General features: G+C 35.3%; 1 protein-coding gene across 1 annotated transcript; it reads right to left on the bottom strand.

The window, feature by feature from the left end:
• Positions 1–27,535: 27,535 nt before the first annotated feature.
• On the bottom strand, positions 27,536–40,882 carry LOC149563519 (protein DETOXIFICATION 33-like). Its single transcript, XM_089826744.1, has 8 exons — positions 40,296–40,882; positions 39,478–40,019; positions 39,302–39,388; positions 31,734–31,790; positions 31,409–31,647; positions 28,490–28,608; positions 28,147–28,233; positions 27,536–28,006 (listed from the first exon to the last, which is right to left on the bottom strand). Exons 1-8 carry the CDS (start codon positions 40,623–40,625, stop codon positions 27,938–27,940), a joined length of 1,530 nt encoding a protein of 509 aa, XP_089682870.1. The 5' UTR covers positions 40,626–40,882; the 3' UTR covers positions 27,536–27,937.
• Positions 40,883–72,089: the final 31,207 nt, after the last annotated feature.

The raw sequence follows: 72,089 nt of genomic DNA, 5'->3' as shown, positions 1-72,089 counted from the left end.
CATGGGTAATATTAGATCTAGGGCTTGCTCCCATAAATCTTTGTTGTAGCCTCCTGCCTCAAGACCTTTAAAATATGATAATGCATTGCCCTGACTTGCTTCATACAAATTTGGAACAATTTCCAATGGTGGAGTTTCAAGTTAAGGCCATTTCTTTGGCCAAACCCTTGTTTTGAGGGTTTCATAGGGCAGTGACTAAGAAAAACCAATAACTTGATTATCCTAACTGATGAACACTTAAAATCAAAAGAAAAACTTCATAAATAACTAGGGCTATCAAATTAGTACAAAAATTTTGACTTCCCAATCATTGCAGGTCATACTGTACGAAAAAACTAGTCAAAATAGTCCAGAAATATAAGATTTTATTGATTCTAAAGAGCAAGTACATATATTTGTTCATGTTATCTCTCCCCTTAAGTGTCTAGAGCCTTTATAGGCCATTACAAATGGGTAGAACCACCCCATGGCAGTTTTGGCCATTTGGAGTGGTTTTTTGAAAAAGTTGTCAAATTATTGCAAAAGTTGCTAAATTTTTTTGTAGTTTTTTCCATTTTGACAAACCTTATTCCTAATTCAATTCTAACCATTCCTAAATGTTATTCTAAGACTCAAAACACCTAAACTATCCTAACAAACATAAAATAAACCAAAACTCCACCTTTTGGACCAAATGATGCCCAAGTTCATATTAGCACCTTGGGGTCTTGTAGCCATTACATGGGTGGATGGCCTTGACGAAATTTTCTTAATCAATCCTAAGGCCTTATTACATTGAACAAAAAAAATAAATTTATTAGGTGGTCTAACCACTATTTGGAGGTTGAAAGTAAGTTAAGGTGTTGATTGGAGTTTGGAAGGCCCGCATGACAGTTTAGTTTTGGAGGACTTATATTTGGTTGCAGCACTTGTCCATTTGAAGGTTTAACAAACTCCATAAAGGGTATCTAGAATGCCAACTAGTTGGGGAGGTCCTTTGGAATTTTTTATAATTATTGCACATTTTGTCTTAGACAGGCTAGTAGCCTTAATTGTTGCATTCTCAAACAGTGCCATGAAACCCATGTTGAACATGTTGTTTGGTCTTGATTCTTGGGTCTTGTTGACATATTTAATCCCTTATTATTTTTTTCAACTTTGTTTCCAAGGATCCACCATTTTTGGAGCATTGAGTCAAGTTTGAAGTTGCATGGATTATTGCTAAGTGCTGCATTATTTGGACAGAACTATGGAACCCGTGTTCAAGTTGTTGTATGGCCTTGTTTTTTTGGTTTTGCTGATATATGGAACCCCCTTTACATGTTGAGAGTCTTAATTTGTGAAGATCCACCATTTCTTGGGTGTTGAATCAAGTTGCTAGGTGTCAAGTTTATGAATTAATGCTGATCCATTTGTGTTGCTGTTGTGTCAAGGTGTAGAGGTTTAGGTTTAAGACCTATCCTATTGGGTTGATATCAACATTGTGCTTAGGATTAGTTAACCTCTGCATCATTCTTAAGGATTCAAGGTTTATAGAAACACCAATGAGTCTCAAGCCTTTACAACTGGGCTGATATCAACTTGAAACTAGTCCTAACATTCTAAAACATTATAACCTCCATCATGAGCCACTTAGGAAGGTAGTGCTATGAAGGATCATTGCAATGTCTTGTGAAATGCCTTGTATTGTCTTTGTAGAAACTATTTTTAAAGGTGACGGGTATGTTAAGCAATCTAAGAAGTTTACTATACCTATGCATGTTCTTCATATATTTTTGAAGTGAAGCCTGACTCCCAAAGTCTACTAATCAATGTGTGCACGTGATCTCCATGCATTCTGCATTTTTAGGATAAATAAGTCAAATGCATAGTCAAGTTTAGTTTAAAACCAAAAATAGTATTTTGGAGTTTACATACCAAAGGTTCATCATTTGAACTCCTTGCACATGTATCTGATGATATCCAAATTTGGTCTTGATCTGTTATAGTTTTTACTTCCTTAGCTCCCTTAGATTTTATTCATAATTTTCTTCATAGATATTGAAGGGTAGAGTTATGAGGCAAGTTAAATATAGTAATTTTCATAATTATCTTTGCATGGGCTAAACCATTCATGGAAGGAATTATAATAAAAGCACATTGGCCACCCATTGACTTTTGGCAACCCTTCTTAATGTACCCCACCCAACTCCCCCCCACACCCAAAAAAAGAAAATGAAGAAACCTCAATTTGAGTGCCTTATTGGGAAAATGTAAAAAGTGAATAAAAATTCACTTGGCCGATCTCATTAATGTGGCATGATTGTTAAGTGAAAGGGTACCAATGACTACAATATTTTATATGCATCATTATTATAAGTGGTTGTGTCATCAATAAGAAAGAACCGGTTGACATTATTGCAAACAACATCCAAAAAATATCAAAATATCAAAAGTCTTTTGGTTCTCTCAACTTATACATTGGCTGATCAACATTATCCTTAGAGAGAACTATATCTATAACTGCCCCATTATCATTAGATCGAGACCTATTTTCCTTCTTACTTTTTGATGATTATGATCCTCTGCAATCCCAGGTATAAGATGATTAACACACAATGGTACTTGAACAAAAAGCACTAATAAACATTGAGGATGTGAATTGATAATACCATTTGGTAGATGATTTTGGCATCTCACCCTTTATCACTGGTGCTTCGACTTTATTAGCCCTCTTCTTTGGTGACTTGCAAATCAAGAAATAACATAGTAAAAAATCTAAGATAAGATTAATCCACTAAAATTTGAGAATGACAAAAATTGAATCTGCCTTGTCATTAAGAATTATCCATTTGTACAAATCCTTACTTTTTGAGTTTTATGATAACCCTTGCTTGATGAGTATTGAAAACTTCTCCCATTGTATCCTTGCTTTCACCAATTTGAAGTTTCTGGTTACATGCACACAATCATGAATTTACATCACAAAGAATTCACATTCTAACAATTTTCATGTTCTTTTATTACATTTTGATCTAAACAAAAAATTCTAAACTTTCACTTATTCAAATGACTAATCTAAAAATGGGTCCTATTAAAGAATCTAATATAAATTCAAATAATGCATCTAGATCCTAAAAAAATCAAAACATAAAATTTGTGATTTAAACTTATCTTATCACTTACACATAATAACAATACCCACCTTGTCATGTGGATAGTCTTGGGGGAGAGGTTGGAACATTGTATTTGGCTCCTGGAATTGATCACTCTTTCTCTCTCTTCCTCTCTCCCTATTCAATCTAATGAGCCAACTGGATCTGCTCTACATTTTAATGTCTCAAGTATTGCCTCATGGTTTCACTTGCAAATTTTCCAAAGAATCTTATTATGTGGTTTTCCACCATATTTTATCAACTGGACATTTGATGCGACAACAAGGTTTGAATAATGAAGAATCTTCCTCTCTGTTTACCAATCCTCGAATAACCACAAGTTAAGGTTCTTCATAGAATATTGTCTAAGCCATGTGTTGGTTACAACCACCACACCGACATGGTACTCTAAACCTTCACCATCTATAATCGAGTGATCCAATTTTTGTTTGGCTTGGACATAATGACACAAATAATAATATGTCCCTTCTTCATTTTGTTCAGGTGCAATAACAAGAGAAACATGGCCTGTAGTGACAAATGTACAAAATGCGGTCATTAATTCAAAAAATACTTAGGAAAAAGTTATAAAGTTACATATTAAAATTACAAAGATATATAAATATATATATTACCAAGTTGCACTAGATCTGACAAGAAGTCAAAGTCAATAGATGAATCCATCTCTACCATTTCTAGTGCTTGTGGGGGATGATAGGTGTCAATTGGGTCCAAAACCTGTATATCCCATTTGTTCACCCATTTAGTCGACTCACAATCATCCCAATTTTTTCTCTGCACATGATAGACAATAGCATGCTATTTTCCGTGTGTGGATACTCCATGAACTTGCATTAGAGCTTCTAAAAGAGTGTAACTCACTAGATCATGTTAGTGTGCAACAATCATGATATGGTGCAATGTTAGTATTATCTATCAACCAAAAAAATCTATGAACCATAGACTCACCTTCCTTACCTAGACCCATTGTAGCGTTACACCATTGGATGATGGATTTTGCATTTATCAATATTGCTCTATCTTTGTACTTTAGTTCTTCACGAGCCAGGGCTCTTTTGATGCATGTGCCTACACCATCATGCTCTCTCTTTCCATGACTAGCCTCTATAAAACTTCACATATATTGAATTCTACACAACCTGTGCATCCTGCTCAACCAATAGAACATTCATGCATTCTTGAATTGAGATGTGTAATTGTCTGACCAAATAATGTGTTGATGATATGTTATTCCCTTGTTAGCCAAATCTCCATAAAATAGTTGAAAATAACCATGTACGAACTCCGTACAATGTGATTGATCATCGCTAATGTAAAAATGGTACTCCCTCAAAATCTTCCTATCATCCTTTGTACTTGTAAGTGAATGCATGAATGTTATGTGAACAAATATGGAAACTTGTTGAGAAGTATAATACTTTTCTTGCACCTCATTTTGTGGTTGTAGTGTGTAGTTCTCTGCGAAATCTACAACCAAAACAATGGTATCCAGTGGAAATGTATCCTTGCACAACTTGAATTGCAAATCCAACTATCGAGCTCTATGGGTATGCCTTGCATACTTGTAAATAATATTTTTCTAGAAAATCTTCATGAACTCATACACTAGAATCTTTTCAATGACTAAATCACACCTTTTACCATGTTTCCCATCTTTTAGAGCATATGTCACTATCTTAAATTTTTTGTAATATACTATTTCATTTCCAATTGCATGTGTACTGTCCATATGTTGAGAAGTTGATAAAAGTTGCAAAGAACCACAAAACAAGCACGTACCATCCAAGCATGATGTCTTGTAAAATTTTTGGCCCTCCCCTATTTCACATAAAATGATGGATATGAATTCCCTTGAAGATCTTGGTGGCTCATTCATGTCACAACCCTGCAAAACAAACTGAGAATGCAAAAACACACATATATGCCTAAAAACATCAAAATGGTTAGAAAATTCAATATGTATCCTACAACAACAAGTTGTGCATGTGATTTATCTTCACATAAAAAGGTTTACCCATGTCAAAAAATCTTTGACTTATTCAAATTTGAGGATACATACCAATAAATTTTGCAAAAAATTGCGTCTGAGTTGAGTCCAAAAAATGTTTCGCATGTGGGTTGTGATTTTGGCTACCAATCCTCCTTCTTACAACATCTCTTTAATTAGGGGAAATACGTGTGTTATTTTTCCAAAAATCTTTGATCAATGATTTCAAAGCTTCACTAATTTCTTTATCCTTTCACGGTATTCTATCGCTAAATATCCATAACTCATTTTTTGTTGGATCTTCCAATCTCTCACGCCTTAGCATGACTCTCCTTAGAGTACCTCTACCAAATTTTAATGTTGTGCTTTTCTTTATCATGAGTCGAGCTTTCTTCATTTGGCTACTTACTATTGTTGATGTAAGTACTCGTCTTGTGATATTATTATCTTTGGTGTGTGATTTAGAACCCACTTTGTCATAAGCACTCATTAGATTCTTTACAATGCTTTTTTCATTTGAATCGTCCATCATTCTTAGCCCAAGAATCTTCATAATAGGCCTAAATTTAAAATTCCTCATCATTTCAACAAATAATTGGCATTACCTATAATATTTAATTCTTCAAAAAATAATCTCCATGTACGATTAACTTTTCTTTGACAAGTATGCTTGCTAATCTTGTCAAGAATTGATTTCAAAATATTAGTATCAATAACAATCAAATATTTTGGTCTTCTAAAATGAATTCTAGAAGGTGTTATAATCTCTTCAATTCCCTCAACATTTTGAACATTAATATAAGGTTGACTGTATTGCGTACCTTGAATCGAAGATGATGTGCCTTGGTAATAAGATGCAAAAGATGGAATATCACCTACTTGATGTGTTGATGTTGTGCCTTCAACATGACATTATGGAGTGTGTACATCATTGGATCTACAAATCAGTGTCTCTTCAACATGAGAGGATGATATGACTCCAACATTGGAAGATAGTGTAGAGGACAATAGGACTCCAACATTGGAAGATGGTGTAGCTTCACAATTCAATTGTCTTCTTGAGCATAACAATCTCATTCATTCTCTTTGTCTTTCTAGTTCTTCATCTTTCTTTCTTTGTACCAGTGGTTCTTGATCCTCTTTGAAAGTCAATTCTTCATTATTGCTTTGCAATTTTCTTTGTTCACATAGTAATTTCATTTTATCTCTTTTAATTTCCAAATCTCTCTCCCTCTCTTCATTTGTTTGAGTTTTTGGTCTCTTCCTTGGCATGATGATGATTTCTACATGTCAAATTATTTAAACATCTGAATTACTTACAACATGCGTAAATTACAAATTATTCAAATACATATTAAAATTATAATTATTTGAATGAATACACAATATATATCAAACAACTTGTTAAATTTTTAACCATTTCGAAATAACATTTCATTCAAACATACAATTTTCAATGAATTCACTATATATTAAACAACATGTCAAATTATAATCAAATTTGTATCTATATACCAACAAAAAATATTTAAAATGGATTGCACTAACCTTTTCTATACAAGGAATGTTCAAAAAGTCTTCAAATTGCATATCTAATGATTAAATTTGGTGTTAGCTAGCTTCAAAAAATGTTGAAATAGTGTTTACTATGTTGAAACCTGTGATTTCTATCGAAATAATAGAGTGCACAACAAACCAAAAGCAGTGAATGGATGAAATGGGTCCCAAAGTTTTTTTTTGACCATTTTTAGGTGATTTCACATAGCGTGTATGCACTATAAAGTGGTACGCCCTATAAAGCACATACACACTATAATGCGTATGCACTATGTCAAAAAACATCACTCTCCATCCTCCCTACTCTCTATCCTCCCTACTCTCTCTCCCCTCTCCCATCCCCTACTCTCTCTCTCTCCCCTCTCCCATCCCCTACTCTCTCTCTCTCTCTCTCACTCTCCCTCTCCCACCACCTACTCTCTCTCACCCTCTCTCCTCTCCCATCCCCTACTCTTTAGATCTCTCACACACACTCTCATCCTCTGTAATGGGCACCCAGGAATGCCCAAAAGATGAATCAACTGCTGAAATTATATTAATTCTAAAAATGTTGCAATCAAGTACAAAGAGATGTATTCCAAAGGCCAAACCCTAAGGGAATGACGTCTAGAATGTTACAACAGAGAATGAACGTCCTCTATTTCCAAAAAAGAGTGTGATTCACACATCCAAGCTCTTATCAAATGCAAGTCATAATCATCCGATACAATAATCTCATGCTCAACAATGAGACTTTCAACCCTATTTATCCTTTTTTTCATCCTTCTAGAAGGAACTAAAACATTAATTAATTGCAAGAGCGAGAAGCTTCCTCCTTCCAATAATTAATGCATTCTCTTGAAATCCCTCCCTAGCAATAATTAATTAAATGACAAGAGGCTTTCGTCCTTCCAATAATTAATACATACCCTAGAAGCTACTCCCTTGTAATTAATAATTAAATTAATTAAATACAAAGTCACCTTTAAATTGAATGACTTTATAAGAAATTAATTTAATTTCTTCTTATCCTCCACTTAGACTTTGGAGAACGTGAGAGCTAAAAGATGGGATCATTACAAATCCACCCTCCTTGAAATTGCTTGTCCTCAAGCAATTAAGTAACATAATGGACTCCAACCTCCACCTGGATCCCAATATGTGATATCCATATGGAAGTTATACCAACTGCAAACACGCATCATCAGGACCAACCCTTGTAGCCTAGCATTCAAAACTTGTGCTGATGAAGTCAGAATGTCACCATAAGGCAACTCCGTAGAAGATACATGAAATGTCTTCTTCCCTGTATCCATCCACATAGTATATATTGGATTGGAAGGCATATTATTACTATCATGCATTGAAAAAGATGTAGCTGCAGGTGAACCATATGTACTTATTCTAACTGTATCAACAATAGGTGTTGCCGTATCAAAATATATGGACATAGGAACAACATTAACTGCTGCAACAGAAAGCTGAATCGAATTTGTAGTTGATGAAAACTCATAATCAACAACTTGTGTGGCTTCATTAGAAAATACATCAACCACTGCATTTAAATCATTAATCTCCTCATTGGATGGTTCAACTCACATAGAAGTGGCTACTGATATGATAGTATCCTCGCATTCTCCTAATTCCACTATTGCTACGTCATCATCCCCTGACAAGGCTTCATATGTGGTCTCCTGACTTTGCACGCATGTCTCTACTGACTCTGCCGAAATGCCCACATCACCAACATCATAGCTGGCTGGCTCTATACGTGTCTCGATCCCACTACCTACTATCTCTCTCTCCCCCATCCCCCTACTCTCTCTCTCAGTCTCTCCCATCCCCTACTCTCACTCTCTCTCCCATCTTGTTCTCTCTCTTTTCCACCTCCTACTCTCTCTCTCTCACTCTCTCCCATCCCTTGCTATCTCTTACACACACTCCCATCCCCCCTCTCTCTTTCCCTCTCCCACCACCTAGTCTCTCTCTCCCATCTACTACACACACACACACTCTCTCTCCCCTCTCCCATCCCCCAAACTCTCTCTTTTACAGATACACACTCCCATCCCCCTCTCTCTCCCCTCTCCCATACCTTACTCTCTAGATCTCTCACACACACTCCCATCCCTCTCTCTCCTCCTCTCCCCTTCCCTGTCCCACCACCTACTATCTCTCTCTCTCAAGTTCTCTCTCTCCCTCTCTAGTCTCTCTCTCTCTCCCATCCCCTACTCTTACTCTCTCCCTCTCCCATCCCCAACTCTCTCCCACACTCTCTCCCATCCCCTACTCTCTCTCACACTCTCTCCTATCCTTTCACTCTGTCTCTCCCATCCCATACTCTCTCTCTACCACCCCCTAATCTCTCTCTCACTCTCTCCCATCTTTTCACTCTGTCTCTCCCATCCTGTACTCTCTCTCTGCCACCCCCTACTCTCTCTATCACTCTCTCTCATCCTTTCACTCTGTCTCTCCCATCATGTACTCTCTCTCTCTACCACCCCCTACTCTCTCTCACACTCTCTCCCATCCCCTACTCTCTCTCTTTCATAGACACACACACACACACACACTCCCATCCCCCCCTCTCTCTTCTCTCCCATCACCTACTCTCTAGATATGTCACACACACTCCCATCCCCCTATCTCTATCTCCCTCTCCCTACTCTCTCTCACACTCTCTCCCATCCCCCACTCTCTCTCACACACTCTCCCATCCTTTACTCTTGCTCTCACTCTCTCCCACTGCCTACTCTCTATCCTCCATCCCCTACTCTCTCTCTCCCCTCTCCCATCCCCTACTCTCTCTCTCCCCTCTCCCATCCCCTACTCTCTCTCTTTCACAAACACACACACTCTTATCCCCCCACTCTCTTCTCTCCCATCCCCTACTCTCTAGATATGTCACACAGACTCCCATCCCCCATATCTCTCTCCCTCTCCCTCTCCCACTCCCTCTCCTATTGCCTACTATCTCTCTCTCTCTCAAGTTCTTTCTCTCCCCCTCTACTCTCTCCCTCTCCCATCCCTTACTCTCACTCTCTCTCTCCCATCCCCTACTCTCTCACACTCTCCCATCCCCTAATCTTACTCTCTCTCTCCCATCCTGTATGAGCTCTCTCTACCACCACCTACTCTCTCTCACACTATCACACTCTCTCCCATCCCCTACTCTATCTCTCTTACATGCATTCTCATTCCCCCTTTCTCTGTCCCTCTCACTCTCTCTCCCCCATCCCCCACTCTCTCTCTCCCCTCTCCCATCCCCTACTCTCTAGATTTGTCACACACACTCCCATCCCCCCTCTCTCTCCCTCTCCCACTCCCTCTTGCACTGACTACTATCTCTCTCTCAAGTACTCTCTCTCCCTCTCTAATTTCTCTATCTCATCCCCTACTCTCACTCTCTCTCTTCCATCCCCTACTGTCTCACACACTCTCTCCCATCCCCTACTCTCTCTCTCTCTCCCCCATCTTGTACGAGCTCTCTCTACCTCCCCCTACTCTCTCAAACTCACACAATCTCTCCCATGCCCTACTCTATCTCTCTTATACACATTCCCATTCCCCCCCTCTCTCTCTCTCTTACACTCCCTCTCCCACTGCCTACTCTCTCCCATCCCCTACTTTATCTCTCTTACACAATTCCATTCCCCCTCTCTCTCCCTCCCACTCCCTCTCCCACCGCCTACTATCTCTCTCTCTCACTCTCTCCCTCTCTCTCCCATCCCCAATTACCACTCTCTCTCTACCACCCCTACTCTCTCTCACACTCTCACACTCTCTCCCATCCCCTACTTTCTCTCTTACACACACTCCCATCCCCCCTCTCTCTCCTTCTCCCACTCCCTCTATTGTTACCTACTCTCTTTCTCTCCCATCCCCTACTCTCTCTCTCTATCTCTCTCTCCCCTCTCTCATTCCTACTCTCTCTCTTTCACACACACACCCATCCCCCCTCTCTCCTCCCCCATCCCCTACTTTGGCTCTCACTCACTCTCCCTCTGCAACTCCCTCTCCCACCACCTACTGTCACTGTCACTGTCACTCTTACTCTCACTCTCACTCTCTCTCACTCTCTCTCTCTCTCTCTCTCTCTCTCTCTCTCTCTCACTCTCTCCCTCTCTACTCTCTCTCTCTCTCTGCTACCCCCTACTCTCTCTCACATTTTCACACTCTCCCTTATCCCCTACTCTCTCTCTCTTTCTCTCTTACACACATTTCCATCCCCCCTCTCTCTACCTCTCCCACTCCCTCTCCTATTTCCTACTCTCTCTCCCATCCCCTACTCTCTCTCGAGCTACTCTATCTCCCCCCTCTCCCATTCCCTACTCTCTCTCTTTCACACACATGCACTCCCATCCTCCTCTCTCTTGCTCTACCTCTCCCACTCTGTCTCCCACCACCTACTCTCTCTCTCTACCCCATCCCCTACTCTCAATCTCTATCTCCCACCTTGTACTCTCTCTCACAATTCCTCTCTCTCCCATCCCCTACTTTCAATCTCTCTCCCCCATCTTGTACTCTCTCTTTGCCACCCCTATTCTCTCTCACACTTCCTCTCTCTCCCATCCCATACTCTCTCTGCCACCCTTACTCTCTCACACTTCCTCTCTCTGCCATCCCATACTCTCTCTGCCACCCCTACTCTTTCTCACTTCCTCTCTCACATCCTGTACTCTCTTTACCACCCCTACTCTTTCTCACTTCCTCTCTCTCCTATCCCCTACTCTCTCCCCTCTCCCATCCCCTACTTTCTCTCTAGATCTCTTTCTCTCTCACACACACACACAACCATTCCCCCCCCCCCCCCCCTTCCTTAGTCTCTCTTGCTCTTGCTTTGCAACTCTACACTATTTAGGTCTCAATAGTGTGTGCACACTATAGCACACACACGCTATTGAGAATTCAAATGCTTTCAATAGCACATACACGTTATAGGGTGTATGCGCTATTGAAAGCTTTGTATTAAAATCAAGCCTAAGGCTTGGTTTTGCCTTGGAGATCCAACCCAAAGGTTTGGAGTTTATAAAAAAGTTTGAGACATGTTTCTAGCAAACATACAAAAAATGATTGATTTTTCTTGTGTGCTCTCCTTCAAGATTTCTCGTGGTTGGGTATCGATAAGATCAAGTTACATGACATTGTAGGTCTCTGTGTTACCTATCTAACCATATAATCTATTTTTAGTTTGAACTATTTCAAGTCTTTCATCAATAATTTCTTTTGAATGTATGTTCACTTTTTATCAAAAACCACCATGTACTAATTGAGCTATAGATTTTAGCTCTTTTATCGAATTTTGCAACAACTTAGTTTTTTAGAAACTAGACTCCATTCTACACACTTTGAAAAAAAAAAGTTTTGATTTTAGATTAGTTTTCAATTATTTATAGAGGGAGCACACAGATATTTCACGTTTTTGGGATGTGTCTAGTTTAAAAAATCATTAAAAAAAATACACATTATAAAATTACCTGAAAAATCTAGGATAAACTACATAGTGTTAAGTAACTTTTGACTAGAGGGATTAAAGAATTTCAAAAAAAAGGTTAAAATTTTAAGGGGGCCACACTTTGTATTGTGTTATATTTTTTTGGAATAAATAGTACCACTTTTTGTGCCCCCCTTTTTTGAGAACCTAAAACTAAGCCATTTTGAAAAAAAATTAGTAGTTTAGAAACTAGATTCAAAGGACTACGACTTTTTTTTGTGTCATATCTTAAAATTTTGAGCGTAACTATCTTCAAATTCTTGTTGAAGTTTAGAAATTACAGATTTCAGAAAAAAGATGTCCACTTATACCCCCCTTTTGGCACCACAACTTGGTGCACTTACCCACCATGCCTAGGAAAACAGAGCCTAGGACAAGGTAATAAAGACTAAAGAGAATTTGAAGAGAAATCAAAGACAAATTGGAGCTCTATATTGATTTGGTGTTAGACAGAAGAAGATGAGAGAAACTAAAATGACTAGACTCTAGAACTGGGAAATACCAAAATATATAATACTTTGCAAACCTAAATTAATAATAGGAACACATCTAGATGCAAGGTAATTCTATTAGAAAGTAAAAGCAAGAAAATAAAACAAGGAATGCAATAAAATTATGATAGGATTAGTATAGTCAAAGAGATAAGAATGAATGCTAACCATTTTATAGCCTAAAAGAGGAATTAAATCCATTATAATTCTTGATGATATATCATAATTCAACTACTACAAACTAATATATGATTTAAAATTAATCTATACACTAGATTAACTGGATGAAGACAAAACATGTCTACACAATGATAAATCTGAAAATATTCACAAAGCATAACCCTCCATGGTCATTGTCAATTAATGCTAACAAAACTACTAACATTCATACATGTTTCACCAAAATGAAACTTCTTGTTAGTGAAATAGGATTTGTAACTTGCAATAGCACTTGTGGAATTTTATGTGTTTTTCAAGTTACTATATGAATGAATATATATGTGAAATAAAGAGGCATGTCTCTTGAAGAGACATGTCTCTTTAACATATTAAATTACATTAAATATAGTTATAACACAAGTAATATACCCTCAATATATTATAATTGTTATATATATATATATATATATATATATATATATATATATATATATATATATATATATATATATATATATATATATATATATATATATATATATATATATATATATATATATATATATATATATATATATATATATATATATATATATATATATATATATATATATATATATATATATATATATCACTCTTAATATAAGTTAATTATTCCATATATAATATTTATCATATATTAGATATCTCATATATATAATATAATTTATCCAAAGAAATTATAACATTAACACTCCCTCTTAATGAAGAAGGATGAAACACATAGATATTACACTTTAGGTAATATTTCAAAAATAACACATATAGGAAATCTTTTATCAGAAGATTTCTAGAATATGATATCATGTAAGTATTGGCCTATCAGAATATCAACATATGATATTCACCAATTACTATTTGATATCATATTTGGTAACATGAGCATTGGCCTATCAAATATCAATCAAATGATATTCGCCAAATACTCTGAGTAATGGCCTATCAGAACATCAACTAAATGATATCCACCAAGTACTCAATGTGGTAATGGCCTATCAGAATATCAAGGCAAGATATACAATAAGCATTGAAAATATATTTATACAAGCAACTTATAGATAATCAAATTAATGATATCAACCACCTAGTTGTTGATTTATAAGATAAAGCCTTTACATGAAACATTTTTGCAAAAATGGATCATGCTACAAGTTATTGTAAGGACGTCACTTTACAACTTCTCCTAATACAAGTGATAATCATTTAGAAGTCATCACTTCTTCATGATGTACACAAGGGACATGCTCATACATGTATGACATCAAAAGTTCGCATGAAGTCTCCACAAATACTGTCATGTGGTGTTGTCACAACATTCACCATAAAACATATCAGAGAATAAGGTTTCTCCCTCTTAGTTTGATATCAACTTTTTTGACCTCTTAGCACAAGGTTCTCTCTGATGAAATGTCAGACTTCCTCTCAATCTGTTATCATTCATCTAACCTCTTGGAAGCAAGTCATGTCATGCTCCCCTAGTTCAATGGGTATTCTGATAGCATAAAGCCTTCCAGTCTACATACATGAGACTTTATCCCATGAATCATAGTCCTTTAGCTATTATAGTTTTTGACTAGTGTTGAATCCATCAACAAAGTCTACTCCTTCTAAACCAATATCATCAAAAGTTTGATTGAAGCATTTTTTTAATTTTCTACTCCCTCTCTTTCTCCAAGGTTGCCTCTAATGAACTGTCAAACTGTTAACCTCATAATGGTTTTTGACACTTGAGTGCCAATACACTTACCCACTCTATATTGGTGCCGAGTACACCATGCATGCCGAGCCACAACAAATGCCAAGTTAGGAAAGACTTCAGGTGCTGAGTGATCTTCATGTGCTAAGTAGTTTTCATGTGCCGAGTGAAGATCAGATGTCGAGTGTTAACAAGTGCCGAGCAACATAAGGTGCCGAGTGTTAACAAGTGTTGAGCAACATAAGGTGCCGAGTGTTAACAAATGCCGAGTAACATAAGGTGCCGATTGGTACAGTTTTGTTTAGGTGCCAAGTTATCCAGGAAACAGCATGTGCCGAGTATCAGCAATACTTCAGGAGCCAAGTATCTCTGAATATCAGCATAAGAGTTTGTAATTGCACAAACTATGATGCAAATAGTTTTTGTAGCCGACATAAGGTAAATCTCGAAGGATTTAATGATAAGATCAAATCTTTTATTTTTCTTATGCAATCTACATGTAGCCAATAAGAAAAATGATGAAGGCATGCAACCAATAGAAGAAGTGCAAATAATAAGTGGAAAATGAAGATTGAATATGGATCGTAGATCCATACCTAACCCTAAATTTTCAAATGTCTTTATAAGGAAGATGAAATTTTATTGTAAACAAAAGAGTGGACATACAAGGGTGTACAAGGAAATCTATTTTCAGAAGCGAGGGTTATCAGATCACAAAAGGATCAAGATCAGAGAAAGCGGAACAGGTGCCTGCATTCAACAATCAAGGATTGTAATCTATTAGGTTCATTATACCTAATACTTTCTAGCAATTTTATTAGAATGAAAATCCTATGGTGATAGGTTAGCTTAACAGCTACTTCATAGATCCTTTAATTAGGTGATTAAATCCTTTAACAGGGTGACACTTCATGTAAAGTGTTTGTAAAGCCTCTAGCCAAGTCACTATTGATACAGTGTAAAGCCTTTAACAGGGCAAACCATCAGAAGTGGTTGAACAATGTTGCTGTAGTAATTTTTGTGGGTATCATCCCCACCCCAGTTTTACCTTCTTATTCCTGGAGGCTTTCTGGGTTACCAAATTCCAGTGTTATGAGTTGTTGATGCATGTCTTAGTTTCATGTTTACTTGATGTATTTACATGCATGCAATTTACTTTCAGTTAAAAGTTTTATTGGTTAAAGTGTGATACTTCTTATTCACTTGCCCAAATGATGAACCTTCATCATGAACTCAATGTGAAAGATATTGAGATCTCTACTTTAAAGATGCAGAATGAAAAAATGCAGAATGAATTGAATAGAGAAAAAGAGGTAGCAGAGAATCTCAACAAGTCAAGTGAAGCTATCAAATATTTTGAACAGTTGCTGAAATCCCCAAAATCTGCCCATGATACATCAGGACTAGGATACAATAGCACTGAAGTTGGGGAATCATCAAAGAGTGCTGAAAAAAGAAGTGACAAAGGTAAGAATTCAAAACCCACTTGTAATTACTGTAATAAGAAGGGGCATACAACAAATGTGTGCAGGAGTAGAAGATTCAATCAATCAAACACACCCAAAAATAAGAGTTTCTGTCACAAGTGCAACATGCAAGGACATATGACACAAAATTTTAGATCCAATGTCATAAGGACTCAGAGATTTGATGGACATTGTTATAATTGCAAAAAGTATGGACATAGGGCATTTGAGTGTAGATCAAAACCTATGTGGACATCAAATCAACCAGCAAAAACAGAAGGGAATGAAAGTCATTATCATTGGGATTACAACACCAGGCATAAATGTCACTATTGTCAAGAATATGGACATATACCACAAAACTACATAAGAACACATTTCAGAGGGAACTACAAAAGATGGTTGAATCAAACTACATGTTTCAGTTGTTTCAAAATTGGTCATATCAGTAGAAACTGTCCTACAAGATCAAAGGCACCCAAGACTGAAGAAAACAAGGGAAAAGGAAAAATTGATGTCGAAAATATAATAAGGCAAATGAATAAGACTTGGAAAAAGAAAGATGAGTGCAACACATCAAGCAAAGGGATCACTTCACCCAATTGGTCAAGTGATCACACCTCATCAAATTAAGCATAAGAAGTATACTGGACTGATATACAAAGCTATATCTCACATCAGTCCCAAGACAAAGAAGCCATGCTAAGTATAAATCTGCATGAAATAAAATGTCAAGACAAAATCTAAATGTTGTTGCCAGAATATCTTTGGATGCCGAGTTAAACTCCAACACATGTCGAGCTCCTAACAACGACCGAGCTGATAACTAATGTCGAGTTGGTTAACTCGAATGGAAGTCGAGAAAAGTGAAAATATAGTGCAAGCTGAGTTAGGTCAAGATTTCTTCAAAAGTCGAGTTGGTAGTTGAGCATTTAATGTGATGGAAATAGGGTATATTATCGCGATTTCAATCAGTTTTACTCATCGCGATCAAAGAGCAAAGAAGAAGAAAGAGAGTTGAGCGACTTCATAGCAAGAATCCAACGTTTCAAGCAGATTACAACCTCATTCAACACATTTTTAATCGATCTCAAGGTATTTTTATTTGTGCCGAGCTACGCAATTTCGTATCCTTTTATTGTAAAAACCCTAGTTTGCATAGATGGCATCAAGTTCGAAGAAAATTGGGGATAAAGAAACGTCTGAAGTTCAGTTAGTTTCAAATGAGATCAAGCAACCCGATTTTTGACCCATTCCCGAAGTTGCCTACAAAAATGACCCAACCGGTGCTCTCTCCCAAATTCCCCCAAAAGTTGTAATGGTCCAAGACGTGAGAAAATGTTACAATTGTAAGATAGGTGCCCTAGGAGACATGGAAATAAGACAATCTTATGAGAAATTGGGTGTAGATGGAGTGTTGAAAGATGAATTCAAAATCGTTGAAAGAAAGGGTTTAACTCGAGTTTTGAGCCTTCCCACCATATTCAAAATAGAATGGGTTAGACTTGTGCTGAGCATAATTCATGGTGGAAATTTGTGGTTAGAAGATTCTCTCATCAAATTGACAAAAGAAATCATACATAGAGTAACAGGGTACCCAACCCTAGATCGGTTCAAAACTTTGAGAAGTGAATCAAAGGAGGTTATTGAAAAGAACACTGGTGCCTAGTGGAACAAAAGAGGAATGACAATTCACACCATATAGGATCCTCTAGTTGAGTTTGTTGTTAGAGTCATCGCCCATAAATTCTATCAATCTAGTAGACTCAACAGTGTACCATGTATTGCAGTAGATGTAGGCTACAAATTGGTGAAAAAAGATCATACTTATGATCTTGCAGAATTGCAACTACAGCATATCAATGAAAACCTAGCTGCCATAAGAAGAACAAAGGGCACTCAATGCAAATTTGAAACAATCCTAGTTTGCATATTCTTTTATGTTCAGAATGAGTTTCCTTCTTTTGGCAAAGTGGCATGGAGGAATGAAAAAACCATCATTGCCCAAATTAATGAATATATAGAGCAAATGGGAGAAAATTTTGATACCTTGATGACAAGCTATTTTGAGGATTTCAAGAAATCCATGAAGCAAAGATCAAGGATACCAGTTTCCTTAGTGGAAAAACATACTAATGATATATGTTTCTTAGTTGACATTGATTTTACCTATATTCAAGCAATTATACCAAGGGTAAGATGGCTAAGGCCATTTGGATATGAAATTAATATTGATGAGGCATCTGCAGCAATAACTACATTATTGGCAGAAGAAATAGATAAAAGTGCTCCACATTTTGGCACTTATGATGTGGTAAGATCAAAGATAAACATGGAATTAAAAACTGCTTCCACATTGAAGAAGAAAGACAAATTATTAAAGAAGATTAAGAAGAAATTTGGTAAAGAAATTGAGGCTGAAGCAGAAGAAGAAGAAGATGACAGTGATGATGAAGATGAGCAAGAGCAAGGGCCAATAGAATTAACTCAAGGTCTTGGAGAAGACAAGGAGGAAGGTGCAAAGGAAGAAGAAGCCAAGGAAGCACCAACTAAAGCTGAGCCAAAGAAGAGAAAGGCAATAGAACAGCCTCCAGCTAAGCCCAGATCAAAGAAAGCTGCCACGCCATCACCTCAAAAGCCAACAACACGAGCAGCAACAAGGGCCTCCACTCAAAAGGCCAAAGAGGAAGTTACAAAGAAAGAACAAATCAATGAAACATAGGAAGAGTCGAGGAAAAGAAGAAGATATGTGGCTCAACCTGACACTGATGAAGAAGACCAATTTGAAAAGGTAAGCTATTCTTTAGTTGATACCTTATGTAAAAAGATTGGAAATGGTGACTTAAGTAATTTAAATAAAGTTGATTTCAATAAATTTACCAAAGAAGAACAAAATAAGATAGAAGAAATAGTTTATGGAATAATGGCATAGTTCAAGTACACTCCACTTGAACTAGATGGACAATTGCCAAAAGAACTGTCAAAAATTATAGAAGACAGATGGCATTTCTGTTTGAAAATGGAGAAGGAGATGAGGGAATCAACCCTAGCAAGTGTATTGCTGGATTTGACTAAGGAACAAGTAAAGAATGCAGTCAAAAGGCATAATAATAAGTTTACAGCTAAATACAGGGCATTCTTCATACTCCAAAATAGGATGGAAGAAATTGTTCAAAGAACAATGAAATCATGGAAAAACTTGTACAAAAAGATTGAAAATTTTCTTGAAGAAGAATACAAGGAAGAAGCTGTTGTACCAATAGAGGAGAGGAGAAAAAGGAAAGAAGATGAAGAAAAGAAAAGAGAAGAAGAAAGGAAAGAAGAAGAACAAAAGAAAAGAGAAGAAGAGAAGAAGGAAGAAGAAAAGAAAGATGGAGAGGAGGAAGAGACACAAAAATAGGATATAATGGGAACAGTTGAGCAAGAGTAGCAACCAGATCAGAGTGTGCAAGACACACAATTGCCACCTCCTAGCCCTCCTCAAGCATCCATCTCACCTACAGACGTTGTAACTATTACTGATGTTCCTGATACTTCTGGTCAGAATATCAATCCATTAACTACAGAAGATCTTAAAAGAATTTTTGACCAATCTACCCAACAAGCAATATTATGTGCAGATCCAGTATTGGTCAGTATGGATGAATTGCAAAAACTAGTAGAAAGTATAGTCAAATATAAGGTGAATCCACAAGAACCACCTTCTATCATCTCTACAACTACTAGTATTCAATTTCAAATGCCAACAAGCATAGTTAATGTTGCAATACAGAAGCCAAGTGCAATTGTAGAAAAAGGAACAAAACAAATAGGACAGACTATTACATCTAATCCTACAGCACAAACACAAGGTGCACTTCCCAAAATTACAATAATTGATCATGGTAGACAGAAGGAGGAAATAGTGAAAACCCCTAAAGAACAGGAGGCAATACAAACATTAATAGATTTGCCTACCTCGAGAACTACTTCACACCAGCCATTGCAAATATTTGTACCAACATCTAGTACTACCAGAGTTGCAAGGGTACTTCACTATGGAGACCCTGAATTAGATGAGGAGATAGTCATACCAGGCTCTGAATCAAAAACAATAACCATTGATCAAATCAATGAGGTGCAAGAAGCACTGAATAGGAGGAAAAGATAGGAGATACTCAGGAAGGAGTATAAACAAAAGCAAACACTATATGAAATTAAGGACATCTTTATGGATGCCTTCAGTTTGCAATCACTAGATGAGTCAAAGCATATCACAGAGCAATTATCAGATATTATTGACCAGGTGACAAATGAAGACCTAGAAACAAATGCAAAACTTATGGAATGGTCAGAGAGAAAATTCCAAGGAAAAGTAAATGAACAAATATCAAGTCAAATTGCACTTTCACAGGTTGAATTAGCAAAGCTCATTGACAAAGTGAAAAAGGTACTTGAGAATATATTCTCATTATACAAAAAGCTGTGTGATTTTTCATACTTCACACAAGAGACAAGCCAAAAGATATTGAGCCTGGAAAGAAATTTAAACATTTCAAGCATGCAACTACCAAATGATCCAACGCAAAGTGAGAAGAATTTTGCTCAATTGCTTCACACTCGCAAAGAAATAATCGTATTAACAACAGATGAGGCTAATATCAAGGCCAAACTAATACAGCTCCAATCCTCCATTACCCCACATTTAGAAGTACTCCATAAAGAGCAAGTATATGCTGAAACTGTTCTCAAGAAAGACCCAAATATTTCTACTTTAGAAGGACTTATTCATCTTGTTGTCAAGACTGCCATCCAGTATAAGTCACTAAAAATTGCTTTGAACAATTGGGATGCAACTCTCAGGATGATTATGGAAGTAAACAACACATTTTTGGCTAAATATGGTCTTAACCCTTAAACATTATTTGACATAAGTGTCAAAAAGGGGGAGAAAAGAGACATAATAGGGGGAGATACAGATATTATGAGATGAATTAATGGGGAGAAAAGATACAAAGGAGGAGCTTGATATACAGATAAGGCACAATCAACTCAGGGGGAGTTACAAAATTTTTGAGGCATATATTGTAAATTACAAATTTTGATCAAGTTTTCTTTAAACTATGTATATACCAATTAGATTAGTAAATGTACTCATAAGGTTAGTTAAGTGTTTTTGTCACTCATGTCAAAGGGGGAGATTGTTAACCTCATAATGGTTTTTGACACTTGAGTGCCAATACACTTACCCACTCTATATTGGTGCCGAGTACACCATGCATGCCGAGCCACAACAAATGCCGAGTTAGGAAAGACTTCAGGTGCCAAGTGATCTTCATGTGCCAAGTGAAGATCAAATGCCGAATGTTAATAAGTGCTGAGCAACATAAGGTGCCAAGTGTTAACAAGTTTCGAACAACATAAGGTGTCGAGTGTTAACAAATGCCGAGCAACATAAGGTGCCGAGTGATACAGTTTTGTTTAGGTGCCGAGCTATCCAGGAAACAGCATGTGCTGAGTATCAGCAATACTTCAGGAGCCGAGTAACTCAAAATATCAGCATAAGAGTTTTTAATTGCACAAACTATGATGCAAACAGTTTTTGTAGCCGACATAAGGTAAATCTCGAAGGATTTAATGATAAGATCGAATCTTTTATTTTTCCTATGCAATCTACATGCAGACAATAAGAAAAATGATGAAGGCATGCAACCAATAGAAAAAGTGCAAATAATAAGTGGAAAATGAAGATTGAATATGGATCGTAGATCCATACCTAACCCTAAATTTTCAAATGCCTTTATAAGGAAGATAAAATTTCATTGTAAATAGAAGAGTGGAGATACAAGGGTGCACAATGAAATCTATTTTCAGAAGCGAGGGTTATCAAATCACAAAAGGATCAAGATCAGAGAAAGCAAAACAGGTGCCTGCATTCAACAATCAAGGATTGTAATCTATCAGGTTCATTATACCTAATACTTTCTAGCAATTGTATTAGAATGAAAATCCTATGGTGATAGGTTAGCTTAACAGCTACTTCGTAGATCCTTTAATTAGGTAATTAAATCCTTTAACAGGGTGACACTTCATCTAAAGTGTTTGTAAAGCCTCTAACTAGGTCACTATTAATACAGTATAAAGCCTTTAACAGGGCAGACCATCAAAAGTGGTTGAACAATATTGCTGCAGTAATTTTTGTGGGTATCATCCCCACCCTAGTTTTACCTTCTTATTCCTGGAGGGTTTCTAGGTTACCAAATTCCAGTGTTATGAGTTGTTGATGCATGTCTTAGTTTCATGTTTACTTGATGTATTTACATGCATGCAATTTACTTTCAGTTAAAAATTTTATTGGTTAAAGTGTGATACTTCTGATTCACCGCCACCCCCCCCCCCCCCCCCCCCCCCCATAAGTATTCTTTCCATATTTGAATATTCCAAAAAAGACTCCCTCTCATAATTTCAACCATCAAGGATATTTGCTTCAAGAAACTCACATTATCCAACAAAATCATCAAATGATTCGTGAATCCTAAATCATAGCTTCTTTGAAGCTACTATCATAAGATTGAGTTTGCACAATATTTGGTAGCATGCCTAATGTACCAATTTTCTTTTCCTGCAAGAACATCCTCAGAGACAAAAGAAAAAATCAAGGCAAATAGCTCTTTATAGTAATTATAGAAATATAAAATAAGAGAGAGACTACAATGAGTAGATACATGTAATACCCAAGGATAATAAATACTTATCTGCAAATATAAGTTGCTCCAATGAAATGACATATGCATCAAATCGGGAAATGCCTCCATGTAAGAATTAAAAAATTTGAGTATGTCTTTTCTATTCTCATATAAGGATGGTTCAAATGGGAATAAAACATTGGTTATCATTAATAGATCATTGATAATCATTCCCCCTTACAATGTTGGATTCCCACTCTTATATTATTGAACATATAAGTACGCCAACAATGTTGCATATATATGGACACACAGCCTGTCTCCTTGTCACTCAAGCCACATTGGTATGGCTTTCGCAATGTGTCCCATGCCCATGTATCAAATAATGCTTGTTTAACATCATTTCTTTCTCCATTTCTGAGAAAGAAAATCATTATCAATATGCACACCATCTAGACATCAATGTCATTCGACCAAATACATCAAATCCTTGGATGCAAAGCTTATATTTGAAATTCCTTATTGTCATCTTTAACTCCACATATGTGAACATTTTAGATGAATTTCTTGGGGAATCCTTAGATGGTAGAAATTTATTGATGATGCCTTCTCCACAAAGTCTCAACATTTCATTGTTGATCAGTCTTTATTTACCTTCTAAACCTTGTGGGACACAGTGGATGAGTTTTCCAGGAACTTAATTCTCAAAATACTCTTCGAATGTTTCTTTCCTACATGAGTATTTCTTTAGTATTGGTCTAATCGAGATTATTTCCTCCTCTCGTGATGTCCACTTCATTTGTTTATCCTCCTCTCGTGATGTTCACTTTGTTTGTTTGACATGTTGCTCATATAATTTATGTGTATTGTGCATTTTACTAATGTTGATTAGTTTACTTTGCCACCCTTCACATTCAATGTTTTTTTGTTTCTATCCCTGATTGGAGAATTTTATATTTTATATCCTTTACCATATACTTCTTCTACACAGAATCTTGTAGGGGAAATTGTACAATTAATTGTGAATATTATTTCATAGCATGTCACCAATAATATGTGGCTTGTATATCCCTTGCACTTCATCTCTCTCCATATGAATCAAAGATTAATCTCTCAGCTAAGCCAAGTCCATTCATTACCAAACAACTCAATCAAAGATTAAATGTTGAAGTTCACGCTACGAACAGTTTTCATTGCCACGGTCGTTATTCTTGATTGAGTGGGATCTTCACAATTGTTGTTTCTTTTGGATCGAGCGGCACCACTATATGCAATTATCAATGCATGGATTTGATATCTCCTTATCAATTGTCCTGCAGGTTCTACCTTCTAGTACTTGCCATGCATCTAAGTGTAATGGTCTTTAACCCTATGTCTTGTCTCGTTGTATATTTTGAATTTAGGAATATCTGAAACTTCATAGGTCTGGTCCTAAACTCTGCTCTCCCAATATCTTGCAATCAAGTACATGTTGTGATTTTCATCTGTAGTGAGGCTCATTTCAAAACCTGCAGTGATCCTTTTGCAATGTTGTGTGAAGATGCCTATTATGACCCATCTACCCTTTCTAACCCATATTGATGATATTGGAGAATAACCTCCTCTTTTATGCAACTTTTATTGAATCCTCATGTGTGAAGAAAACACATAACTTGTATCAATATCATTAGTTTAGATAAAGCAGAGGTGCCAATGGTAAAGACATTTGGTGAGAATAAAAAGGACGTATCAAGGACCCCCTGTGTACATATTGTTATTTGATTTGGCCACGTCTTTATTGTTTGAATGCAATTTATCCTGTATTTTCTCTAAGTTTCACATTGCTCAATTTCTCCATGCACTTCAAACCTTTTGTTTCCAACACCTCTCTACATATCTCCTTCCAATTCTTTGAGAGAAGCTAGTCATTCAAATCTTGAAAGCACGACTAACTTAGATTGCTCAATATATTTAGGCATTCAAGGTTTATTGACAGTGCTTTGATCTGCTTTAGGTTCCTCAATGGAAAATTTAAGACCAAGTCAAGGATAGAGCCAAAGACCAAATAGCAAGATGGACTTGACATTGATCTATCCATTGCATATAGACACCAATTTGAATTGTATTAGAATTCTAGTTTGGATATTTTGCTTGATCTTCAACATCTTTATTGAGATATTCTTCCCAAGCTTTGCTCTGATACTATGTTAGTGAAATATGATTTGTAACTTGTAATAGCACTTGTAGAATTTTATGTGTTTTTCAAGTTATTATATGAATGAATATATATGTGAAATAAAGAGACATGTCTCTTGAAAATACATTTCTTTATAACATATTAAATTACATTAGATATAGTTATAACACAAGTAATCTACCGTCAATATATTATAATTGTTATATAACAATCAATATATATATATATATATATATATATAGATATATATATCACTCTTAATATAAGTTAATTATTCTATATATAATATTTGTCATATATTATAAATCTCATATATATAATATAATTTATCCGACAGAATTATAACATTAACACTTTTAATTCGAATTTAAAACCTAATTTAAACAACTAGAAACTCCATAGGTCAAAGGAACATTTAAGTTTTAATTTTGAACAAAGACAAAATATTCAGTTGTCTAATATATGTTCGAACATTAATAAATACAAGGTTGGATTTATGCCATATACTACTCGTTATAAACCGAAGCTAATGATATGGAGTACTATGATATGTTCTCCAGATTTTTTGCTTACAATTAATTCGCAACTTGAATCCAGCCATTCATATTCCATAAGATGCAATTTATTGGGCAAGTGTATTTTCTTAAATCAAACCATTGTAAACCAAAAGACTTGTTTTGTCCTATCTACTTTAACATTCAAATGAGTTAACTACAATTTGAGCTTTAATGGTTTTAAGGACATAAGAACGGTTTTGGTTAAACTGTCTTTCCATTGCATAACTATTTTATATTTTTAGAAGTTATATATGATGAGCTCAACCTTTGATAATGATAACCTACCAAAGACTATGCCTTGCATCTTATTAGGGTACTTAGTTCCGTAGAGAAATAAATTAGTTCACTTTATTTATTTATTTATTTTAAACATATTTAATTTTAAACAAATAAAGTAGAAATGTAAGTAAATAAAATTTACTAAATTAATGTAAAAACGTATTCATAAAATCAAAAGCTTAATTGCAATTTATATTTCAATGGATAATAAACTGTTTGTGTTTATGTTTTTGCGATGAGATTTATATTAAATATCAGTAAAATAGTAAAGGATAAACCTATTTAAAACTATTTTTGGATCTATTTGCACTTGATACTATAGAAGTCCTATTAGTAAACTGATCTTTTTCTTGTTAATAAACTTTGACAATATTATGTTAAATTTAACTAAAAAAGAAACAAAAAAATTAGAAAGTAAAATATAACAAATACAACAAATAAGAAAAAGATTAAGACATATGAAAAATATCATTATTAAATTTTAATATATGAAATAATATTAAAATTAAAGTTATTACTAAAAACTATGCAAAGGAACTTAACTTATAATAATAACTAATTACAATAAATAGTATCTTTGATTATCTAGCAAAAAAAAAAACCAAAAAAATTATAAGATCTTAAAAAATAACCAATATAAGTTTTTTCACTAGTATACCTTAAATTAGAAAAAATAATAAAAATATCAATTTAATTTTGAATTCTTATCGAATAAGTTCTACTAATAGACATCAAATTAGAAAGAAAAAGAAAAATAAAAATCTGATTTAATTTTGAACTATTATCGCATTACTAAATTATCCTTTACCTTTTTCCATAAATTTTGTAGAACTTAAAACAACACAATAGTTGATTGAAGATTCCCTGGTCGGGGATGAACGTAAATCTTATATGCTTCTATTTCACAGTGACTTGGATGTCAACCGTAGACAAGATCTAGATGAACAAAAAGAACATAATTACTGAGTGTTTGGGTGGACTTGAATGCAGGTCTGGAATTTGACGGTTGCCTTTGCTTGTCATATAATTTTTTAATGACGGTTAAACAATTTCCATGCCTTTTATTTTACATTTTGAAAAAAAAATTGATGGTCAATTATTTTGTTTTCAAATAATTTAAAGATCATTTTAAATTTAAATGTTTAATAAATTAGAAAATAATAAATATTAATTATTAACTTATACAAAATTCTTTATAAATAACTAATAATTATAAATTAGTAATATATATATATATATATATATATATATATATATATATATATATATATATATATATATATATATATATATATATATATATATATATATATATAATTCAAATAAAAGAAAAAGTTTCTAAAATCATATATCTTAATTTAAGAAATTTTTAAATTAATATAATTAACAAAAAGTAATATAAAAATACATATCTAATATTGTAAATTACTAAAAATAAAAATTTAAAATTCATTATATTCTATTTCAGTAAGTTTCTAAATTAATATAGATATGCAATCATCAAAATAGAAACATATCTAAAGGTAAAGAAAAAAATAGAAACAATATAAATATAAAATAATATATAGTTGTCATACATATTATGAAATCGCATTTATTACTCTGGCTCACCTTTCTCCTTGTATTACTCTGATGTATTTGTATTTCGGATAGTAGTCCCTCTTGGTGGACTGTTTCTTTTTGCTGTTTTTTCGATTAGTTGGTTGAGGCTCTGCCTCCCTCCTTTTTTATGTACCTTTTTGATCCCACGATTTATAATATAAAAAAATCGCATTTATGTATATTAAATAAAATATTAAATTGCCTATAACAAATATTGATGGTTTAGTAATAAACTTAGTTGTCGTATTGTCAAATTTTTGAAAATTTAGACTATCATTTCATATGGTCTTACAATTGTTTACCATGTCATATACGGTTCAAAAGTGCAAAAATGACCAATACGGCCATCAAATTCCACGCCTACTTGAATGTTTAACCAAAAAAGAATACAATATATTGCAAGAGAAAAAGAAGAGAAATCAAGCTGTAGAGTGTAAGCAAAAAAAAAGGTTAAGAATCCTCAAAACCGGGCCATCAATCAACCAAGTTAGGCAAAGAATCCCAGCAGTACAAACCCTCTCACACCTGCCTCTAGATTTTTCAGAGGTAGGCTGTTCCCCAATATCCGTGAGCATATTTTACCATAGGTTTCTCAGAGTACTACAGCAAGCCCATATTCATTAATAAACCTACAAAAATGGTTATCTTATTTAACTTCACTGAACTATCTGTGATGGGGTTACTGAACCTCCCCACACCTTAATCCTATCTTTGATTTCTGAGGCCTGAAAATAAACCCAAGTGTAGTCAGTGATATTCAAGTAGATAAGATAAGATAATTTATTAATGTCCAACATGAAACCAAAGCGGGCCCAAGAAAAAATAAAGCACAATTTCTTATTTACAAGAAGAAAGATAGTAATACCTCTCTGTTCCAGTCTGTCCTCCATGTGATAACCAAAAGTATCATCATCTGTAGCACTGTTCCACTAATCATGCCACTCCAAATACCCTGCTAGAAATACAGCAGTACTTGAGCATGTTCCACAGAAATAGGGCATATGTGATCTTTAACTTTTGCATTGTGAACTTTGAAACTTGATTTAAAAAGTGAGTGATAAAGAATTTCTACAATTCACAATGTAAAGATAATGTTGTTTCTCAATTCAATTAATAAATTGTGTTCAAGTTTGAATCAAATTTTCAAATCACATTCAGATAAAAAAACATGTTGCAATTTTTTTTAAAAAATTTACAAGCACAATTACCTTCGCTCCTAAGTTGAAACTGTAACCCAGAAGTACACCAGAAGGCACTCCAACAATATAGTAGCAGACTAGGTTCACAATGGCCACCCGTGCTTGCCACCCTGCTCCTACTGCTACCCCTGAATTTGTGTCAACACAAAACACTTCACTTTCTTGAGAACCCAAGAATGAATCCGTGATATTTAGCTATACAAAACAAGTGTAACTGAATTTGTATATATGCCCATAACTGTCTAATATATGTCAAATTTCAATAAATCTCAAGTGCATTGTCAGCAATAAAAAAGTCGAGTATACTACACAATAGAAATTGCAAGGTCTACCAGGGATGCAGTTACAGACTTTGATCACAGAGGCCAGAGATCTAGTATGTCCTAAATTTGGGGTTGGCATAAGACCCCAAAAAATCATGCATTATGTTCTTGAAAAAATTCCCACTCATCTACATTGCAACAAGAAATCATGGTCCTGCTTATTTCCTAACTATTAGGGTAAGCTTTGCTTTGTTCCCTTAACAACACTCTATAATGCAGGAGCTTCACAATTCCCAAGTGGCCTACAAGGCCAAGACTTCAAAATCAATGTAATAAGGTCATACCAAGGCCATGGTTAGTGTCTTCATGTTTGTTTAATTTTGTTTGTTCAATTTGATGTTGATGTAAGGCCATTTGAGCAACAAATGTACTCAACAGACCTGTTGGGCCCTAATGGTCAATGTTGGTCAAATATGTCAAACTAGGTTGAATAGGCTTTTGGATAGTGGCAATAGGCTAATTGGATCAAATTTGATATGTTTGTAAGCCTTCATAAGCCATTTACTGTCAAAATGCAAAAATTGCATACTTATTGCAGTTGTCATTTGACAACTTTGCAAAATGCATGATTAAGGGGTTGATTGTAAGCCAACGACCACATGTTGGTAGGGAAGGTTGAAAAGAGTTAAAAATTACTTTGGAGACTTTTAAGAATCCTTTTGGGTCGACCATCAATATTATGTTAGAGTTTAGAATACAAAGTTGAATAAAACAACTTTTATGTCATTTTCCTGCAAAATTACCAAGACGGTAATGTGGATCTTTTGCTGATTGATAATTCGCATTGAAAATAGGTTGGAAGAGCTAGAATGGAGAGTTAGCTTTCTAAGGAAAAAAAGACAGGCTTGGCCATGAATTGTAGAGGGAGATCCATCACAATTGGTAAAAGCAGTCACAAAAACCTACCTGCTAAGGATTTGAGTACAAATTGTTTGGTAACTCAGCTTTTAACTGCTGAAAAATTCAAGTTTTTGGTATTCTATAATGGATTAATTTCTCTTTCAAATAGTTCAAGCCTCATGTTAAATTATTGTGTATGTTAAGAGTTATTTAATGCCCTTGTGCATGGAGTTAAGCCAGAATGCTGGCTTCCATAATCTGATTGTATATGAATCATCTAATGATTGAATTGAATGCATTCATTTGAAGGTAAGATAGAGAAAGTGAAATAAAAAGTATCTAATGCTTGGAAACTTGAAAATGCATCCTTGTTGAGGAGTAAGAAGGCCTGATTTCATCTAACATTGACTGATCACAGTGGGAATTAAGATTACACACTGCATTGATCACCTTCTCATTATGTTGTCAAGGGGACTTTGACATTGCAAGGACTTCTAAGGGACTTCCATAGTCACAATTTTTGAGGTTGAAGAACACAATTGTTCTCTGATTGAGGAGATACAGTCTTAACTGCCAATAGTTTAGACAGTGACAATTGTAATAGGTTGGTCTGATCACAAGTTGTCTGTTCCCTCTGGAAAGGGTTGTGTATGGTTTAAAACATTCATATTTTTTATCTTTGGAAACCATTCTTGTCCACAGATCATTTCAGAAGCCTTAAAGGTGTTGTCTTCATTGCTTGTATATTGTTTACTTACTGATCACAGTTGATCAGAATTATCTGTCTTTACAAGTTCATTTTTTATTTGACTGCCTTGAAGTCTCTAGACTCAATTTTGTGTTGGATACCCCACCCATACTGGAAAAATCTTTCCCTTAAGTTGTCAAACCCTGTTTGCAAGTGTACACTGTTCACTGGCATACCTAGGATAGTCCTAAAGTGTGTCCATTCATTTTGTCTACTGATCACATAGGTGTATGATAACATTTATGGTCCCTTGACATGGATAGCATGTTGTTACAAAAAAAAAGCCAATGTGGAGTACCTCCTTACCTTCCTAGAATATTGTGAGCATGAGGAGTTATGGCATGGTGAGTAGGGTTACTTATGGTCAAGACGTGGAAGTCGTTACAGCAGAGGAGACCAGTGCATGTTGTTTAAGTGTGTTGATAGTTTTGATAGTTGAAGAAGTTTCCTAAGGTTTAGAGCATGTTCCATAGCAGTGAAGATCCTATGAAAGGTCATGACAAATTGGTAGGAAATTGAAAAGTGGTGATGATCCTTGTGTCTGGGCAGACCAAGGGGAGTGTCTGTTGGAATCCATTGCTTCATCCTCACCACTCTACTCTTGTATTTGTGGGACAGATCTATCATGCATTTGGTGAAAAAATTTACAGTGATATTTAGGAGGCTAAGATACTGAATTTCCAATACACCTGTTTAGATGTTATTACAGTAGTGATAATGGCTATTATAAACCATCAATTAGATCAAATTGGTTAGTTAAAAAGAAGGGAAAGGAAAGGTTCTTTTATTCTTCATCATTTAGGGCAATTTGTTTTTGGGTCTACAGATGATTTTTAGGACTAATTTGTACAACTTGTGGTAGGCACCTAACTGTACTACAAACAAGACATGTATACTTGATTGGAACCAATAAAATATTATTGTTTATATATACATTTTGTTTGGTTTTTCAACTCTGCCATACACAATACTTTACAGGAATCACTAATATGAAAAATATATTAATCTTCTACAGACCTGATAGAACTGGTTGCACACTGTTCAGCAGCATGGTGAGGGCAAGTAAGGTGGACAGGTTGGTTACTGCTGCCATAACTGCTTCACTATTGGTAAAGAGCGTTGGAAAACCATTCTTGGTGATGAAAATGAGAATCATAAAGAATAAGCCTATCACTATTGTCGTTAAATTCACCACCATCGCAGAAACCTTGGCAGCAGAGGGACGTCCTGCTCCAAGTTCATTTGATACTCTCACACTGCACCATATAGGAAAAACTGGTACATTAAATAAGTTGTGGAATTGTTTACAAAAAGTTTTAAACTTAATGCCTTTCTTACTGACCTGACAGCAGCATTGAACCCCAGAGCTATCATCCCTTCCCATCCATCCAAATTCATGCTGCAAAGAAAATAAAACAGAATAGGCAATAAGAGTAACATCTAGCACTTTATCCTTCAATGCAAAAATATTCAGAAACATTAATGTATAAACAGCCAAAGGTCCACAGGCAAACCCACAATCAAGCATATCCAAAAACTATCAAGGATTACGCAACTTCAATAAAGATGCACAATAGAAAATTCATGATATAGCAAGAAAAGGAGATTTAATAAATATTGGTGTTTTGAACTTTTCTATTTCAACTTTGAATATTTATCTGTTGATAAGCCTTTTGACCACATGAATATTATTGGAATGTACATGCATTCATTCATTCAATTCATAGAAACAAGAGCTGCATACAGCTGGAGTCACTGCCATCCTCAATATTTAGTTTTTATTGTCTTCTGTATTTGGTGACTACAAGGTTTTTGCAAGCTCAGTGAAGAATTAAAGAAGCTACAAAAGGTGTTTATCAATTTTAAAATGGTTTTGGTAAAAGATCAGTTCCCACCGTTGAGACCAAAAAGGTCCAAAACAGTTTATCAGACCATAATTCACCTCAAGGAGTCTACATTCAACTTTAAAGAGATTAGCATTGATAACTCAGTTCAATGCCTATGTAGAACAGGGCGGATAAATTAATTCAGGGCAACTTAACATGCCTTGTAAACGTTGTGGAAGTCTAAATTAAATGGATTAACATTGTCAAGATGTTGGTTTTCATTAAGCTTGGTTAAAAACAAATGAGATTCTGTATATTTCTGAAGGAGAAAGAGTAAAGTGTTGTCTGCCAAGCTACAATCAAAAATAGATTTCACTTCCACAGATAAAATTTCTCTTAAGATGACTAACTTATCTCTAGAAATAACAAATTTATTAACAGGCTGAGAAAGTAGCAATGGAGGTTGATAATCTCAACATTTTCTCATTTTGAGGCAGTATCTCATGCTATGTTAATAATGTGTTTAATGTTCAATCAATACTCCATACATTATCAAGCCAGACTAAGGGAGAGCTTAGGGTCCCAAATTTTGGTACTACCCAATCCATGTTTTTTAATGAAGTACCCCAAATGCTTGCACTCGCCTATCAGAATTCACCCAAAAAAAATATAGGCCACAATGAAGTAGGCCTCAAAGGAAGAAAATATTATATTAGTTTGGGAGCTGCTATTAGTTGCCAGGGGCATCGAAGGAGTGGAAGTGATCCCCAACAAGGATGAAAAATTCCCAAAGTCCCTCTGGCCACCTTTAGTAAGGAAGACAAACAGGAAGCAGAGGACAAAGATTGGACCGTAAATGTGTGTCCACTGGACCAGTCATCGGATGGGGGATGATCTTGAACAGTAATTTAAGATAATAATCCACAGCCAACAATTGGATAATCTGTCTTAAGGTTGTCGCAAGCTGCAGATTGGCTTGCTGCCCATATTTTATTACTGCAGATAGTAATTACGTTAGCAGAGCACCTCTGGTTTGGAGAGAGTTATCTCTTAAATTATAGTCATTTCCTCGATGTCTTTGCATTTTCCATTCTTACTATGTTTTCTCATAGTTATTAATGTGCCAGCACCTCATTTTTTGAAATGCTTACATCAAAGTGATGCGAGGATTCCTTTTTCTTGCTAGGGTAAATCAAAGAGGATATTCAAATAGACAATTGGGTATTGATATAATATTATCTTTATTAATTTGATAACTAATAATTGGCAAACCAGAAAATTCCCTGATATTAATCTCCAATTCATAAAAAAGGTAAATTCAATAGGACATTGGAAATACCATCATCTCCTTCATGCCAGGTTTGAGATCCATCAGCATATCCATAAGGAAAATTTTCATGTAACTATGTGGGCCTATTAAAGTTACAAGTATAATAGGAAGAAACAAAAAGTTGGTGCATGAAGAAAAAAATTATAGGTACAACTTGAGACACTCGAGGAGTGCTTCATCATCAGGCCCCCTCAAGAAGGAGGACAGAATTTAACACAGTTAAGTTTTTGATTAAAAACAAAGATCTCATGTGCATGCAAAATCACATATAGCAACATTTCTAAGTCCATTCTGGGTTATGTTAATTTGAAGACCTTAAGAAATTGAGAACAACTTGTATACAATCTTCTTGAATAAATAAAACTTAGTAAATAAGAGAGGTAGAATCTTTTCCTTCTGATGTCATATATTCTTGAATGGCCTTTGATTTTAAGCAGAAAATCAAAATATTAGCAACTGGGGAATTTAGTATACTATTATCCAAAGTGCACCAAGCAGATAAAATCTTACAATTATTAACTTCCTACTTTTATGCTATGTATTTTAAGATAAGCATGAATACCTCCAATTATTAATTTTTTCCAAGATTTTGTAGTAGGTGGCTAACATGTGATTAAAAGAAAACTTATCAAGTTCTTCAAAAAATAGAAAAGGGTATGCATTGTGTCTGACAGAAACCAAATGAAATAATGGCCACGTGGATGATAGTATTAAATATCAGTATCATAAAACAATTACAAGGGTTAGTGGAAAGAAAGTTAGAAATCAAAAGCAATCAGAATCCAAGAGGGTAGTAGAGATTCATGATGGTAAGCTAATTTGCAAATTAGAATGGTATTTTGACGAAGTCTGGGTCAAGAAGTCACAATTGGCAGAGCATACTTCAAGAGGATAAGAGTCAGACAACACCTTACTTAGCTGCACACTCTTAAATGTAATGGTTTATTATGGTTGTGGATAAAACATTTAGAATGAATGAGCATTGCAAGAACACGGCATTCATTAAAGGATATATGCAAATAGTGGAATCACATATAACACAAGAGTTGTTGATGAATTTGCCTCAAAGAGTTGTTATCTCATGGAATGCAGTGATTGCACAATTTGGAAAACAAAAAAGAATTGTTGCAAAGCTGAAGAATCATTCATATATATTTTAGATTCTCAAATTGAAAAAAAAAAATCTCACTAATCAAAATATTCAAGGAAAACTGCATAAAGATAGGCTCAAAGATAACACTTATTTTATTTCAGACAAACCAAGGAAACTTCTGCAACAAACATTAATGAATGCCATAGAGCGCAAATTGCACTTTCATATTTATGTTTCTACTATTCTAATTTAAGGGAATTGATATACGAAATTAGCAAAAGTCATTGCGATGCAAGAGCAAAAGAAATCAGTTTTCGTAAAATTGAAAACTTGCAATCAGCAACTACTTGCGATAAAAGAATTCAAAAATGGACTGGAAATTTGGCTTTGATAGCCGAATAAACAGTATTTGATTTTAACAATGAAGATATAGGGCAAAATAGTAGTGAAAGAAAAGGAACAAGCAGAGAACATATACTAGGTACATCGTATGTGCCTGCTTCAGAACAACATATGAGCATCCATCAAGAATAAATATAACAGAAGATGTTTATCAAATGTTGTAGCTGCAATATGCATTGAAAAGAAAGACATGGGCTAGGCACCTGAACCGTTTGAGGAAATGCCACAAGTAGATGTTGTCTTGTGGAATAAACTACTGATTAAATTCTAGAGGAATCGACTTTTTATAATTTCCAAGTATGGGAGAATGATAGCGATAAAGTCATTCTCTTGTCAGCGCCTCCTGCTTGGGATAAATGGCAGCCTTCAAACTAGGTATCAACATGAATCTTAGCACAATGCCCAAAGAATATTTGCTGCTGGAAATTAGCCACTTAGATAAATGTGAACAAGAAAATGCACTATGCAATAAAGGGTGGAGAAATTTGGAAATTTAAGCATTGAATTCAGAGACTTGAAGGAAGTTGCAGTCCTCGCTGCAGCTACCTCAGCTACCTCAGCTTCTTTTCTGATTTGCCCATATCCCCAGTCAAAGACTTTCACTGCAATGCCCTGCTCATAACGATCACTGCTGGATACAACTCCAAGTGTGCCTTGGTTTATCCTCAATGCTGAGACAAAATTCTGCATATATTAACTGTGTAAATTCCTGAGCAATTTGTGTATATAGTCTGTGTGGATATTCTACTTAAATAAAGGCAAAGAAATGCAGAGTTGAAAAGTAATGCGATAATTGGCATGGTCTTTGGGGGATAATGTTGTGAGGCACATAGAAACTTGGTTTGATGAAAAGGGAGAAAAAACACGATATTGTTAGCTCCATTGATTTGTAGCTGAGCTCTCCTATAGGAATTGTTGGTCGTGAAGTGACATCTGTGGAGAAGCAGAGAATCTGACCAGTTTGAAGAGTCGAACATATTGCATAGAGCACCACAATGGTAGGGTATTGAAGATTCAAATCGAATGCCATGTTATAGTTCTGTACTGACAAAAGGCAACAGAATGGGATGAGGTCTTGAAACCATAAACCCTAGAGCCAACTTTCAATCTCATTCAAACCTGGAGGAAATTGCAGATGATTTTGAAGATTGCGGATGAGATGAGCATTATGGAGAAGATGCAGGGCATAGGACATGAGAACAGAAGATTGAACATTGCATATTTTGAGGAGGAATTTTTGAAAGGGCTTGCAATTAGTCTATGTTCACTAAAGGGCTTTTCTATCTTTACTATTCAATTTTCTCTTGTGCAACTGCCTTGATACGCAGGTATGCAAAATGTGGAGACACAGACAAACCACATGAATTGCTTAGAGAATTCCAACTATGTAGGCTTGAAGAGGCCTTCTGTCACAAATTTTGTAAGAGGAAAAAAGAAAATACTACCAGAAAAACGTATTACAACAATAATAGGTTAGTTAGCTGTAGTTATGGTAGCTTTGTTGAGCTTTCTTTTAGCTAGAATAGAATGTTTCTATTCTTTACTCACGTCTCCTAAGGAAATTTTGTATATATTATCTCTCGGTCTCATAACAAAGCAAGTATTTTACCATTTACTTTGTAATACAATACTCTAAATTTTTTTGAAAATAATTATAATTTCTTGGTTAAAATTATTTACCTTTTATTTTCGAAATTGTTTTCATGCATATGTACTTCGAAAACCTCTAGTTCGACTAGGGTTTTCTACCAAAAAATTATGTTATTTTGTCTCGAGGGTTATTCTCTATTGTTCACATTGAGGTTTGTTGGGTGACATTTCTATTGTTAAAATTATGTTATTTTGCCTTGATTTTTTTGCCACTTGCATCCAAGTTTCTTTGAAAATTGCATGTCTATTTTGTAACTCATTTTTAATAAAAAAGTGGTTTGTTTTGCCTATTTGGAAGCATCTAGATTTTTTACAAACATTAGTTGGTTATTTGTGCCTAGATTCCACAATTTTCTCTACAAATCCGTCATTTTTAAAGCTTTTTAGCAGCGAGGGCTATTTTATTCGAAACTCTAATCTTTTGTACTAGATCAAAAAAAATTATAGATTCTTGGTGGGTTTTTCAAGATTTCAACTGGTTTGTATATTTTTTCTAGGTGCCTCAATTTTCGAGCCAACAAATCTAGAAACTGACAACATATTCTTTTTGGGTTTTGCAAGCTCTCATCTGGCTACTCCGTCATATTTTCTAGGTCTTCCATTTTTTTGCCTCGAAAAGTATGCCTTCATAGATTTTCACGGTGCTATGGCATCTATGACTAATATTATGATTGAAGGCAATTCATAATTCAATGGTTGGAATTATACCACATGGAAGCAGTGGATATTAGCAATCTTTGAATATTGGAATACTAATGAGATTGTTTTGGGTGTTACAATGTGTCCAACTGCAATTGGTACTAATCAGGATATATGGGATCTCAATCACAAAGATGCGGTAATGCTTCTCAAATTATCCACCGTAGATGATTAGCTCCCTCAAATTCCATCAGGCAAAATAGCTGCCAAGATATGGGAGCATTTGAAGAAACTTCATGAGACTTCTGACAAATGCAAAACTTTTTTCTTAAAAAGCAGTTTATTTATATTATCATGGATGAATGAATGTCGCTCCAGGCTCACCTGAATAAGATTTAGGAAATCTATGGTCAATTACTTGCCATTGGTCGCAAGATGGAGGAAGAGGACATAAGTCCTATGAGCATTTTATCGAGATTCTCAACATCACTTCTACTGGTATTGATTTGAAGTTCACAGATCTCTACACACTTCTATTTCAGCAAGATAGGTGGAAACAACAATTCGGTAGCAGTTCTAGCCCCACCTCCACAAAGCAAGCCTTTGATGCTAAGTCCTTTCAGAAGGATAAAAGAAAATCTCAACAAAAGTCTTCTGCTCCAACTTCAAAAGCCTCCTGAAAGAAGAACATTCAATGCAACAATTACCAAAAGTTTGGTCACATGAAGGTTGAATGTCGAAAATGCTTAGCTACCCAATCTAAGCAATCAAGTTTGTAGCCCAAAGTGAATAGTGCAGAGCACATTGAGCAAACAAAATCTGTCTTTTACACCTTCATGGCTAAAACACCTACAAATCATGTGAAATCATCTTCCTAGTACATTGATTCAAGTGTCTCTCATCATTTCACCCACCACAAAGATTGGTTCACTGACTACCAGCCTTACTCAGATTTTGTTATTTTTGGTGGCAGAGAAGAGTACATCATTGTTAGTAGAGGCAACATTTAGATTTAGTCTGTTGAGATGAATCTCATTTTTCTTAATGTGTACTATGTTCCAGGGATGAAACTAAATCTACTCTCAGTCAATCAGTTACTACGACATTCTCCACACTTGGATGTCACCTTCAGTTCACATCAGTGTACCATCACTGATAGGGCAACTTCGTCAATTGTTGCAGTGGGTCTTGAGGACCGTGGTCTTTTCTGAGTTACTAATTTTGGTGATTCTCGGGACTTAGCTATGGCTGCTCGGCAATCTTCTATTAGCACACTTTAGCATCAATGATATGGGCACTTAAATGTGCATTATCTCTTTAAGCTTGCTCAGGAAGAGCTTGTCCTTAGTTTGCCAAAGATTCAGAAGACAGCTTGGTGTTGTGGATAGATTAACCATTAAGGGAGAGTATTACGATAATAGATAAGCATCTATTATTAGTTAATGGTAATTTATTGTAAATATTAGAATATTTCTAATATTTAGTTAGCTATAGTTATATGTTTTATTCAGCTTTCTTTTAGATAAAATAAAATGTTTATATTTTCGGGAAACATTGTTTTATTCTTTTGTATATATTGACTTCTCAATCTCTTTAATAACAAATATTTTACCAATTACTTTGTAATAAAAAGAGCAGAGCTTAGGGAATAGAAAAAAGAAATAAAAATCCGAAATTCCAGTTTAATAGGAAGAATTCCCTAGAACATCAGAAAAGTGAAATGATTTGGCATTTGCATTGTTTCTAAGCATTGATTAATATTAAAAAGCAACCTGAAGCATAACATTAGTCCGCGCCATTTGAAGGCAGGGACTAAAAATAGCCCCAAGCAATATCCAGCAATGCAACAGGGGAAGACATGGAACAACATATTAGCTAGATCAAATATAAACTCGTACCAGACATTCAGCTATCAAATATCATAAAACTCGCAGCATATAATCATCTATCAGATCTCAAAAAGCTCTTACCAGATTGAAACGGAGCCTACTTCAATTTCTGGGTTTGTAAGATGACCCGTTAGCACAATCAGTACCATGAAATACCAAAACTCGAGGCTGCCACAACCACAAAGCCATCAATAACAGAAACAATCAAATCCCCAAAAAAAAAATTAATCACTATAAAAACCAAGTGTAAGACAGACCAGAGCATCACGGCAGAAGACAAGGAAAGCTTCACAAAAGCCCCCAAATCTTTAAAGGCCTGCCATGACAATCCATTCCATGCACCAGGGCACTTCCCTGAAACTGCATATGCCAGCTGCCCTAACACCACTATCCACCATGACAAATTTAGAGAAACGGCCGCCCCGACTAAACCACATTCTAATTTCACTATAAACAGCCAGCTCAAAAAAAGGTGGAAGACTAGGGCCAATGCAGAAATCCAGGCCATAGCCATGACCTTGCTCTGAGACTGTAAAAACTTCTGGATGGGAAAATGCACTGCGTATGCAAACAGCTGGGGAAGCATCCATATAGAAAATTTCCCTGCGAGCTCTGAAATTTCATCAGACTGCCCAAAAAGCTTCAATATTCGGGCAGCAAAAATATAGACAGGGCTCAAAACTAGGGCTGTGACGCTCAGTAAGATCCATGATCTCTGCATATATATTCCCAACATATGTGTCCTCCCTGCTCCGAAGGCCTGGCCGCATAGTGTCTCCAAAGCACTGCCCATACCTAGCTGCAATAATATTAAAACATAAAAAATCAAGTCATTTTTTTACAGAAATCAATTTATCTAAGTGTTTGAAAGAAATTTGCACAAATATACAATTAAACCAAAACATAAAAAGCATGAATTTCTGAATCATGCCACTTGAAAAAATTATGGAGAATTTATGTTAAAAACGAAATGTCATTTAACATGGATTCAAAAAGCACATATATACAACCCAATTTGACCCAAAGTAATTTAAAATCCAATTGGCAAACATAGTGAACTAATTTTTTGTTTTACCATGATTCCGAAAGCTAGTCCAGCTATAGCAGAGTTTTCAACAGCCACAGCAGCGAGTTCAACTGTGCCCAAATGGCCGACGAAGGTCTGCGTAATGGCTCCAAGGGAATACTGGCAAATCGCTGTGAAAATTGCAGGCCCGGCAATGTACCAGAGCTTCTTGGATTCAATCCAGCTCTTTTTGGCGAGTTCATTGCGATTACGAACAGAAGGGATTATAGATGAAAGTTCTGTGTAAGTCCATCTATATTTCTGCCCTGGTTCTTTATTCAACAGAGGCAATCTCGGACCGTCCTCCATTGGTGAGCTCTCAACTGCTGTGACAAACATACGAATTCGAACTATTTGTAAGAATGAACAGAAAATTTGTGATAAATTCTAGGAAAATGCTAACCAGCATCCAAAATAACCCCCGCGTAGATAACCAGAGATAAATTCTGGAACAACTGTTTTTTCTTCTTTGAGGTGCTGCATGTTATAACCCCATAGTAGATAACTCGAGCTAAATTCTTTTTTTTTCTTATGTGAAGTGCTGTATACAGCGATTTTCTCCATGTTAAGGAGAAGTCTGTACAAAACCTAAACATGGAGAAAATCGCTGTATACAGCACTTCACATAAGAAAAAAAAAAGAATTTAGCTCGAGTTATCTACGATGGAGATATTTTGCATCATAAAAACATGCTGTTAAATTCAATTTGAAGTAGCTTTAATATGTCAATGAAGAAGCTGCAGTGCATCATGAAAACATGCTGTTGAATTCAATTCGAAGTAGCCTAAATGTGTCAATGAAGAAGTTGCAGTGCATCATGAAAACATGCTGTTGAATTCAGTTCGAAGTAGCCTAAATGTGTCAATGAAGAAGTTGCAGTGCATCATGAAAGCATGATATTGAATTCAATTCGACGTAGCCTTAATGTGTCAATGAAGATCATGAAAACATGCTGTTGAATTCAGTTCGAAGTAGCCTTGATGTGTCACTGACATGCTGTTGAATTCAGTTAACTATTAAAAGTTCTTATGAGTGTAAGTGTATCCCCATTTAAATGGAATCCGGGCTCCAATTCAATTCATTAAAAAGCCAGCAATCAAAAAATATTAAATAAATAAAATTAAAATTCGAATAGGGATTTTTAAAAAGAAAATTGTAATTGTAAATTGATTATATTTAACATGAGTATTAAATATAATAATTTTAAATTGTATTTTATAATTATAATATAAATTATATTTTATAATTAAAAATTTACAATGTAAAATTATATTGGTGAGTTAATTATAATGAATCTTAAATATTAAAAAAATTAGTCATAATATTAATTTTAATCAAATATAATTTTTTTGGGTACAATTAGTAATATTATTTTTAATTATAATTATTTCAATGTTAGAAATAATTTAAATGTTAATCTTAGTTTTATTTAAAATTAATTTTCATAAATAAATTTAATTATTTTATAAACTATAATCAAATAAAAATATTAGTTATAATTATTTCGTAATAATAATCTTAATTTTGTTTTACTGATATTATTTTTAATTATATATGCTTAATAATATTATATATAATATATTCCAGATATGTGATCCTTTAACATGGTGATTATATATTCTTTAAGTAAACTTTTATTTTTCATCTATCCTTGTAACCTATGTAGCTTCCCTTCTATGCACTACACTACCAACTTCATGGAGACCAATGTCCATACTTACCATATCTCTAAGAACATGGAAATGACATTTAGGGGTAGTATTAGGTGACAACGTTGGAGTTAATTTATTTTTTTGCGGAGTACTATTATGATTATAGTTTTACAATAAGGATGAATGAAGATATAGTAGGAACCTTCATCTCCTCTATGATGATGGCTAGGATTGAGAAGAATTCAGTTGTTGCTCTGTGTAAGGAAATTTTCCAAGATAAAAGCCTCAAGGAACTAGAGCATGTAGTTTTCAGCATTGATGTCAGGAATGAATCCCTTTCCTTGTGGATTATACGGTCGTTGACATACGAAGCCTCTTGGAGACAGAGGGTATCCCTAGAAGGCCAATCTTAATCTTCAAAGGAAACAATACTTTTTTTGTTCATTGGGAGGAAGCAAGAAGAAACATCTACTACCTCATGTGATGGCTTCGTATTGTCTACACTGATGATGTTGGATGGCTAGATGATTACTTTAAGGATGGATATTTGGTTCATGACTCCTTTCAAAATGTAACTCTAGAAAATCTCCAAATTATCTCGTTGATGATTATGAAGAAGAGTTTGATTCAAGATAGTCCCAATTCAAAAAACAACAAAAGGAAAGGCCAAAGTGAAAACTAAAGAATCAGACAATGAAATGGAAATTGGAAGAGGATGTCATGGTTATCAAAATCAAGAAATAATATGACCTTGTCACTTTTTTTTGCCTTTGCTTACCTTAGGATGTAGCTCTATTTTTTTATTCCATATTATATAGTTTTGTTATAAGGAAATATGTTTAGTCTATTACTACTATATATATATATATATATATATATATATATATATATATATATATATATATATATATATATATATATATATATATATATATATATATATATATATATTTCATGGCTATGTTATCTCTTGATTTATGCAAAATATGCATGACTTCTAGGCAATGCTTTCTATAATTTTTGTTATACTTTATTGGTAAATAGATGTCATTGAAATATTGTCTTGAAAACTGACCATGTTTGTCTTGTGAGCACTAACAATTGTGCCATCAATTGGAGAGACTATAATCAAATCATTATGTTGTAAGAATTTGGCTTAGGCCAGAATTCACCCAAGAACTAAAGAACTCAACACAAGCACACAATAGACGAAAATAGACAGAGTATGATCATAATGACAATATTCATTCAATAACTGGCTGAGAGTACACTAGGAGTGCCTAAATATAAAGGCCTCAGGAGAGCTTCCAGAATGCATAGAAGTCAGCATCATGATATGTCATACAACCAGGCACATGTCCACCAGATATGGGTAATCCTCCATTAAGCACGGGATTAAGTGTGATGATGTGAGGATAAACCTACAATGGTGTAGCACGCAAATCAGTGGTGTAGACAACATGTGCTAAATGAGGAGTGCGGATAATTGTGTTGTCATCATGACAACTCAGTGAATGATGCATACTCCTGTGTTGTAGACACCATGTGCATAATTAGAGTTGCACAACTCAATGAGAGTAGACAAACTCCTAAGTGTCTCACCTAAAATAATAATAAAATAATGCAAAATAATTAAATAATGCATTAACCTAAGTGAACTTAAGTAAGTGTAATAAGTAAATAGTTATTTACACCAACAGATTACAACCTACCTCTGCATTTGAGAGGGGAGGCTCCCTCACATAACCTAGGTATTTGGGATTTTCAAGTACTTTTCACCTTAAAGTGCAAAAAGGAGACACAAAATTCAAAAGAAATGATGACAGAAACCCCAATAATAGACATATGAATACCATATGAGATTCCCAATAGATTTAACCACTTACAAAGGGGATTTAGCTACAAGATAAGATGGATATGTGAAATTAATGAAAGAAAGAAAGAATATCTCCACATATGAGGAAACAAGTATCTTGAACATTTTTTAAGAAAGATACCCATGTGTGAACACGCTTTATCTTTTATGTATATACATTGTCCATGAAGGGATGATCAATTTAACATATGAGAAATTGATAGTAATAACTTCAGGAACATATTCAAGACATACAAATTAGATATGTTCCTTATTATCCTTTTGAAAATATCCAAGTTCAAAAGCCCTTAAGTATAAATAGTGAACATTAAAGTTCTCAAAAGTTCTCTACAAAATTATATAGAGTTCCTCCTTTTCAAAATAATATCTCCCCTCTCCCCCAACTTTACAATAAAAAAAATGCCTTGTCTTTGTAGGCTTGAGATAATAGTTACTTTGTAACCACTTAGCATATTGCTAAGATGATCACTTATGATAACTACCATTTTAGAAACAAGTTAGGGCTCACCTAAATTTTACATAAATGAAATTCCAAAGACTACCCTCAATTAAATAAGTGACAAAAGTCACTTTTACAAAAGAATAATATGAAACCCGACCAATTTGAGAAAATGACCATATAAACAATGTTGATGAAGATGACATTGATTCTTTTCTTGTTTAAATAATTATTTGTTTGCCATCAACCTCACTTTTAGGAAATTTTTCTTCATTCTCACTTCATAACCATCATTTTCTTTCCATGAACTCATAGTCTTCCCAAATGTTAGAAAAAGTTTGTCTCCTTCATCTTTTTAAACTCTCATTGGTCTTTTATTTTAAAACCCATTTTGTAATTTATTTTATGTTTCTCTCACCAAATCTCCATGATTTAGATATGGTAGCATCCCAAATAGCATTGAAGTTCTCAAAATGAAAATAGATAATTTTGACACCATATTCAAGTATCATTCTCTTCTCTACTATTTTTTTTTGTCATGTCTTTAGAGCTTCTTTAGATTTGGACATATCTTGTTAGCTAACTCCTCATTCTCGATAAGTTGAAGACAAGGTTTGTTTGATCTATCACATGAATACAATATGTATATGCTTTTTCATGTATGTATCATACAACATTTATAAATTCTATTCTTTCACATTTTCTCTTTAACCTTTCCATTTTTCTTTACAATTCTAATTTCTTCTTCAATGTAATTGTAAAACTATTACATTTGACTTTACATGGAAGTTCTTAAATTTTGGCCAAAGATTGTTGGTACAAATGTAATATGCCAAAAGAGGCACTTGTTATTTACCATGCAAACTCATACAGATGGATTCATCATGCCACTGAAGATCAACATTGTGCACATCTCATTGAGGCTTCTTTTCCAAATCCTACATCTCATTGAAGTTCTATAGTTATTAGTAATATTTGCAAAATGTGAATTTGTATGTGCCATTTATATTTTCTTTATAATTTTTGAAGCCATTTTAATAAATTGATTTTCTAAAAATCAAGAAAATCATGTTTTCCATGACATACATTTTCTTTAGGCATTCTAACAAAAAGTGTTAAGTTTTCACAAATCTTGTTGAAAAGAAAAAGAAAATACATATTGCAGAGAAATAAAAATAGAAGCAGAGCTAATAAATTGACATTTTATTGGTGTATTCATTTCAGACATGAAAACAATTTGTACTGCAAACACATTAGAACCACTATAAGAAAAGAAGTTATGGTGAACATGTAATCAATAATTCAAATTATTACTCTACTTTAGATTGGCTTCTCCATGTACACCAAAAGTTGAAATCACTACTAAAACATCTGTAAATGTTGAAATCCCTACTGAAACATCCATGAATTATGGATTAGAACAAAAGCTATCATCAATTTAGAATTAATTGACACTAACACATCCTCCCACATTCTAACTAGGGATAATAGAACCTAATGAAGAAAGGAAGAAAGATAGAAAACCTAGTGGGAGTAAACCCCCCTCAAATCTACAAAGAGAATCTTTTGTGACATGAAAAATTATAGACATTTGTCGAATCATAATTGCCAAGGTGTTGAATGAAAAGACTCCTTTTAAACTAAGATGAAGATGAAGATCAATCCGCATGAGTGCCCCCAACAACACTACTTGAACAATGAACAAATGGAAAACAAAGGAAAAGCATATATCAATCAAAGATACATAAGATAATAATCTACATATATGCTCTAAAACAATCAATCAATGGAAAATAGAGGAAAAATATTTATCATTCAAGGATGCATATGATACATGCTTCTATACAAGTGACCCTAACAAAACTACTCAGCCATCCAAGAATAAATTGCTGATTGAAAATACAAGTGCCAAATGTAAAAAAAAAAGAAAAATGATCAGATATATAACCAAGAAAGCATAAACAAAGAGGTATGATAGGTCCACTAAAATAGGCATCACTAAAGAGGAAATAAAGGTAAGGCCCATGCACTAAGCATGTGACATTAGATTGTTTGTGATGAAGAAGACTTAGGGGCAAAAATTTGATGCTATTGGATAGCCTTCTCCAAGGTCTCTAGTCTCATCCAACATTGGTCAATTGTATGTCCCGTCATACCACAAAAAAAATTGCAAGGCTTATCCAATTTATTCTTATTTGTCTTGGATTGTTGATTGGATTATGAGATTTTCTTCTCACTTCTATGCATAACAAGAGCATGAGCTTTGAAACTTTTCAAACTACCCCTCTTTATGAGCTTATCCTACTCATGTATCAAAGAATTGATGAGAGTATCAAGTGTGGGCATCTTCCAACTTTTCCTTGTCATAAGCTTGATTGTGTGAAAAGCATAGCCTAACACAACATATTGTGGACCCAATTTTGATAAAATAGTTAGGATTAATTTTCTTTCTTGTGTCGATTTGTCAATTCCACATTGTTTCAATTGAAGTAATAAAAACTTGAACTTTTTGAAGAAACCCTAAATTTTCTCAAAAATGTGTGGATCTAATGAGTTGAGATCATTTTCAAGGATATGACCTCATATCTCATCTTGCTTCCAAAAAAGAACCCCCAATGTAATCCAAACTTGATTCTGAGTTGTGCATACTTCGATAGGAGAGATGAATAAAAATAATAGACCAAAATCTTCACCCATGTGATTGAAGTATTTAGACTTTTCAACGAGTGAATTAGGTTCAACCTTTGTCACCATGACTATTTGATACAAGCATTTACTTCTATTTTGAAGTTGAATCTTGGTCTTCCATTCAAAATAGCTATATGGAGTAAGAAAAGAAGAGGCTGAAAATTCCATTTTGTCTAACAAAAATTAAAATTTATATTTCTTTTTGTAGCTCCTGCTTTGATACCATGTTAAATTTTAATAGTTTTTGAAAATAAAAATAAATACAGATTGTAGAGAAAGAAAAATGAAAGTAGAGTTGATAAATTGAAAATGTCTTGTTGTATTCATTTCAATAATGAAAATAATTTAAAATGAAAACATACGAGAACTATCATAAGTAGAGAAGTTAGAGTGAACATGCAATCAATAATGTTACTTTAATTCAGATTAACTTTTGCATGTGCACCTAAAGTTGAAATCGCCACTAAAATGTTCATAAATGTTGAAATCACCACTAAAACATATGTAAATTATATATTAGAATAGAAGGTATCATCAAGTTAGAATTAACTAACACCAAAAAGAAGCTCATAGTCTTGTCATGTTTCTTCATAAAAAAATGGTTTATGCATTTTTTGTGCTCATTTTATTTTATTCTATGTGATTCTATATCTTGAGGCATTTTTTCACTCATTTCCCATGGAATGTACATGATTCACATTTCTTTTTATTTTTGGTGTCAAACTAACAACTTTTTGTTGCATTACTTATTACTCTAGCATGCCAATTGACAATATTTCTTTTGATCATAGCTCACATAAGATCTCTATCAACTCTATTGATATTGAGCATTTGGTGTGTTGTTAGTAAAATAGTAGCTCCATTGATATAATTTCATGGATTTGATGTTAGGATATGTTTGAGAGTGAAAAAAAGTTCAAAACTCTTGAGAAATCCTCTAAAAATTAATCACTGCAAATGTTCTCCAATCATTTCTGATGCAGGAGCATCTAGAGGTATAAGGGCAATCCTGTGTCACCCAAAAAAATATACTTAGACTTAGTTTATGTTTCATGTGTTTTCATTTTTGGACACCCATTTGGGTCAAATAAAGGTTCCAACTCTCACAGTTCCACTATCAGTGTTCATGTAAATCTCAAAAAAATAGGAGTATGTAATTGAGCCATCATTTTTGGTGAACTAGGAGGTGTAAATTGGCTAGATGAATTTAATTGTAATTTAGAGCATTCCAAAAAAAGAATCAGGTCAAAAGGCCCCACGGTTTGAAAGTTATTGCAGTTTTTCGGGTTGTGGAGACCTCCTAAGAATGCTTCAAAGTCAGGTTAGGGGCATTAAATGACCTCTAAAAGGGCAAAAAAATGGGGGAAAAGCAAATCTGGTCCATTGGGCTATAGAGCACTTCGAGAGCTTTCTGAAAATGTAAACGGTTCGTCAATCAGAGCTATAGTTCAAAAGTTATGCCTCCTGGAAGTTTGCTTACCATTTCTGGATTCTTCTAGATTTGCGTCAACTTCTAACGCAGCTTCTGGAACCTTCTATTTGGTCAGTGGATGCCTACTAGCACTTTCTAGAATGTACTCCTAGTCCTTAACCCTCTGAGGTCTTTTTAAGGAGATTTTTGGCATTGTAAAAGGCAGTTCGGAGTGGAGTTTGAGAGGAGGTACTGAAAGGAGAAATTATCTCCACATTTATGCTATTGTAAGACCTTAGGGCATGTTTTGAAGTTTATTTTCTCTATACTGAATGTACTAGCTTATTCTTCAGTTAATACAATTTCCCTTATCTGTTGTGTCCATTTTGTTCTTGGGCTGTGTCTCCATCAAGTGGTATCAGAGCCAGGTTTTCCTGAGTGTGTAGACAGAGCGCTGACTGTGAGGTAGTTTGCACCAGGACTGTGTGGTTGTGGGTTCGAGTTAGAAGATGCCTCCACGAAGAGAGCGTGGCAGAAGGGCCAGAGTTATTAATCTTGAGGAGGTTAGAGCCCTCCAAAGGCAGGTACAAGCATTGCAAGAGGAACTCCGTAGAGGAACAATTGTGGCCGCTGGTGATGAAAGTGAAGAAGAAAAAATTGGACCAGAAGGGGAATTTGATGGGGAAGTTCTGAATCATGCAGAGGAAAGGCTTTTTAGGGCCATTACTAAGTTTGGGAAAAGACTCACAATTGAAGTGGGTGTATTTTTAGAAAATCTGAAACCAGATGAGTTGATCGATTGGATCAATGAACTGGAAGAATACTTTGAGTATGAGGATATCTGGGACCCAGATAGGGTTAAGTTTGCAAAGGCCAAACTGAAAGGCCATGCCAAAATATGGTGGCAAGAGGTTCAATTGGAAAGAAACAGAAGAGGAAAGAAGAAGATCACAAGATGGGATCGCATGGTGGACAAATTGAAGAAGCAGTTCATTCCTGTGGACTACAAGCTTGATTTGTTTAAGAAGATGCATGGGTTAAAGCAAGCAGGAAGATCAGTCCAAGAATATACAGATGAATTTTACCGACTCTTGATTAGAGCGAGACATGTAGAAGCAAATAAGGAGAAGGTTTCTCGTTATATCAGTGGGTTGCGACCTAGCATCTAGGAGGAATTAAGTCTGGTAAGAATGACCAGCATTGAAGAGGCATACCAGTTTTCCCTATGAGTCGAAGAGAAGCTGAATAAAAGGTTTGAAGGAAGACAAAGAGGGCGCGGTCAAGGAGGAAGGGGAAGCGGTAGATCATCTGGAGGCCGCAATGAAACCTAAAAGAAAAATGAAGATGTGGGTACTAGCAGGAACCAAAGGAATGAGGGTTTCAACCGCTCCCATGATCAAGACTTTGGAAATTAGAGAGGAAGAGGTAGAGGACGTGGACAAGGAAGAGGAGGCTTCCATGGTACTTGTTTCCATTGCAATGAAGAAGGTAATTGTGCCTTTGAATGCCCTCAACGACAAGGAAGGACAGATAGGAGAGCTGAGGGGCAAGCTAGGGTTGCTCATGTGGATGAAGATGCACAATCATCACATTCAGAGGATGCAGAAAGAGGAGAGACCTTGGTAAATGAAAGAGTCCTACTAAGTGGTGAGATTGAACCAGGACAACGGAGGAGTTTGTTCCGTACCAGATGCAAGTGTGAGGATAAATGTTTTGATGTGATCATTGATGGTGGTAGCACTGATAACTTGGTATCAAAAGAGATGGTCTCTAAGATGAAGCTCAAGAGCGAGAAACATCCCCAGCCCTATCGGATTGCTTGGGTAAAAGATGATCATAAGGTCCTGGTAAGTGAACAATGTTTAGTGAAATTCAAAATTGGGAGTTACCATTATGAAGTTCTCTGTGATGTTATTCCGATGGATGTTTGCCATCTATTTTTGGGTAGACCATGGTAGTTTGATAGACATGCAGTACATGATGGACATGCAAACACATACTCTCTGACAAAGGATGGAGTTCGCCACAAATTGAAGCCCATGAAAAAGGAAGGTGAAAAGGTATGTAGCAGTGCTAGGATTTGTCTTGTTGATGGAAGGAAGTTTTTAGATGGCATGAAACATCAACATATGTGCTATGCTTTGATTCCTAGGAAAGATAAAGAAGGTAGTAGTGAAATACCACTTGAAGTCTCAGATTTACTAGGGGAGTTTGGAGATATTATCTCTAATAATGTTCCAGATGGATTGCCACCAGTAAGGCAAATTAGTCATCAGATAGATTTGATTCTAGGAGCTAGTTTGCCTAACAAGGCTGCTCACAGGATGACTCCTACTGAAACAGAGGAGCTAAATAGACAGGTTCAGGAGCTATTGAGGAAGGGCTTGATTTGAGAGATCTTGAGTCCATTTGCAGTACCTACAATACTCGCACCAAAGAAGGATGGAGAGTGGAGGATGTGTATAGATTCTCGAGCTATAAATAGGATAACCATCAAGTACAGTTTCCTTTGCCAAGGATGGATGATCTTATAGACTACTTGAGTGGAGCTCAGTACTTCACAAAGATAGATCTCAAGAGTGGCTATCATCAGATACGGATTCGAGAAGGAGATGAGTGGAGAATAGCCTTCAAGACCAAGGAGGGTCTTTATGAGTGGTTAGTCATGCCCTTTGGATTGATGAACGCCCCAAGCACCTTCATGCAGCTCATGAATGAGGTACTTAAGAAGTTCTTGGGAAAATTTGTTATTGTCTATTTGGATGATATTTTAATTTTCAGCAAGACTTTGGAAGAACATTTACTACATATTCGTAGTGTCCTTGAAAGGCTAAGGGAAGAGAAACTGTTAATTAATCTGAAGAAGTGTATCTTTGCAAAAAGGGAGTTAGTCTATTTGGGGTTTGTTATATCACCTGAAGGTCTCAAAATGGATCCAGAGAAGGTAAAAGCCATCTTGGAATGGCCTACTCCAAGGTCTACTACTGAGGTAAGATCATTTCATGGTCTTGTTAGTTTTTACAGGAAGTTTATTAAGAATTTCAGTGGCATATGTGCACCCCTAACTGATACAATAAGAGGGGATAGAAAAGAGTTCAAATGGACTGCAACAGCTGCAAGAAGTTTTGAATTGCTAAAGAAGAAGGTAACAGAACAACCTGTGTTGGCACTTCCAAATTTTAGAAAGGTTTTCCAGGTGGATTGTGATGCCAGTGGCAGTGCTATTGGGGCTGTATTAAGCCAAGAAGGTAAGCCTATTGCATATTTTAGTGAAAAATTGAATGATGCAAAGAAGAAGTATTCTGTTTATGATCAAGATTTCTATGCAATAGTTCAGGCCTTAAAGAAATGGAGGCATTATTTATTGCCAAAAGAATTTTTTTTGTATACTGATCATTAGGCATTACAGTACCTAAATAGCCAAGGTAAATTGAATCAGAGGCATATGAAGTTGGTAGAATTCTTGCAGAGTTATACATTTGTGTTGAAGCATAGAAGTGGAAAATCTAACAGGGTTGCAGATGCACTAAGTAGGAGACAATTGTTGCTTACAATAATGCAGGTTGAAGTAGTTGGTTTTGATGAACTCAAGAATTTGTACCTCGAGGATCCTGATTTTGCTGAAGCATGGAAAGCTTGTAAAGAACTTGTTGCTGTAGATAGAACCAAGTGGTTAGACTATTTGATTCAGGATGGCATGTTGTTCAAGGGTAGTCAATTGTGCATTCCAAGGAGTTCCACGAGGGAAAATCTGATTAAGGAGAAACACAGTGGAGGGATGGTAGGACATTTTGGTTGAGATAAGACCATTTCCATTCTTAGAGAACATTATTTTTGGCCTCAAATTTCACAGGATGTGAAGAAGTTTGGACAGAGTTGCCAGGTTTGTCAAGTTGCCAAGGGGTTTAGTCACAATACTAGCCTATATCAGCCATTGCCTGTTCCATCAAGGCCATGGGAGGACATAAGTATGGATTTTTTTCTTGGATTGCCAAGGACACAAAGGGGTAATGACTCAGTATTCGTGGTGGTTGATAGGTTCTCCAAAATGGCACATTTCATTCCATGCCACAAAACTCATGATGCTGTCCATATTGCAGACTTGTTTTTCAAAGAGGTGGTAAGACTACATGGACTTCCAAGGAGTATAGTTTCTGATAGAGATACTAAATTTGTGGGGTATTTCTGGAGGACATTGTGAAAAAAGTTGAGAACAGACTTGAAATTTAGTTCCACGCATCACCCACAAACTGACGGCCAAACAAAAGTGGTAAACAAAAGTCTGGGCAATTTGTTGAGATGTTTAGTTGGGGATAAGCCCAAGGGATGGGATTTGATTCTACCACAGGCATAGTTTTCTTATAATAACTCTATAAATAGGAGTACTAGAAAATCACCATTCCAAATTGTGTATGAGAGTAGCCCAAGGACTGCACCAAAGCTGAGGAAGATAGAACAAGGGGAGAGGACAAGTGCTGAAGCTGGGCAATTTGCTAAACATATCAAGCATCTACATGAGGAGGTTCAAGCACACATTACCAAGATGAATCAAGAGTATAAAGCTAGGGCTGATCAAAGGAGAAGACATAAGGAATTCCAAGTAGGAGATTTAGTCATGGTGCACTTACGAAAAGAAAGATTTCCAGCCTGTACTTACAACAAGCTGAAAATGAAGAAATTTGGCCCCTGCAAAATTTTGAAGAAACATGACTCAGGAAATGCGTATGAGGTGGAGCTGCTAGATGGTATTCACATTTCTCCTATTTTCAACATTGCAAATTTAACAGAGTATCATGATGATGGTGCAGATGAGGAGTTGGTGTTAGAGCCATGTCCAATTCCTGCTTCTAAGAAGGAGGAGATAGAAGACATTATAGATCATCGTGTGGGTAGAAGTACCAGAAACAGGAAGTATGAAGAGTATTTGGTCAAATGGAAAGGACAACTGATCGAGGACTCAACTTGGATTTTAGTAGCTGAGGTTTTCCATTTGGGATTTCCTCTACCATTCATAAAGTGACAGGGTCACTTTTCAATCTACCCTGGGTGTCTGATGCAAGAGCATCGAAAGGTATAAGGGCAATCCTGTGTCACCCAAAAAAATATACTTAGACTTAGTTTCTTTTTCATGTGTTTTCATTTTTGGACACCCATTTGGGTCAAATAAAGGTTCCAACTCTCACAGTTCCACTATCAGTGTTCGTGTAAATCCTGAAAAAATAGGAGTATGTAATTGAGCCATCATTTTGGTGAACTAGGAGGTGTAAATTGGCTAGATGAATGTAATTTTAATTTAGAGCATTCCAGAAAAAGAATCAGGTCAAAAGGCCCCACGGTTTGAAAGTTATTATAGTTTTTCGGGTTGTGGAGACCTCCTAAGAATGCTTCAAAGTCAGGTTAGGGGCATTAAATGACCTCAAAAAGGGCTGAAAAATGGGGAATGAGTGAAGCTGGTCCATAGGGCTATAGAGCACTTCGAAGCTTTCCAAAAATGTAAACGGTTCGTCAATCGGAGCTACGGTTCAAAAGTTATGCCTCCCAAAAGTTTGGTTACTGTTTCTAGATTCTTCTAAATTTGCGTCGACTTCTAACGCAAATTTTGGAACCTTCTATTTGGTTGGTGGATGCCTACTAGCACTTTCTAGAATGTACTCCTAGTCCTTAACCCTCTGGGGTCTTTTTAAGGAGATTTCTGGCATTGTAAAAGGCAGTTCGAAGTGGAGTTTGAGAGGAGGTACTGAAAGGAGAAATTATCTCCACATTTATGCTATTGTAAGCCCTTAGGGCATGTTTTGAAGTTTATTTTCTCTGTACTAAATGTACTAGCTTATTCTTCAGTTAATACAATTTTCCTTATCTGTTGTGTCCATTTTGTTCTTGGGTTGTGTCCCCATCAATTTCATACATTATTTCCTTGCAATGTTAAGTTCAAACATTTTTTGTGTGTTGTCATGGTTCCTCATTGATCCATATTTGTCATAGTATTTCTATTTGTAAAATTTGTGATTCCAAATTTTGCATGCATGCCATTTAGAGTTGTCATGACCTTAATTATCAACATATTTGCAATACTTTGTTGATCTCTAAACCATGTTTCCTATTAGTGTCCAACACTTAGTCATTTTCTAGGCAGAGTTGGTCAGTCGTCACTACAACCGAGCCACCTAATGAGGGTTGAGTATTTATGGACTTGTTTATATTGTAGTATAAGCAAAGCAAGTTTAAGGTTTCCAAGCACCCCAATGTAGATCAAGTTATGATATATGGCGAGTAAAGATAGTATATTCTGAGTGATTCAATTATTGCTAAGCATATAGAAGTTGAGGGACAACATGAATATCAGTTATGACTGAGCATCAGGATATTCAAGTGCCAAGTAAACTTGTTTTGACATGTGTTTGTGATGGAACAAACACTTATATAAACCATTTTTAGTTAACTTCTATGTGAGATTTTAGGTTTGTGGAGGAAGCTAGGGAGGTAATTATGCATTTTTTCAAATGACATCAATCCCTAGGAAGGTAGAGTAACCAATCAAAAGATTAGAAGGACTAAGAAGCAAAAGGGAGAACTCTAGATCATTGATCATGATCTATAACCTTCTCTAGTTGTCTGTTTAAGAAGGTTTCAAGCCCTAAATCATAAAAATGATTGTGTATGTTCCATAAGGTCAAGGATAGAGTAGAGAAGGACCTTGTTTGATGTTAAAATAGAGCAACCTAGTAGTGAAGGGCATAACATGGTATATCAAACAAGGATATCAAATCAACCAAGGAAGTAGAAGATCTGTAATCTAGCATAAAGTGTTAACTGAAAGATCAAGTAGTAAGACAGTCTAACAAGCAGATTAGGGTAAATCTCTTAACATAGTGCTTACTTAGTTATAAGTTTAAATCCTTTAATCAAGATAGACTAAATAAGTCTTGTAAGCTCTTAACAAGGTAGACCTTTCATAGGGTAGATCACTAGCAGTGATCAAACATTGTATCCTTTACAAACACATTTTATTGTTGCAGTAGTGAATATTTGTGGATGTCATCCCCACCCCAATTTTACCTTCACCTTGGAGAGTTTCTAGGTAACCGAATATTTTTTGTTATGTGTTTACATTTATTTTCATGTTGATAGATGTGATGCATACTTAGATTTATTTTAGTATTATAGTTTATGATTATATGGTATGTGATCTAGATATGAGATGGGAAAATGGTGAATGTACTTGCTTTATTTCAAAGAGTTAAAAGTTTTGTAGATCCTAATTCACCCCCCTCTTAGTGTCTTACTTTCTCATTAATACTTCTAAAAATTGGTATCAAAGCTTAGTTCTCTTAGAAGAAGTCTAAAACTTAAAAGTTAAGATCTTGGAGATGGAGGTTTACAAGTTGGGAAAGATCATTGAAAATCAAAAACTTGACATCTAGATCATACTAAAGTAGCTCAAAGAAGTAAGAGAGGAGTTGAAGAAATCATTAAAGAAGAGAAAGGATATGGTCATTCAATAGAATGTCACTCAATATGTAGAAGACACAAAATGACTACTTGAAGATGGTAATTCCAGTGAAAGTGATGCAACAATAGCAAATCTATTAGAGAAGAACAAAATTTTGAATGAAAAAATTAGAGGATTGAAGATAGAACATGAAATCCAATTAGTGAGGCTATGTGAAGTGACTAAACAGAAAAAGAAAGTTGAAGAAGACAAATTCATGGTAGAACAAGACAAGAGACAAATGGCTACCAAACTTGATGAAAGAACATCTAATGTGTAGAAGCTCACAAACATTCAGCTAGACATGATGAATTAATTGCTACTTGCAAATTAGGAACTGGATAGAAAGGATATAGAGATTGCAAATCTGAGATCACAAAGTGATTAATTGAGGAATGAGTTAAGATCTTAGAAGGAACTAATAGAGATGATGAAAAAACTTAATGAAGCTATAAGATACTTTGAAGAACTAATGAGATCACCACAAACACCTAGTGACACCTTTGGACTAGGATATACCAAGCACTCTTCATCTATTAAAGAAGGATAATCATCCAAGCATGGAGAGAAAAGAAATGCAAACTCAAAAGGAAGACCTACATGCTGTCATTGTGGCAAGTAGGGATACAAAGTAAACATTTACATAAGCAAGATTGGTAAGAAAAATCCAAAACCAAAATTAAATGAACATTTTTTTAACTACAAGAAACAAGGACACAAAGCACATGAATGTAGGTCAAAGGAAAGAAATACATCTATTGCACCTAGATTTGAAGGTCATTGCTACAACTATCAAATGTATGGATGTAGAGATGGAGAGTGTAGATCCAAGGAAAAATCTAATTGGGCATTCAAGAAGCAAGGGCATGTACCTAAATAAGGTAACTCTCATAACTAGGATTATAATACATGGTATAGCTATTGTTATTATGGATAATATGGTGTTATTATGGATAATATGGTCACATTGTAGGAAATTGCAGTAGGACACATTTCAGAGGAAAATACAAGAGTTGGTTGAATAGAAACTTAGTTTTCTTTAGTTGTCACAAGATTGGACATGTAAGAAAGAACTTTAGGACTTGAGCACTAGCACCAAGCAATGAACAAATCAAAGGAAAAGGAAAATTTGATGTAAAACAAATAAGGAATGAGATGAATTAAACCTGGAGAAAGAAGGTAGAAGCTAGAAGTAGTGGATCAAGTGAAGTTGAGGTCACCCAATCCAATGGATTAGGTGATCACACCACTTCTAAGAAAAGAAGGTATGTAAGGAACTATACACTTAAATGCTAAATTCATATACCAGTTCCTAGCAAATGATATGCTAACTATCCATATCTGCATGAATCAAGGTGCACTAGGACAAATTTGAGGGAAGAATTGAGCAAAAGAAATCATATGCATAATAGATATTGAGTATTAGTATTAGTGTTTGTAGCAACCGAGTATTTCTATATGAACTGAGCTCCCACTATAGAACCAATTTGATATGTTGATTGATCTAAGCATGTAAATGGTAATGAAGACTAAATGATGGAAAGAAAGGGTTGTGAACAAAAATTTATGTGTAGGCTAAGACAATTGTAATGAACCTAAAACAGTAAAAAACATTTATTGAAGACCTAATTCAACGAACTGAAATTTTTTATCAAATTTTTAAAGACCATTTTCATTTAGTAGGTGATTTTGGACTTTTAGAGAAATTTGAGCGAAAGTTTGTGTGAATGTATAGTGTGTTTTTGACAAATTACATAGTGAAGTAAGTAAGACTTGAGAACCAAGTTCAGTTATTTTTGTGAATTTGTTGAAGTTGTTTTAAAACCCTATTTCAAAAATGACATCATCTGATTTGGCACTAGCAAGGAAATGTTGAAGGATTGTAATGCATAGATTGTGAGGAATGATCAATCTCCACCAAAATTTAAGGCATGCCCTGACATCATGATGACTGGAGATACATTCTTTTTCATCAATTCTTCCCAAATTCATCTTGGTACTATTGGAATTATGATATATTTTTCATTAGTTACAACGCTAATTCGATTCTGAATGCTTATCGAGCTCATCACTCAGTCTACAAGTTTATACTGAGCATTCCTTTGGAAATCGAGCATATGGGTAGTTCAACAGTGTTTGCCAAGTTCATAGTGGTTACCGAGCATAATAGTGTTCTCCAAGTAGTTAGTGGTCACCGAGCTTCGCAGTGTTTACCGAGTGATCAAGGTAAACGAAGGACTTAGTGTTTACCGAGTAATCAAGGTAAACGAAGAAACTTTGTGTTTACCGAGTGATCAAGGTAAACAAAAGACTTAGTGTTTACCGAGTGATCAAGGTAAATGAAGGAACTTAGTGTTTACTGAGTGATCAAGGTAAACAAAAGACTTAGTGTTTACCGAGTGATCAAGGTAAATGAAGAACTTAGTGTTTACCGAGTAAACAAGGTAAATGAAGGAATCAATGTTTACCAAGTGAAGAAGGTTATCAATGGATTCAATTTTTACCGAGTGACACAATATTCACTGAGTCACCAATGGTTACTGAGTTCCAAGCTACTTAGAATGATTAGTATGGACCGTGCCTCTACTCTTACCAAGTGCATGATGATGCAATGTATTGTAGTGGATGCCGAGTATCAGAAGGTCACCAAGTCAGTTTGAGGAACCCAAGTTTTCTACTATCTAGCTGACTCAGTAAAGATTTGTTCACTTGTGTTTGGCCGACCTTGCCAGTGTAAATATTGGAATGGTATATATCATTTGAAGAGAAGAAATGTTGTATGTCATTGTTGGTAATATATTGCAATATTTTGAGAAGAAGGAAAGCGAATCAGCAGCAGAACAGAGGAATACAAAAAGGTCAACATAGATACAGAAAAGTTATATCTATCACATCAGGTGATTAGAGTATAAAGGATCTTATCAAAAATTAGTTGTAACTAGATCCACTACTTCATTCTAACAGGTGAATCAGTTTGTAAATCTTTTAACAGGGTAGACTTAACAGTCTTTTGTAAATCTCCTAACAAAGTGCATACTTCATTGTATGTTTGTAAATCCTCTAACAAGGTGGATCTAGTAATCCTACTTGCTCCTAACAAGGCAGATCATCAGAAGTGATCATTGTAAGCCTTAACGGGCCAACTTTATACTGCAGTATTGAAGTTTTGTGGGCATCATCCCCACCCCAGTTTTACTTTCTAATTGGAAGGTTTCTGGGTTACCAAATCAGTGTGTTCATGTGTTATAAATGTTTATCTTTTCATGCATACAGTAGATTAGATGGATGAATGGTGAATATGTTATTATGCAGAATTAATTTAAAGTTTTAGAGTTACTAATTCACCCCTCCCCTCTCAGTAACCTTGTTAGTCTTGATTATTTCCAACAATTGGTATTAGAGCCTTGTGGTTCGCAGGATAAAGTTTGACAGCTTGAGCAAAGATCAAGGACAATGGAGATATTTAGACTTGACAAATCTATTGAGAATGAAAAGCTAGATCTGGAAATGGCCATGACTCAACTCAAAGAAGCAAAGGAGCATCTTTCTCAATCTCTAAAAAGAAGGAAGGAACTTGCAAGACAAATGAATGATCATCAGTATATTGAAGAAAAGATTGAAGACCTTTTACCATCAAGTAGTTCAAATGAAGCTAATGAAGCAATCAAGGAACTCCTAGCAAAGAATGGTTCTCTGCAGGAAGAAGTAAGAAAGCTCAAAAGAGAACAAGAAATCCAATCCATTAGGCTATGTGAAGTTTTGGAACAGAGAAACAAGGCAAATGAAGACTTAGAGGTAAGAAATAATCAATCCCTTCAGCATGAAGATCTTGTAGGTCAACTATCTAATGTAAATGAAGAAATTATGAATCTAAGATCTGAGAATGAAAGTTTGAGAAATGATTTAATCACTGAAAGACAAATCAATGCAAGCTTACAAAGTGATCTGAGATCTGAAAGACAAATCAATGAAAGTTTGGAAAGTGACTTAAATGTTGAAAAGCAAGTCAATGAAAGGATGATAAAATCTCAAGAAAATATGGATCAATTGAATAAGCAAAATGAGCAGAATCTTCATAGACAAAAAGGTAAATTTGGTCTTGGATACAAGGAAGAAGGTGAAACCTCCAAACAAGGTGCTCAAAGGAATCAAAGACCCACTTGCAATCACTATGGCAAGATAGGACATACATCAAACAAATGTTGGAGCAATGGTAAAGGAAAATTCAATGGTAAATGCTACAACTGCAATCAGCATGGTCACAAAGAAAATTAATGCAAAGAGAAACCAAAATTTGAAGGCATCTGAGTGTAGATCTAAATCATTCAATCTAGCAGAACAAATTGTCCATGCATTATTTGGTTGGGACTACAATACTTGGTGCAGATGTCATTATTGTGGAGAATATGGACATATTGGAATTAACTATGCAAGGCATCACCTAAGGAAGAAAGATACTACTATAAGATATTATACATGTACCAAACTTGGTCATATATCCAAGAATTGCATGAACATAGAAAGAATTGAAGATGAAAAGAAAGCCAGAGCTAACAACATTTGAAAACAGATGAGACAACAGTGGATTCCTAAATCTACCGAGCCAGAAAGTTCAAATAATGGCAATGTCACTCAAGAAGTGGGTGACTCCACCATTTCTAATTAGACTCATCAAGGAAGATCAGGGACTGCATCTTCAAGCAATATCCTAAGCAGTTCTAGAATGAAGGAGTGCAAATGGTAAGTCAGTATATCAGATACAAGACATAGTTCACTGTGGTGCATCTACCGAGCAAGGTTGGTTTTAGACTTAACTGAGCTAGGTCGGGAATATGAAAAGTTTTGTTTGTTCACTGAGTTGCAAGGTTTATTGAGTAAGTTAGTGATTATCTGAGAAACCCTAGGTCATCTTAGCTACCTTCATACCTGAGCATTAATGGAAAATTTTTCATCAAAAAGGCAGAATTTGATCTCATTTTTCATCGCGAATTTAGAATATACAGAGCGAAGAGATCTCCAAGAGCACGAAAGTGAGTTCAAGTGATTTGAAGTAAATTTTCCAGTGAAGAATTTGTTTTATGAAATCATTCACTCACCAAGCAGCAATGGCATCCGCAAGCACCAGCAGCAGCAAGGCAAAGAGAGGCTCTAAAATGCTTGTGAAGGGAGTGGAATGGAAAGCACCTAGCTTCAAGCTTGTTCCCACCATAGTTGAATTGCTCGAACTGCATGGAGCCCAATCACAGATTCCACCAAAGGTACTATTGATAAATGACATTTGTACTCATTTCAAATGCACTATTCAAGAGATAGGGACACTAGATATGGATAATGCCCTAGCCAAGTTATGTGTGGATGGAACCCTCAAACCCGAGCACAAGCATCTAGAAACCAAAGGTTTGACCCATATCCCGTACTTGCCAAGGAACTTTCAAATGAAATGGATAAGATACATTTTAAGCCATGTGCATAATGGTCAGTTGTGGTTAGAGCAACCCATCCTAATAACGAAGAAGATGATTCATAAGATCATGGGTTTACCTATGTTGAGCAAATCCAAAACCACTAAAACCCTAAGTCGAGATGAACTTCAGAAGTTAACTCTAGCTGAATGGGATGGTAGAGGATTGAAACTTAACAATGTATCTAATTCAAAGCTAAGATTTGGAATTCATTTAATTGCATATAAGATGTATAGTTCCAGCAGATTGAATAGTGTGCCTTGTGAGGTTGTGGACTTAGCCTATAAGATTGTGAAGAAGAATATGGAGTTTGACCTAGTAGATGTGCTGTTGAAACAACTAAATAAGAACATGGATAGTATAAGGACCTCAAAAACCAACTCTTGTAAATTTGGTTCTTTGTTAGTTTTTTTATTTTTCTATGTACAAAAGTTTTTCCCTTCTAAAGGTACAGTTGTATGGAGAAAAGATATTCCAATTTTGTATCAGATAAATGAGTTTATTGCAGAAATGGGTATAAATTTTGATAAGGTAATGGATAACTATTTTGAAGACTTCAAAGAGAGGATGAATAACAAATTTAGAATTCCTCCCAAGCTTGTTGAAGATTATAAGGATGATGTATGCTTCATGGTTGACTATGACAAGGTATACATTCAGGCAGTCAGACCCCGAGTTGCATGGGTGAAACCTCTTCCCTATGAGGTAAATATTGATGAAGCCAGAGATATTATAGAAGCACTGGTAAATGAGCCAGTAGACCCAAGGAAATAAATTTTTGGAACCTATGATGAAGCTAAGGCCAGAATTGAGCTTGAAATCAAGCTACCACAGGCCATAAGCAAGGGCAAGAGGAAAATAGCCAAATTGAAAACTTCAACTGGTCCTCTTATACTCACCGAGGGAAAAGGTGAAGATGAAATAGGTGAAGAAGGAGGAGGAGAAGAAGAAGGAGAAGAAGAATCTATAGAAGAACAACCAAAGAAGAAAGTTAAGGTAATCATTACCAAACCTAAGAAAAAGCCTATTGCAGTATTTACCAGAAGAATCAGAAAAGGTAAGCATGAACCTATACTAGTTAGGCCTGCACCCACATTCGAGCAAAGGCTCAAACAATTGGAAGAAGGAGCTGGCATCACAAATTTCAAGGCATTGAAATTTGAAACTAGAATTGATGCTGAGAAAATGCAGATTAAGGACTGGTACTCAATAAGATGGGTAAATGGAAATACTCCCTAGACCAGATTGCCCCTCAAATCTCAAAAGAACTACTAGAGAGATTACAACCAAGATGGGAGTCAGCCACCCAAATGGTAAAAGATATTTATGAGCAGTCCTTGAAGAATCTTCGACCAAGTCTCACTGGAGTAGAAGTAAAAACTGAAATCAAGAGCCATGAAGGTAAAATGATGATCAGATTCCACACCTGTTTGATTTTGATTAAAGACATTGAACATGTTGTAAATGATGCTACAAACATGTGGAAAAACATCTATCATCTACATAAGCCCAGTGAAGACCCAGTAGAAATCAAAGATGATGATAGCAGCAACGATGATGAGTTTGAGAGCACTCCATCCATCATAGTCTCACCAGGAGAGCTGTATGCACTAATGGAATATAAATAGGAAGAAGACAAGGAGGAAGAAGCTGAAGAGGAAGATGATCCGGTGAAAATTGTAGCAGCAGTTATTGCATCCCTTCCTCACTCTCCACCTAAAACTATGACATCATCAACGTTGGAGTCAGCTTTAGCAGGTTTGATAACATCTACATCAGATTTATCATCTACACCTGCCACATCTCAGCTCCAGGTATCAACAATGGAAGTGTCTACCACTTCATCTATCGAGCTGCATCCCTCTTCTTCAGCTACCGAGCTAGCCTCCTCAGCTCCATCATCACCAGTCGGTATAGCAGTAAGTTCCACAATTTTGTCAATTCCAATTTGTTCTACAATTTTGTCAGCATTATCTACATCTACTTCAGACCCAGTTAGTTCAAATACTGCATTATTGAGTGTATCACCATTTTTGGCAAGTACTCTAGTTTTTGATCCAATATATACTCCTATTGGCACTCAACCCTTAAGCATCCCAGTTTTCACTACTAGTCCTTCCATCTCTACTATTGTGTCTATTCCTAAGGTCAAACCAGTCATCATAGAAGTCAAACAAAAGCAACCATTAAGACTTATGATCACTAGAAAGGAAATTCCTAAAGATATTGAGTTAGACATAGAGATAGTAATCCCAAAGATTGACTATGAAAATGCTACCATTGAAGAAATGAGATATGCTAGTCAACTAATTGAGATGAAGGCTACACAGAAGTAGCTAAGGTCTAAAAGGGATAAGGAATATAGAATAATTGAGAATGCCCAGAATATAATTACAGAAGCTATAGATGTTGAAGTAGATTCTACTCAACACATTTTGATTCAGTTAGAAGAGGTTGTAAATAAATTCAATGAGGACACCTCTAGTCAAGAAAAGTTGATGGAGAAGGCAAAAAAGAAGTTTGATAATAAGGTGCTTGAGCACATTGCTAAGCATATAGCAATAAAATAGGTTGAATTAACCACAGTTTTGGTCAACATTGAAAATTCTTTTAATAATGTAACATCTCTTTTTGCTAAGCTTTGTGATGTTACCAAGTATACCAAGGAGATAAGAGAGAAATTGAATAAGATAAATGAGAATCTGAAGGAAAGTGCACAAAACCTAAAGCTTGACCCCAGTTCAAGCTCATCTCATCACCTCAGGATCAAATTTTTGTCAGAGAAGTAGGCAGAATTGTTGAGGGAAGAGGCAAGGATCCGATCTACATTGTTAGATATTCAGAATATGATCCTTCCCATCATGGACACAATGTAGAAGCACATTGTACATTCAAAAAAATTGATCCATGACAATAATTTCTCTGTTGCAGAACATGTGATTGAACTCTCTACAAAAGTTCAAGTAGCTCTATCCACATGCAAAATCCTACAAAAGAATTGGGATAAAAATCTGCAACTCATTCTCTAGGTACATTATGAGTTTATCTCACATTTTGGTGTCTCTATGTAAATACATTATTTTATTCTTTGGCATTATTGTCAAAAAAGGGGAGAAAGAGATACTCAGGAAGAAATATTGGTGAGATAAATGTACAAAAGGGACAAAGAGATACTGTAAATAAAAGTCATATAACTCATGTAAATACCTTGTGTATATTGTATGGGGGAGTTATATGTAAGGAAGCCATGTATATTTGGCTGAATCAATCGTTAGTATGTCAGATATTGTATATAAGTTTTGGCTCATAAGTGTTTTTGGTCACTAATGCCAAAGGGGGAGATTGTTGGAATTATGATATATTTGTCATTAGTTACAACACTTATTCGATTCTGAATGCTTACCGAGCTCATCACTCAGTCTACAAGTTTATATTGAGAATTCCTTTGGAAATCAAGCCTATGGGTAGTTCAGCAGTGTTTGCCAAGTTCATAGTGGTTACCAAGCAGAATAGTATTCTCCAAGTAGTTAGTGGTCACTGAGCTTCGCAGTGTTTACCGAGTGATCAAGGTAAACGAAGGACTTAGTGTTTACCGTGTGATCAAGGTAAACGAAGAAACTTAGTGTTTACTGAGTGATCAAGGTAAACAAAGGACTTAGTGTTTACCAAGTGATCAAGGTAAACAAAGGAACTTAGTGTTTACCGAGTGATCAAGGTAAACGAAAGACTTAGTGTTTACCAAGTGATCAAGGTAAATGAAGAACTTAGTGTTTACCGAGTAAACAAGGTAAATGAAGGAATCAGTGTTTACCAAGTGAAGAAGGTTATCAATGGATTAAATTTTTACCGAGTGACACAATATTCACCGAGACACCAATGGTTATCGAGTTCCAAGCTACTTAGAATGATTAGTATGGACTGTGCCTCTACTCTTACCAAGTGCATGATGATGCAGTGTATTGTAGTGGATGCCAAGTATCAGAAGGTCACCAAGTCAGTTTGAGGAACCCAAGTTTTCTACTATCTGGCCGAATCAGTAAAGATTTGTTCACTTGTGTTTGGCTGACCTTGCCAGTGTAGATATTGGAATGGTATATATCATTTGAAGAGAAGCAATGTTGTATGTCGTTGTTGGTAATATATTGCAATATTTTGAGAAGAAGGAAATTGACTTAGCAGTAGAACAGAGGAATACAACAAGGTCAACATAGATACAGAAAAGTTATATCTATCACATTAGGTGATCAGAGCATAAAGGATCTTATCAGCAATTAGTTGTAACCAGATCCACTGCTTCATTCTAATAGGTGAATCAGTTTGTAAATCTTTTAACAGGGTAGACTTAACAGTCTTTTGTAAATCTCCTAACAGAGTGCATACTTCATTGTATGTTTGTAAATCCTCTAACAAGGTGGATCTAGCAATCCTACTTGCTCCTAACAGGGCAGATCATCAGAAGTGATCATTGTAAGTCTTAATAGGCCAACTTTATACTACAGTATTGAAGTTTTGTGGTCATCATCCCCACCCCAGTTTTACTTTCTAATTGGAAGGTTTCTGGGTTACCAAATCAGTGTGTTCATGTGTTATAAATTTTTATCTTTTCATGCATACAATAGATTAGATGGATGAATGGTGAATATGTTATTATGTAGAATTAATTTAAAGTTTTAGAGTTACTGGTTCACCCCTCCCCTCTTAGTAACCTTGTTAGTCTTGATTATTTCCAACAGGTACACGATGTCTATTCATGTTATATGTGTAAGATAGGAGAAACTAAATATTTTGAACTAAGAAATGCTTATGAGAAATTATTTGAAAATAGAGTTATGAAGGATGAAAACAAGGTAGTTGCCAAGAAAGGGCTTACTTGTGCTCTAGCCTTTCTGAAGGTTTTCAAAGTGGAATGGATCAAGATTATCTTAAGAAGAGTGCACGACATAAAATTGTGGCTAGAAAGTGGGTCAATAAAAATCAACAAGGAAATAATACATCAAGTGACAAGGTATCCAACCCTAGATCAAGCAAAGACAATGTAGTGTGCAATGAGGAATATTATTGAAGACCAAACAAAGGCTGGTGGAATAGGTGAGTAATGTCGATAGATGGCATTAGTGATCCTATTGTTGATTTTTTTGTACATGTGATTTCACACAATTTCTATCTTTGATCTAATTAAATAGTGTTCCATGCATTGCAGTGGACTTAGGTTATAAGATTGTGAAGAAAGACCATAACTATGATCTTGTCGAGCTACAATTGACACAACTAGCCAAGAATCTTGGAGTGATCAGGAAAGCCATTGAACACATCATGTAAGTTTGAGTCATTATTGATTTGTATATTCTTCTACATGCAAAATTCATTTCCAACTATTGGAATTGTAATGTGGGATAAGTAAAGACCAGTGACCAAGAAAATACATGTTTTTATCAAGAAATTGGATGAAATTTTTGAAACTATTATGGATGGTTATTTTGAAGAGTTTAAAGGAAATTTGAAGAATAGATTGAGGATTCTACAGTTAATTGTTGACCACTATTATGAAGACATTTATTTCATGGTGGAAATTGACTACACATATGCACAAGTTGTATTATGAAGGGTTGCATAGCTAAGGCCAATGCAATATGAGGTGAATGTAAATGAGATCACTATAAGTGTTACAACTTTATTATCAAAAGAGATTGACAAGAATGTGAAGCCATTTGTAAATTATGAGTTAGCCAAGAAAAAAAATGATGATGTAGACTAAAGTTCCCAAGATGGATAGAAATAGAAAGAATATGATTATTGATCTTGAGGGAAAACTTGGTGAAAGACCCCCACAAATAACTGAAGGCAAAGGGGAAGCTGAAGAAGAGGAAGAAGAAGAGGAAGAATTAAAAGGAAAGGATCTAATGGTTTCTAATCCCAAGACAAAACAAAAAAACAAAATTGTAATACCAGATCCTAAGTTGAAGAGGGAATTGAAGAAGAATGTCAAGAAGATGATTAACCCTCTTGCCTCTAAACTATTGTCACAAAAGTTTGCACCCTTCTCCAAAGTTTTTACCAAAGGACAACCTTGTGAAACATGAAACAACCTCCAAGCTGTGGGACTTGAACTATGATGTTGAGTCTCTGGAGAAGGTCAACTTCCTTTACTATCAGGGTGCACCTAACTACACTTGGAGAGGAAAAGGGCGAAGAAATGCATAGAAAGAAAATCTACCTATTCTAACCTAAGGGGTGATGCACAAAAATAGATTGTTTAACCTTACCTCTACCCATAAATGCACAGTTAACTAGTTATAACCTCAAACAATACAAATTTAGACTTTTCTTAATTCAACAACCACATGTAGATTAGACAACAAAATAATGCTATAGGAAGAGACTTCACTTAATATCATTCAAATGCCAAAAGTAGATACAATCATGCAGATGCAAAATATAGACAAAAACATTAGCCAAAGGCAAAGAAATCTTGCATAGTATGTTAATGGCTAAAAGAGACTACTAGAGGATAACAATGGCCTAGAGGCATGAGAAATTATGGTAGTATGCATAGAAGAAATACTAGAGAATTAGAAGAAGAAGAACCCTTACAAAGATTATAAAATCTGCCTTTATAGATATTTCTAACTCAAGTTACTCCACAATCACTACTATTAAGATGATCCAAATAGTAAATTTTATTTGGTACACTTGTAGAGGCATGAAAATTATGGAAACCTTGACTAGAGCAACCCTGAAGTGATAGAAATGATGCCAATCAATGCCAAAACTCCTCAAAATAGATGACCAAGTGGTGGGAAGAGTGTCCTTTGTGCTAGACTTAGAGTGGTTGGGATTGATTAGAAAGATCGAATTGTGCAAGATAACCCAATTTCCCTTCATTTCTAGCTTACAAATCAGCAAGGTCAGCAATCAAACAAAGTCTTGCAACTAGGATGAGCCATGTGGGCCAATATCATTATTTCCATTTTGCCACCTCACAATGGTTTTAAAAGTTTGACTACTTCATTGGCCAACTAATCGTGCCACCTTTTTAACTTAATCATCGACTACTCAAGGAACCATGAACCAAATGTGACATGACTGTAGTGTTTATTTCCTTAACTAGGCCCACTGGGACACATGGCCATTTGGCACTTGCTCACAATGTTTAAAGTCCTTCCAATTCCATAATATGGGAAAGTGTTGATCATCGATCTATGGAAGATTGGCGATCATGGAAATATTTGTTATTATTGTGCTTACTCTTAAAAATTTTGAGCCCATTGAACACTCGACATCCACCTCTGTAGACACACAAACCCTTGACAAATTAGGACAAAGTAACTGGCACATATTTCCACCTAGAAATTACCTGAAAATCCTTTTCAGCCTTGATGGCCCACTGGAAGAACGGAACCACATGTCCACATGTCAAAAAGTTGCTTCCCCGCATTGTCCTAGAAACTCTGATAAACTATAGAATGTAAGAAAGTGATGGCCAATCAAAATGCCAATGAGCACCAATATGTCAGCACAATCAAAAGATCCCAAAAATAAGAAGTAATGCCCCATCCCAGAGGCATGGAAAAAGGTTGCTTCTCCACATTCATTAAACATTGGGCAATTTTAAAATGCGGGAAAGCAACTATTGTAGATCTGTGGGAGATCTAATGGTTGGAGAAAATTGTGGGGCCTCAAAAATAACTTAGGAAATCATAGAAATATTATAAGTTTTTTATTTAATTTATTTCATATTTCCATGGCATTTTTTAATATTAAAGGTGGGAAGTGACCGTTTAGTATTTGAATTCAAATATGGAAATTTTGGTGTAAAGACAAATTAGGCCAACAATTGTGGTGACTTAAGGGGAATGCAAGCCAGCTATGCATAGACCAATAGCCTACGTATCAATTGGGAAATATAGACATAGAAATCATGAAGATACACCAAAAAAAAAAACCCTAAAATCGCAGAAAGCATACCTAGGAAACCTCAAAACTGCCTCTTTGCAACTGCAACGAGGAACCAAAATCCTCTACAACCTCTAAAAAAACACATGTGCTCATATACTTCTTGAAAAATAGGAACTATAGGAAGGAAACTAACCTAATTATATACATTAAAAACTCATCTTTTTTCAGAAGTAAGACTTAAGATATATTGCATTAATTGGAATAGGTAAGATCTCACCATTAGGCCTTCTTAATTGAAAAGCATTAGCATGTTTGCAACTGATAACCACATAGGGATTAGTCTATAGTGTATCAAATTTTGAGTGCCTCCCTAGTTTTTCCCTGTTTGTATCCCATTTTAATATTAGATCACCTTCTCTAAAGATTATGACCCTAGCCTTCCTATCAAGCTCTTTTTCATCTATTGCTAATGTGCTTCTAGGGTTTGCATGGCATGTTTCCTTTTCTCTTCTAGCTCCATCAGCTCTACCATTATTATTACCATGGCATCACTTTCTATTAGCTCCAATTGATGAGCCAATTCTAGAGATGGGAATTCTAATGAAATTGGAAGCCTTGCTTCCCTTCCATATACCAACATAAAGGGTGAGTTTCCTATTGCCTTGTTAGGTGTTATTCTATCAGCCCATAGTGTTGTCTTCAAATTTTGGGGCCAACACCTTCGGTTATCCTCTATAGTCCTTTTCATAATCTTGATTAGGTTTTTGTTAGATGACTTAGCCAATCCATTGCCTTGAGGGTAGTAGTTTGAGGATGTGCTCAAGTAGGTATTATGATCAGTTGCCCATGCACAAATCTGAGCTCCTACAAAAGATTTTGAGTTATCTGAAATAAAGGTTGAAGGGGCACCAAACCTAGTCACAAATACATCAAGGAATTCAACAACTAAAGACTTTGTGGCATCCTTTAATACTATTATCTCTGTCCATCTGGTAAAACAATCTATAGTCACTAGGATCCATTTGTGACTAGAACTATAAGGTGGATTGATAAGGCCTATGAAATCCAATCCCCATTGATAAAAATTCTGATCTACCTAAATGGAATGAAGTGGAAGAGCTACAAGTATTTTCTTACTAGAGAAGAAAGTACACTTTTCACACTTCCTCACATACTTATGAAAATCATCGAACAAGGATGACCAGTAGTAACTAGCTCTCATAATCTTCATTATAGTTGTCCTTGCTGAAAGGTGGCCACCATTAGGTCGATCATGAAGCTATTTGATCATTTTTTTAGCTTGGTCTATATCAATGCATCTCAATAGGGCTCCATTGAAATCCCTCTTGGAAAAGGATACCATCAACTATGGCATAAGGAATTGACTACAATCTATATTGCCTCTTTTTAGTTCTATCTAATTCTTGGAGATATTCATTCCCTGACAAGAAGGTCATCATGCCATCCATCCAATTCCTTGGGTTATCATTTCTTACTTCTTGCAACTATGTCAATACCATAGAGAATCCTTATCTGACTCCTAAGATGAGATCATCAGTTTGCACAATCCCTTCCCTCTTACCAACTTGGTAATCTGAATGCCCAAATCATACTCCATTACCTTAGTGATCCAACCAGATCTCTATTCACTAATATCTTTACTTAAAAGAAAGTCCTTCACACTGGCATGGGGTACTAACAAATGGATCTTGTTATGAGATAGAAGTTGTCTAAATTTCTTTAAAGCTCTTATGACTACAACGGCTTGCTTTTATAGATAACTATATTTGTCTTCATATTCCTTAAACCCTTCACTAAAGAAGGAAATAGGTTACTCCTCATTCTTATCATTTTCTTGAGTCAAGTAAAGATAGTAGAATTGTCTGACTCACCACCTAAGGTATAAAGAATGAAATCCTTCTCAAAATTTGGATTGATGAGAGTAGGGGTTGAGGCTATGGCTACTTTGATCTCTTGAAAACTTACCTTTCCTTCCTTGGTCCATGAAAAGACCATATTTTTCTTAAGCATGACTATAAGAGGTTTCACCATGGTAGCTAAATTAGGGATAAACCTCCTCACAAAATTTATTCTACCAAGAAAACTTTATACACCTTTCTTATGACTAGGAAGGGGAAGAGCAAGTATTGCCTTTGTTGTTTTTGGATCAATGGTTAAACCATCCTTTGATGCAATGTGTCCTAATAAATTTCCTTGATTAGTGGCAAAGACACACTTGCTTGGGTTAAGGGATACCCCAAAATCTCTACAACTTATGAACACTTGTCTGAGATGACCAAAATGATCTGCTATATCCTTTGAATACACTATGATATCATCAAGGTAAATCAACACAAAAATTTCAATCATGTTCTTGAAGGTTACCTCCATTGCATTTTGAAATGTGGCACTTGCATCTGTTAGCCCAAAAGGAATTTTGCTATAAGCATAGGTGCCCCATTTGGTGGTGAATGTAGTCTTGTGTCTATCAGACTTTTTGAATAGCACTTGATTGTAACTAGAGAATCTATCAAGAAATGAGAACCTCTCTAAACCACTAACCTAGGACAATATTTGTTCCATGGAAGGAAGAAAATGATGATCTTTAAGGGAAGCTTGGTTAAGATCCCTAAAATCCACACATAATCTAATTTCTCCATTCTTCTTCCTAGATAGGGACATAGTTTTCTACCCATGATGAGTGCTTGATAGGGAAAATTATATTAGCCTCAATTAGCTTGGATAGCTCTTTTCTCATTAATGGTTTAATCTTAGGATTCACTAGCCTCTGTTTCTACCTTATTGATTTGACATTTTCTAATAGATTTATGGCATATTGAAATAGGCTCAGGCAAAACCTTTTAGATCATCATATGTCCATGCAAACACA

The sequence above is a fragment of the Cupressus sempervirens genome, chromosome 4 (genome assembly GCF_028749045.1).
Source record: "Cupressus sempervirens isolate cs-2001-9-10 chromosome 4, ASM2874904v1, whole genome shotgun sequence".
Classification (NCBI taxonomy): Eukaryota; Viridiplantae; Streptophyta; class Pinopsida; order Cupressales; family Cupressaceae; genus Cupressus; species Cupressus sempervirens.
Note: the sequence above shows the minus strand (reverse complement) of the source record. Positions and strands in the feature narration are given on the sequence as shown.

Excerpts from the sequence above, each read along its gene's own strand:
- LOC149563519 (XM_089826744.1), bottom strand. The coding sequence starts at position 40,625 with ATGTTTGTCACAGCAGTTGAGAGCTCACCAATGGAGGACGGTCCGAGA. Across the intron at positions 31,791-39,301 it reads GTAGGCTCCGTTTCAATCTG|CATGAATTTGGATGGATGGG; the intron begins GTAAGAGCTTTT and ends TTTTCTTTGCAG. Across the intron at positions 28,007-28,146 it reads GGACAGACTGGAACAGAGAG|GCCTCAGAAATCAAAGATAG; the intron begins GTATTACTATCT and ends GTTTATTTTCAG.